This window comes from Sceloporus undulatus, chromosome 5 (genome assembly GCF_019175285.1).
Source record: "Sceloporus undulatus isolate JIND9_A2432 ecotype Alabama chromosome 5, SceUnd_v1.1, whole genome shotgun sequence".
Lineage (NCBI taxonomy): Eukaryota > Metazoa > Chordata > Lepidosauria > Squamata > Phrynosomatidae > Sceloporus > Sceloporus undulatus.
Genome location: NC_056526.1, coordinates 163,045,921 through 163,118,009, shown reverse-complemented (window position 1 = coordinate 163,118,009; position 72,089 = coordinate 163,045,921). Strand labels below are relative to the sequence as shown.

General features: G+C 39.8%; 1 protein-coding gene across 10 annotated transcripts; it reads left to right on the top strand.

The window, feature by feature from the left end:
• Positions 1-15,745: 15,745 nt before the first annotated feature.
• UGT8 (UDP glycosyltransferase 8) lies at positions 15,746-69,438 on the top strand. 10 transcript variants are annotated; one of them, XM_042466524.1, is made up of 7 exons: positions 30,307-30,561; positions 30,655-30,915; positions 46,075-46,898; positions 63,645-63,787; positions 65,947-66,023; positions 66,851-67,070; positions 67,242-69,438. In XM_042466524.1, exons 2-7 carry the CDS (start codon positions 30,744-30,746, stop codon positions 67,603-67,605), a joined length of 1,800 nt encoding a protein of 599 aa, XP_042322458.1. In that variant the 5' UTR covers positions 30,307-30,561; positions 30,655-30,743; the 3' UTR covers positions 67,606-69,438. The 10 variants fall into 10 exon arrangements, with proteins under 10 accessions (XP_042322461.1, XP_042322460.1, XP_042322458.1 ...); XM_042466527.1 differs by lacking the exons at positions 30,307-30,561; positions 30,655-30,915 and adding an exon at positions 15,746-16,246; XM_042466526.1 differs by lacking the exons at positions 30,307-30,561; positions 30,655-30,915 and adding an exon at positions 28,297-28,313.
• The last annotated feature ends 2,651 nt before the right edge of the window (positions 69,439-72,089 follow it).

Here is a 72,089-nt window from a genome sequence, read left to right as displayed (position 1 = left end):
AAAATTGTCCTTTAAATTCTAGGCTCACCTTAGCAAATCATGCCCCAGTTTTGTTTTTCTTTTAAAGGAACCTTTGGGAAAGCCTTTGTGCAGATGCAAGGAATGCATAGACAACCCATCTTCAATGAAATCAGTAGATCCAACAACTGGGAAACCTGTCAAACACCAAAGGAGAAATCACACTTTTTTTAGACCTATCTGGAAAAGCTGTAAGAAGAAAAAGAAACAATTTTTTGTAATTTTAATGTCAAGAGTTTTTAACATGCTAGGAAATCAAAAAAGGAAAACCAAGGTAGAATTTTAAAAAATGAAGCAGACTCAGAATGTTCAAAGGGACATTGCCCAATTTATGGGTCTCTCTTGCAGGCACACAAACACAGTTTACCCCAGTCAGTAACTTTATCTTCAGTGCAATTATAACTTCAGGCTGCATTTGTAATTTCCTTAGAGCATGTGGTGAATATAAATACTTCAGTTCTTACAGATTCTTAGCAATACAGAGGTTGCTTTAGTATCAGCAGTGGACAAAAGGGAAATTGAATACAGATTTAGTATCTCTTAATGGAAATTCCTAAATCTGAAATACTCCAAAATCCAAAATTGTCCACACAGCTGGCTGAGATAGTGACATTTTTTCTTTATGACGGTTCAGTGTACACAAACTTTATTTCATGCACAAAATTATTAAAATTATTATGTATATAATTACAGATAGCACCCCTCCCCCCAATATCCACAGACTCTTTATTCATGAATTCAAGCATCTAGGGCTTGAAAATATATTTTAAAAATATAAATTCCAAAAAGGAAATTTTGATTTTGCCATTTTGTAGAAGGGGCACCATTTTACTATGCCAATGTATTTAATGGGACTTGAGCATCCACAGATTTTGGTATCCACAGGGGTTCTGGAATCAGACCCCAGCAGATACCAAGAGCCCATTGTACTTCCATAGAAACATAAATGAATTTTGTGAAGTAAAACGCTTTCATGGCCGGCATCCATAGTTTTTTGTGGGCTTTTCGGGCTATGTGGCCATGTTCTAGAAGAGTTTCTTCCTGATGTTTTGCCAGCATCTGTGGCTGGCATCTTCAGAGAATGTTTGGTATATATATTGTGTGACCTAGAAGGGCAGCAGTGATTTGCATGTATATAGTTTGTTGTTAATGGCAGGCCTCAGGGTGGAAGGCTCCATTTGGAGCCATGGAGAAGAAGATCTGGCTGTGTTCCTGAACCATCTGAACAACATCCACCCCAACATCCAATTCATTATGGGAAAAGAAAAGGAAGGAACACTGCCATTCTTGGGTGTCCTAGTCATCCGCAAACCGAACCAACATTTGGGTCACACAGTATATAGAAAACCCACACATACAGATCGATACCTGCACAAGAACTTCAACCATCACCCAGGACAAAAAAGAAGCACAATCAAAACACTGGTAGACCGAGCAAAAGGCATCTGCAAACCCCACTTCTTGGAAGATGAACTGAAGCACCAGGACCAGGCTCTACAGGCTAATGGTTATTCCAGCTCAGACATCAGAAGTGCTGTCAGGCCCAGGAAAACACAGAGGAGTGAAGACAAGCAGACACCCAAAGGGAAGGTATTTTTACCATACATCAAAGGAGTCACAGAAAGAATAGGCAAAGTGGTGAGGACGCACAACCTTCAAATGGTTTACAAACCGATGAAGAAAATCCAGCAAATGCTTTGCTCAGCCAAGGACCAGATAGACCCTCTTACAGCTGCAGGAGTTTACCGCATACCATGCAGCTGCGGACAAGTCTACATAGGGACCACCAATCGCAGTGTGCAAACAAGAATCAAGGAACACGAGAGACACTGCAGACTGGGCCAGCCAGAAAAATCAGCAGTAGGAGAACATGCCACAAACCATCCTGGGCATAAAATACAGTTTGAAAACACTGAAATTCTGAACCATGCCAACCTCTATCATGTCAGGATGCTCAGGGAAGCCATTGAAATCCACAAACACCTGGACAATTTCAACAGAAAAGAGGAATCCCTTAAAGTAAACAAGGTTTGGCTACCAGTCCTGAAAGATAGCAAGATAAAGTCTCAACAAATGCAAATGAGAAATCTCCCAGCAGACAACAAGCACTATCAAGCAGACATTAATCTACTTTTGCAGGCCTTCCACCCTGAGGCCTGCCATTAGCAACAAAAACAATATACATGCAAATCACTCCTGCCTTTCCAGGTCACACACAATATGTATACACACACACACACACACACACACAACTCCTTTCAAGGCAAGAATTCTCTGAAGATGCCAGCCACAGATGCTGGTGAAACATCAGGAAGAAACTCTTCTAGAACATGGCCACATTAGCCCGAAAAACCCACAAAAAACTATAAATGAATTTTATGTTTACTCTTGGGTCCCACATCCAAGTAATCTCATTGTGTGAATGCAAATATTCAAAAATCTTTAAAAATCCGATCCCAAGTATTTTGGTTAAGAGAAACTCAGCCTGTATTGGCGTTTTGACTTCTCAAATTTGGGATTTAAATTAATTTTTACTAAAACTTCTGCTGAACACTCTATACTTTCATCCACCCATGTTTTTACAAAGTTTGAAAAAGAGATGTTATATGCAAAAGCAGGCGGAATCTTCACATTTAAATTGTTTTTATTTAAGATTAATTGGATTTTGAACTCAAAATGGTTACTGGAAAATTAAATCTTCCTTCAGTCAATTGGATAGAGCTGGGCTACATTGATGGTATTGGTAAAGATAGAGTATTGGAATCTCTTCTTGTCCATTTTTGGTTATCAACAACTTGTGGCAACTCTCTGTATGCGAGAATTCCAAGAGCCCTAGAAATCAACTATCCTTCTCAGATCATGCAAACCTAGGGTTATGGCTTCCTTGATTGATTCAATCCACCTGTACTATGGTCTTCTTTTCCTCCTGCCTTCCACTTTACCAAGCATAATAATTTTTTCCAGTGAGCCACATCTTCCCATGATATGTCCAAGTTGCAACAGGCTCAGTTTAGTGATCTTCACTTCTAGTGGGAGTTCAGCCTTAATTTGCTCTAAGAACAATTAATATGTCTTTTTGGAAGTCCATGGTATCTGCAGACCTCTTCTCCAGCACATCTCAAATGAGTTGATTTTCTTTCTTTCAGCTTTATTCACTGTCCACTGTTCACAACCTTACATGGAAATCAGAAATACTATGCCCTGGATTATTCTGACTTTGCTGTTCCTTAGGGCATGTGGTATATATCATTACAACTGAGGATCTTATCCAGTTCCTTCATGGATGTCCTTCCAAGTCTTAGGCCGGTTACACACCGGCACTTTAGTGCGTGACGAGCACGCACTAGGGTTACAAAAGGGCGGTGCTTCCACATCGCCCTAACCTAGACGGGGCGGTGCAGACGTGACGTCCTCAATCCGCGGCAGGGTGCCTAGGGCGCCGTTTCCGCGGACCAGGAAGGAGCTCTGTTTCGGAGCTCCTTCCTGGTCTGCGGCGCCGCTTTGCTTCGCTGGGCGCAGCCTTCAGATGGCTGCGCCCAGCGAAGCAAGGGAGAAAGGGGCCAAGCGGCCCCTTTCTCCCCCTCCCCGCCGTTGCGGGGTGTCCTTGGGGCTTGAAGCCCCAAGGACACCCTTTTTCAGGCTGCAGGGAAGCGGCGTTTTGCTGCTTTCCTGCAGCCTGAAAAGCGGCGGATCGGGGCCTCAGCGGCTGCCGTTCTGGCAGCTCAGGCCCCGATCTGGCGGGGAAAGGGGCGGGTACAGCCCGCCTCAAAGAAGCGGTCTGTAACCCGCCTTAGTCTTCTTCTTATTCCTCTACTCAGTTTTTAATACTGAGCCAAGATTTAGAAAATCTTTGTTATCCTCCTTCAATATCTTTGTTATGCACTTTAAAGTTATGCAAACCAGAGATCCAGCATGGTGTAGTGATTTAAGTATTGGACAATGACTCTGGCCCAGGGTTCAATTCCCTGCTGGTCCCACTGGGTGACCTTGGATGAATCACATACTATCAGCCACAGAAAACCCCCTGGTAGGTCCACCTTGGGGTCAAGTAAAAAAATACCTCAAGGTGCACACAACAAAAGCAATAGCAAGTACATTTCTATACCGCTTATCAATGCACTTAAGCACTCCCTAAGTCGTTTACAAAGTGTAAGCTAATTGCCCCCAACAATCTGGGTACTCATTTTAGTGACCTCGGAAGGATGCAAGCCTGAGTCGAGCTTGAGCCCTTTTTCTGGTATTGAACTCGCAACCTTATGGTTTGTGAGTGAGTGGCTGCAGTACAGGCATTTAACCACTGCACCACCAGGGCTCCTGCAAGAGCAGCAGTAGCAGTAGCAATAACAGATAATTTTTAGTCATCATTTGTGTCTTCCTAATATTCAACTGTGACCCTGTTTTTTCACTTTCTTCCTTATTTTCATCAGTAGTTCTTCCAAGTTCTCACTAATTTTTGCAAGTAATATGGTTTCATGTGCAGATCTTCAATTGCCAGTGCTCCCTCCACGCTGGCTTCTTCAGAATATAATTCTGCTTTCTGTTTGTATATATTTTGCATATAAATTAAACAGACCAGATATGTTCCTCTCTTAATTAGAGTAGAGAGTTCTTTCTTCTCAATGGGACCTGTAACTCCAAATTAAACAAATTATTTATTTTATCCAGATATGTTCCCATTATAATTATTTAAATCAAGCCCCACTTATTGCATTGTTTGTCTACAGAAACCATGGTGAATACATTTTTTAAGGTTGGGAAATTGGTAGCATTGTGGCCATTCACCACTGAACCTCTAAAGCAGATTCAAAAAACTTTAGATCAGTATTATTAAAGTTGCCTCTTGGTTGTTCTAAATATATGCTAGGTAAACTGGAGTCTTGGGCTTTCAAAAAATATAATCATAACTGAAGAGCAGACAGGATTCATAAAGGGTAAATCCACAATGTTTCATTTTCCAACATTTGATTCAGAAATAGTCCCCCAAAACCTTTCCCATGTAATACAAATGCTTCATTCTAATATTTTCCTCAGAGTCAGAATTGGTGTAAATGCACTGCCATCAGAAAATATACTAGACAACAGAGGAGAATGACTCTTTTCCTGTAATTTCTATATGTATGAGAATTGTGTGTCTTGGAATATTTTCCAGTTTCAATATTAGACATAAAGCTTGGAGCTGTTATTAAATGGTGATGATTTAGCTATGGTTTCAGTACTCTAATTGGAAGGCAGAGTATACTGACTGAATTAAGTTCTGTAAAAGGAGTATTTGATTATTAAACATGATAAAACAAAAGTGGCAGCCAATGGACAGGGGAGATAAATCCCTTTGGAAACTGGATCAAAACTCACTTAACAGCACTATAATTTTAGATACCTAGGATTTGGGCATGATGCTCAAATTTCATGGAAGTCACACCTGAATGCAGTCACATTAAAATCCTCTCATTCCATATAGTCTCTCATGCATTCCCCCCCCCCCCCGCCTCTAAATTTCAAGATAGAAGTCTGGCTATATCAGCCCTGGAGATATTTTTAAAGAAAGTATACACACCATGTGTAATGTAGTGACACAAGGGTATACAAAAGTCTCTTCTCTGTAAGTGATTAAAATTATTTCATATGATTCCTGTTAAATGTCTCTCAAGGACCATGTGCATCTCTCTTGAGGGGTGAAGAAGCATTGCTTTCTGTAGAAATCTTGAATGAATCCTACTTGCTAAAAAAACAAAATTCTTTTTAGAACAACTGCAAAACTCATTGCAAAGCAAATTCTGCTTGAACTGTCTTGCATTCCTGTGAAATTAACAGTGAGGTTATTCTAACTTTTTCCTCCCTTGTAGTAAAACAGCTGTTCACAGAAAGAATCCTTCTTTATTCTTAGGTGGGATTTATATTCAATTACACAAGGCCCTATTCCATGTGACATCCATTATCCATTATATAAAACAGTATTTTGTTTAGAAAAATATTACACATTTCTCATTTCAAAAACCATTTACAAGCATACAACTTATCACAGGGCTTTGGGTCAATATTTAGTCAGAAGAAGTTTGCCACGGCCTTCCTTTTAGGCTGAGAAGTGTGACTTGCCCAAGGTCACAGAGTGGATTTCCAGAGCTGAGCAGGGATTTGAATCCTGATCACCCCCAGTTTTAGTCCAACACTCAAACTGATATCCCATGATGGTTCCTTAACTGGTAGTGGGGGGACTGAAGTGTGCCTTTTGTACTAGAAGGGCATTTTAAAATTATACATTCTATTTAGTTTTCAGGTATGGCTTTTGTCTGATGAATATAAATGGCATATTAAGCTAATTAATATTTCTAAACATATTTTGTAATTCTTAGTTTTATGTATTAAACTGAGGTGGCTTACGGCTATACACAATTAAATTACAGTAACATATATGCAATCATTACAAATGATTATTGACATCTGAGGAAGCAATGATGAGAAGTTGAGCAACTGTAATTTCCTTCCAGTTATTCTTCTAAATGGTTGCTATGATGAAATAAAAACAAGCATGTGAAATATTATCATTGTGCATGATCTTAGCAGGCAAAATGAACAAACATAAAATACACATCATTGCAATACATGAAATCATGCCATCATTGCAATACATGAAATCTGCTACCATTATTGCATTTTGTTTAGACAAAAACAGAGTCCAAAATCCTGCTGCAGCATTATGCCACTGTAATTATGCAGACATAAGTAGTACTAGCAGGAGCAAAAAGTATGTGGGTAAAGTGGCTGTAAAGGAATATATTTATTTATTGAATGTATTCTCTGTTTTGCTTCTGGGATGGAATCCAAGACAACTTACAGGAATTTAAAACAAAGTTATGTTAAAATCTTAAATTTAATATAAAAAAATAATAATTAAATAACAGTATTATTTAAAAACATGGTTAACACATCTAAAACATAATTGTTAATAAAAGGTTTTTAAAATATAGTACATCACCTCATACACATACTACTGTTACATAATTTAAATATCAAAGCCCTGCCTGAATAAAAAAGATTCTTCACCTACTGATGGAAAGACAGCAGAGAGGGGGGCAGCCCGACTTCTTGTGGAAGTGAGTTCCACAGCCTGGGAAAAGCCATGGAGAAAGCTCTCTCCAGTATCATCATCAAACATGCCTGTGAAGGTGGTGAGAGTGAGAGAAAGCCCTGCCTTGCAGATCTTAAAGCTTGAACTAGCATATTTAGAGGGATAATCTGGACCTAAGTTATGTAGGGCTTTAAGGGCTTTACGGGTAAAAAAACAGGACTTTCAGTTGTGCCTGGAAACAGACTAGCAGGCAGTGATATGATGGATGTAAGGCACTGGAGACACAGTCTGCACATAGATGGAACACTGTCATTATTATGGTTAGCTCAGAAGTGACATAATTGGCTTAGATTGTATGTACAGCGCTGTGTAAATTTACAGCGCTTTATAAATAAAGGTTAATAATAATAATAATAATAATAACAACAACAACAACAATAATAGATCCAATACATGCAAGGAAAGCAATGAAAATGATCAGTGGGTTGAAGCAATTCCCTTATGGGAAAAGTCACACTCTTTAAGGCTTTTTAGCTTAGGAAAAACTTAAGTAAAAGGACTGAAAGTAAAACCATGTGTTATAGAGAAAGTGGATGTGGGGAAAAAAATCTCCCTCCTGTGAGGATACTAAAACTGCCAGTCATTGAATGAAGTTGAATGATGGAAAACCCAAGACATTCAAAGCAAATACTTATTTACAAAGCATATAGTTAAACTTTGCTATCACAGATGTTGTGATGGTCAATTTGCTATCATAGGCAGGATACAGACTGCCCCTTTGGGGCGGCCTGCACCCGCCCCTTTCCCTGACAGATCGGGGCCTGAACGGCCACAGCAACAGCTCCAGACGCCCGATCCGCTGCTTTTCCAGGCCTCGGGAAGTGGCAAAATGGCATTTCCCCGCAGCCTGGAAAGGGGTGTCCTTGGGGCTTCATGCCCCAAGGACACCCCAACAGCAATGTTCAGCCCCTTTCTCTTCCGTATCGCTGGCGCGGCCATGTAAAAGATGTGCCAGTGATATACACAGTGACAGGAGCTCCATTTCAGCATGTAACGGCCACACCGCGTCGTTTGGATGCAGTGCAGCCGTCACGTAAAAATGGCAGTGCCCATCTGTACAGGGCACCGCCATTTTGATGTATGGAGTATGTGCTAGGGTTAGTGAGCATCTGTAAAAGAGCAATCAATATATATTCCAACCCATAAGAAAGGAAACATGAAAGATTGCAGCAGTTATAGAACCATTGGACAAATTTCCCTATGCAAGCAAAGTCATGCTCAAAATTCTACTATGGAGCATGTAATTCCAGAGGTGCAAGCTGGATTCAGGAAAGGAAGAGGTGCTACCGATCACATTGCAAACATACATTGGATAATGGAGTGCAGCAGAGAATTCCAGAAGAAAATCTGTATGTGCTTTATTGACTGCAGCAAAACCTTTGACTGAATAAATCATGAAAAGGTATGGCTTGCGCTTAGTGGAATGGGAGCACCACAACATCTGATTGTCCTGATATGTAACCTCTTGCAGTCAAACAGTATATAGTGAAACCAAATGGTTCCTAATTGGCAAACAGGTTAAGCATGGCTGCATACTATCACCCTATTCAACCTGTATGCAGAAAATATCACAGAGCAGGCTTAGATTCCAGGGCAGGAGGAGTGAAGGTAGAAGGAAAGAACATTAACAGTCTGAGACACACAGATGACACAATACTACTACCAAAAATGGCAAAGACCTGGAGTAATTACTGAAGACGGTCAAGGAGAAAAGTCCAAGGTTGGATTAATGCTGAATGTTAAAAAAACAAAACAAAAATAATGACCACGGAATTCTACAAGAATTCATTCTAGACAAAGAGAAATTGAAACAGTCAAAGAGTTCCCATACCTTGTTTCAAATATTGATTAGAATGGAAACTGTAGCCAGGAAATCAGAAGAACAATAGGAATGGGAGGGGCAGCTGTGAAAGAACTGGATAAGATTACAAAATGTACAGACATAACTCTGAATACTAAAGTGAGGCTAGTCCAAGACATTGTATTCCCCATCACCATGAACGTGAGAGCTGGACAAAGAAAAAGCTCATAAGATAAAAACCAACTCATTGGAGATGTGATGCCGAGGAATGTGCTGAGGACATCATGGATGGCCAAGAAGATAAACAAATGAACTATAGAACTGATCAGGCCTGAGCTCTCTTTGGAAGTCAGGATGGCTAAATTGAGGCTGTTGTACTTTGGCCACATCATGAGAAAAAAAATCATTGGAAAAGACAATAATGCTAAGAAAGGTGGAAGGCAGTAGAAAGAGAGGAGGACCACATGCTAGATGGTTGGACTCTATCAGGGAGGACACAAGCCTGGGCCTGCAGGACCTGAGCATAGAGGTTGAGGACAGAAGGGCTTAGAGATATCTCATGAGTTGTGAATCAAAGGCAATTAAAGGGCAGTTAACAACAAGACAAGGTAATAGCTATCAATGGCTACTTCTACTTAAGATGTCTAAATATCTTTACAAACTCCAGCATCAAGCCCAACATATACCTCTGAACACCAGTTGACAAGGGAGTGCTGTGGCTAACCACTGTGGGAACAGAAATTAAATAAGATAGGCCTTTAGCTTGATTTTATTTCCTTACTGCAGCATTAAGCATATGTATTTCTGCCGGCTTAGGAGCCCACATTAAAATAATTGATGACTTTTAGAAATACATGACAAAACATAAAAGAGACCATAATCAAATCCCCATGCTTCACTTTTGGTGCCTCACAATTTTTCTTAAAACATATCCTCCCCGTAACTTTATAAATACATTAGCAGGTTAGCTCTCCTTCTGTCTCCTCTGCAATTCAAATATTGAACATGGATGGTTGTGGAGATGCTAAGCAACTCTGGACTGGAGACCAGACTACCCTCTTTATCTAGACAAATAGTCAGAGAGAGATATGGGTGCCCATAAGAAAAGACAGGGGCTCCCCCATTTAATCTGAGCACTGGTGTTGACATTCAGTTCCTGAGTGGATTATTCTGTGAGTACAGACCAAGCTGAGGCAATAATAAGATAGCTGGCAGTACTAAATGTGACAATCTACACACACACACACACACTCACACCATTTTTGATATTTTAAATATATTTATTTATATCCCACCTTTCTCCCAATATAAGAACTCAAGCAAGCTCAGGATAAATTTGTGTAGTGCAAAAATCATCAATATCAACAAAATTAAATTGCCACTTTGCTTGTTGCAGCAACACATGAAAACAGCTGGACAGATTTTTACCAATGTTATGGTATATTTGGAATAGTTTAACTTAAATTATAGCCTATGTGACCTACACAAAAGTCACTCTGTGGGGGCTAGTTCAATTATTCTGCTTGAGAGATCTACTACTATTTCTTATATTTCCCCTTATCATTATTGTCACCAACAATACATGGGAAGAGCAAAGGACAAATACGAGTGCACTGAGGCACTAGCTACTGAAAGAAAGACGATGAGCACAGATGAATTAAATAATTTTAAAGTAGATGATGAAGACATTGGAATAGTTCAAGATTTTCCATACCTTTGCTCAAATATTAATCAACATGGAGATTGCAGTCAAGAAATCAGAAGACTAGGACTTGGAAGGGCAGTTATGAAGGTACTAGACAAGATTCTCAAGTGGATATATGAGCATATGTATACTTGATAAGAGAATACTCCAATTTGAAATGTGGCACTGGCAGAGAGTTCTGCAGATATGTGGATTGCCAAGAAGACAAATGAATTGATCCTACAGCAAATAAAACCTGAATTCTACAGAGAAGCCAAGGTGACTCAGCTGAGACTAACATAGGTGGGATACAGATCACCCCTTTGGGTGGCCTGCACCTGCACCTTTCCCTGACGGATTGGGGCCTGAGCAGCCACAGCGGCAGCTCCGGAGGCCCCAATGTGCTGCGTGGAAAGGGGTGTCCTTGGGGCTTCATGCCTCAATGACACCCCGACAGTGGCGGGGAAAGAGAGAAAGGGGCCACTTGGCCCCTTTATCTTCTGTATCGCTGGCGCGGCCATGATACACGCAGTGAAAAGAGCTCTGTTTCGGAGCTCCTTCCGGTGCCACTGAAAGGGTGCCACAAGTACCCTGCAGCAGCGCGAGCACGTCACGCCTGTGCTGTGCGATTTGGCTGCAGTGCGGCCGTGACATCATAATGGTGGCGCCCGTGTACACAGTGCGCTGCTGTTATCACACCATGGTTACGTGCTAGAGTTGCGGGGCGTCTGTAAAGGATGCCCTGAGGCAACCCTAGCATGTATTCAGACCAGTGCAAAGCGCCGGTCTGGATACCACCATACTTTGGACATATGAAAAGTTGTGACCCATTAGAAAAGACAGTAATACTTAGCAAGGTAGTTTCTTCTCCCATCTCAGCAGACCACTTTTTCTTTCCTTTGGATTGATTCAGTCAGTCCAAGGAAGCCTTAGTTTGCAAAACCTGAACAGGGCTACTGATGACAGGGTGACTCGGAGGTCTCTCATTCACAGGGGCAGTGTGGTACAGTGGTACCTCTGTTCCCTTATCTGTTGGAGTGCCCCAGGGCTCTGTTCTGGGTCCCCTTCTGTTTTCTCTCTACACGCTGTCCTTAGGTAAACTCATTAGCTCTTTTGGTTTTTCCTACCATCTGTATGCCGATGACACCCAGTTGTATCTTTCCACCCCTGACCTTTCTCCAAGGCTTGAACAGCAGGTTTCATCTTGTCACACAGCTGTCTCGCAGTGGATGCGCCATCGCCGTTTGAAGCTCAACATGTCCAAGACGGAGCTTCTTTTCTTTCCTCCTAAGTCCACCCTTCAACACCCCTTTTCTGTCTCTGTGGACAACATTTCTATTCAACCAGTGCAGAAAACTCGCAGTCTTGGTTTTATCTTTGATTCTTCTCTGTCGTGTATCCCTCAGATCCAGACCACAGCCAAGGCTTGAAGATTCCTTTTGTACAATATTGCCAAAATCCGACCATATCTCTCCGCCTCTACTGCCAAGATTCTGGTCCATGCCCTAATGGTATCACGACTTGATTACTGTAACATCCTCCTGGCTGGGCTTCCTCTTTCTCACCTCCGTCCTTTAATTTCTGTCCAGCATTCAGCTGCACACATTATCACATCCGCCCACCTCTCTGAACATATGTCGCCTTTGTTGGCATCCCTTCACTGGCTCCCCCTCCCCTTCCCGATTCAGTATAAGCTCCTGCTGTCGATGTTTAAAGCCCTCCATGGGCTGGCCCCTCCTTATTTATCAGACCTTATTTCTTCTCATCTTCCCACTCGGGCCCTCCGCTCTGGTAGTCAGGGTCGGCTATCCCAACCCAGGATTTCCTCTGCCCCATCTAGGATTCGCCCCTTTTCACTTGCTGCCCCTCACTCCTGGAACCTTCTTCCCGCATGAGCAAGGGCTATCACTTCTTTAACCAGCTTCAAAACAGAGATAAAGATCATCCTGTTCAGAGAAGCGTTCCCAGGCATTGCGTGATTTTCATTTACTATGTAATGTTCTTTTGTTCCCTATTTTTTGAACCATTTCTTGTATTGCTATGTGTTTTAGATGTATTTTCCTATTATCTCTTAGATTGTACACCATAGGCAGGCTTTCTCTTATACATTTACTGTTTTATGTATAGCGCTGTGCAAATCTGCAGCACTAAATAAATAAATAAATAAATAAAATATGTAAGACTAGGATGCAGGGAGACCAGAGTTTGCCAGCATGGTGTAATGGTTTGAGCACTGGACTGTGACTCTGGAGACCAGTGTCCAAATTCCAGCTTGGCCATGGAAACCCAATGCGTGACATTGGGCAAGTCACATTCTCTCAGCCTCAGATGATGGCAATGACAAACCCCCTCTGAAGAACGTTGTCAAGAAAACCCCATGTTGGTTTGTCATAGGGCCAGTATAAATTGGAAATGACTTGAAGGCACACAACAATAAACAAACATCACACTCTCTCAGTGTCAGGGGAAGATAATGGTAAATTTCCTCTTAAGAAATCTTGCCAAGAAAACCCCATGATAGTCTTAATGTTGCCATATCTAGGAAATGATGCAAATACACAACAACAACAACAACAACAACAACAACAGCAAGTGGCATGGGTAGATTAAGAAAAGGTTTAGGCTTGAAGTATTGATCAGATTTTGCTTTCTCACTTCTAACTGAATCTATCTACCACTGGGTGATATTTGTGACAGAGATGGAATATGTGCCCATGAAGTGGATTTCTGATTCCAATAATGATCTGGCAAGACCTTGTTGTTGTTGTGTGCCTTCAAGTCATTTCTAACTTATGGTGACCCTGAGGTGAACCTATTGTGGGGCTTTTCATGGCAAATCTCTTCAGAGAGAGTTTCAAAGGTTGAAAGAATGGGACTTGCCCAATGTATTTATTTCTGGTATTTATACCCAACCCTTTTCTGAAGGCTGTCAGAGCAGCTTACAATTATTTTATTTTTAAAAATTTTTAATGAGATGGTTCCCTGCCCCCAGACTTACAATCTAAAAAATGTGACCTGGTGGGTTTCCATGGCTGAACTGTAATTCAAACCCTGGTCTCCAGAGTCAAAGAGGTTTATCACACTGAGATTTTTAGAGCTTTTGCAGTTCAGTTCTGATGTGAATTTATGAATTGGCCCTACTTTCTTTTCTTTCGAAACTGAGAGACATTCCTCCCATGTGATAACGTCCAACATCTCTCGGTTGACCCTGAACTGGGTTCAAATTGACTTGGCATTGACTTCAATTACGTGTGATAACCTCTCGTGCAATAACGTTAATCCATATGATTGCATCCGGGATCACACTGCATTGACCTTCCAATTACCCCCGATTTCCCCCGTGTGATAATGACCTAAGGAAGGAGACTCCACCACTCTCCAAGGGAGTGTGTTCCACTGTCAAACAGCCCTGAACGGCATGAAGTGCCTCCCTAATGTGGAGGTGGAATCTCTTTTCCTGTAGCTTGTATCCATTGCTCTGGGTCCTAGTCTCTGGAGCAGCAGAAAACAAGCTTGCTCCCTCCTCAATATGACATCCCTTAAGTATTTAAACAGGGCCATCATATCACCTCTTAACCTTCTCTTCTCCAGACTAAACATCCCCAGCTCCCTGAGTCATTCCTCATAGGGCATGGTTTCCAGACCCTTCACCATTTTAGTCACCCTCCTCTGGACATACTCCAGTTTCTCAATATCCTTTTTTAATTGTGGTGCCCAGAACTGGACACAGTATTCGAGGTGGGGCCTGACCAAAGCAGAATACAATGGCACTATTATTTCCCTTGATCTAGACACTATACTTCTACTGATGCAGCCCAAATTTGCATTGGCCTTTTTAGCTACCTCATCACAAGTTGACTCATGTTCAACTTGTGGTCTACTTGGACTGCTAGATCCCTTTCACATGTAGTCTCCTTAAGCCAGGTGTCCCCCATCCTATATCTATGTATTTCACTTTTCTGCCCTAAATGCAGTACCTTACATTTTTTTCTGTGTTGAATATCATTTTGTTATATTTTGGCCCAGCTTTCCAGTTTATCCAGGTCATTTTGAATTTTGATCCTGTCCTCTGGAGTATTAGCTATTCCTAATTTGGTGTCATGAGCAAATTTGATGAGTATGCCCCCAATTCTGTCATCCAAGTCATTGATAATGATGTTGAATAGCCCTGGGCCCAGGACAGAGCCCTGTGGGACTCCACTAGTCACTTTTCTCCAGGATTAAAAGGAGCCATTGTTGAGCACCCTTTGAGTGACCTGTTCTACTTTTCCACCTTCTCTACAGGAGCAATTCCAAAAGGCCCTCAATCTTGAGCATGACTAAGAAAGCATGAATTTCTATGACCTCCATTCTACTTGAATGGCCTACATTTCATAGTGTCTTGTCCTCCTTTGTGCATTCTCCTTTTAACGGACATGTCCTCTATTTCAAGGTCCTTCATTTGGAGGATTTACCTGTGAGCCGCCTTAGGTGCCTTCTTGGAGAAAGGTGGCATAGGAATGAATTAAACAAACAAATAAATGACCAAGAAGCATAAATTTCTATTTCTGTGAGTGTTTTTCACTTTTCTTTGGTCATGTCCTCCATTGTATTTGAACGGTCAACGTTTTTACGATGCCTTGTCCTCCTTTGTGCAGGGTGACATCCTCCTTTTCCAGGACGTGTCCTACCTTTCCACTTCCTGTCCAGGAGGAATCCCTAAAGGTCCTCCTTTTTGGAGCCTGAGGAAGAAAGCATGAATTGACATTGCTCTATGTGTGTTGAGCTTTTCTTTGGCCATGTCCTCCATTTTTGCTTAAAATTTGTAGTGCCTTGTCCTCCTTGGCAGTGAGGACATCTGGTCACCCTGCTCCTGACTTACTCTCAGTTCTTGCTCCGTGGAGAAACACCTCCACCTCCCTTTCTTCCTCCTCCTCCTCCTCCTCCTTTTTGTAAGTGTCTATAGGATGCTTGGTGCTGCTGGTGGTGCTGCTGTGCGGTGGATGGATGGATGGATGGATAAGGAGGGAGGGAGGGAAGCCAGCTGGGTCCCGCCTGCTGGGAGGTGGGGAAAGGGGCATGGAGAGAGTGCCTTGCAGGGTGCCTGGGCAGTGGATGCCAAGCGAAGGGGCCCGGGGGCTAGGCAGAGCTGGGCACGGGACGGAGGGAAGGCTCTCCTCCTGAAAGGGACGAAGCAGCAGCAGCAGCGCCACTAGCAGCCCCAGCCTCAGCCTCCTGACCTTGCCTCCCTCTTAGCAGGGCGCTTTCGCTGGTGCATCGCCGGAGGGCTCTCAATGTCATCGCCAGCAGCCCATGTGCTCAGCTGAGGTCGAGGGCCCAGACCAAGAGGAGGAGGAAGAAGAGGAGGAGGAGGAGGAGGCAGGGGGAAAGAAAAAGAAGAAGAGGAAGAAAGTGATGAGAAGTTGAGGGAGCCTTGAGTTGGAGTCCACTCTTGATCTTTTCCCTCCCCCGTCATAAAAGGAGAAAGGGATTTACTGTATAAAAGAGAGAGAGAAGGTGGCAGCGTCGCAGGAGGAGCAGAAGAGCCCCAGGAAAAGGGACCCCGGGTGGCTTGCTGGCTTTGCCCCGGAGGAGGAGGACGCCTCTGCAGAGACTGGGAAGCAAAGGAGAGGAAACGGTGAGCGGAAAGGAGGGAGGAGGAGGCCCCCGGAGGAGCCGGTCCTGGAGCGAGGGAAGGAGGGAAGGCAGGAAAGGAGGGTGAGAAAGAGAGAAGGAGGAGGGAAGAGAGGAAGAGAGGGAAGGAAAAAAGGAGGGAGAGAGTAAGGAAGAGAGAAGGAGAGGGAAGGGAGGAAGGAAGAGGGAGAAGAGAGGAAGAGAGCGAAGCGAGGGAAGGAAGGAAGGAAATAAGGAAGGAAGGGTAAGAAAAGAGAGAAGGGAAGGAAGGAAGGAAAAGGAAAGAGAAAAAAAGAATGAGGAAAGGAGGAAGGAAGGAAAGAAAGAGAGAGAGAGAAGGAAAAGGAAGCGAGAAAGAAAGGAAAGAAAGAAAGATAAGTGAGGATTCGGGGAAGGAAAGAGGGAAGGAACGGGAAGTGAGGAAGGAAGGGGAAGGAAAGAGAGAAGGGGAAGGGAGGGGGCGTGTTAGCCTGGCCCTGGGCTGCTGAGGGGAAGGGGGCGAGGCCCGGGGGGGGGGGCGGCTGAGGGCGAAGCGGGAGGCGGCGCAGGTGAGGGAAGGAGGTCAGGTCAGGCAAGCAGGGGAGGGGCGGCCAGGATTAAGGCACGGAGAGAAGAAGGCACCTGCTGCAGGAGAAGCCTCCGCCTCCAGAAGTGGGTTGCCCCTGAAGGGCTGGGGGTGAGGGGGACCAGGAGGAGGAGGGAGAGCAACCCAAACGGGGAAGCGTCTGGAAACCATGCCCTCTGAGGAACGCCTTGGGGAGCTGGGGATGTTTAGCCGGGAGAAGAGGTGATAGGAGATTTGAAGGGGGTCACATTGAGAGGATGGAGCAAGCTTGTTTTCCGCTGCTCCAGAGACTACTCTCAGTGAGTCCAGAGTGACCAGATGTCGAACTGCAAAGTGTAGGACGGTGCCCGCCAAAACGCAGGACCTTCGTGTCTTGCCCTCCCTTTTGCAGTTAGGACATCTGGCCTCTCTGGACTAACTGAAAGTCAGAAGCTGCTTGCGTGAGCCTTCCCTGGACTTGAGCCTCCTCCCTCGGATGGACGAGGGCACATGATCAGGAGTGTGCTTCTTGGGCTGCTTTCTGTGGCTGCTGCCACATTGTAGAATTAATGCTGTTTGATAATGCTTTAACTACCATGGCTCCTACCTATAACATCCTAGGATTTGTAGCTTGTTGTGGCACCAGAGTTCTCTTCATAGAGAAAGCTAACCATCTCACAAAACTACAGACCCCAGAATTCTATAGAATTAGGTCATGGTAGTTAAAGCAGTGTCAAACTGCATTAATTCTGCAGTGTAGATGCAGTCTGTGTCTTGCTGGAGGCCTAAGATTGCCAGGTTATAAGAAATGCCCCGATTTGAGGATCAGAAGAAGGCTTGTCCTTTATAAGGCAGTTGTGTGTCCCTCATTATTAGGGATGTCCCCTATTTGAGAGTCGGAAAGCTTTTCCTTCTATAGAGCCTGAAGTAGACGCCCCAAAATATGTATTTTGTTGAGTGAGTCCATCATAAATACAGAAGTTTGTGCATGTAATGTGTGGATGTGGGCAATTTGTCAATTTTACAGAGAAATACAAGGCTAGTACTTAAGTTTGATATTGAGATAGAACAACAACTTTTTAATAGCAACTTGCTGATTGCCAACCCTGCATTTTTGTGAATTATGGATGCCTCTTATTGATGTTTTGAACACTAATTTCAGATCTCCCATGTCTGTGAGAAAGACTTAGGAAAGGATGTTGTGGAGGGAGGCAAATGCTGCTTAAAGAGGCAGCATGGCTTAGTGGTTTGGATGTTGGACTATGAATCTGGAGGCCAGGGTTCAAATCCCGGCTCACATTCTCTCAGCCTCAGTGGATGGCAAAGGCAAGTTCCTTCTAAACAAATCTTGCCAAGAAAATCCTGTTAGGTTTGGCTTAGGGTTGCCATATGTCTGGCTCTACATGAAGGCACACATTAACTTTAAGGAAGAATAGAATAGTGTCTGAGAATCTATAATAAAGCACCTTTAAAAACTTATCTGGGCTGCAGAGGAGAGTCTGTATTTATGATTCTTGGGTCCTATCTTCCTAGGAAGAAGCGGTGTCTCTTACCAGAAATGCAGACCCCTCCCAGATGGAGAGTGACTCTGAGGCATACACTCTTTTAAGTCTTTTGCATTTTAATGCTTTTGGATTTCAATGCTACTATTAACAGTAGTAGTAGTAGTAGGACTACTAGAGGGAGAAAGAAAAAAGGGAAGGGGATTCATAGCATCCCATAGCAATGGGACAAGGGGGAGTTGAGATAGTTCTCCAAGGAGCGATTGGGCGAGACTTTTATTTGAACCTATGAAAAGAGGGGCAGCGTTGCAGGCAGCAGTTGAAAGTGTTGATGTGTTTGTTATAGGACAGTGTCATTGGAGGAGACATTTATCCAAAAAGGAAAACAAAACAAACAAATAACAAACAAATAACTGGTGAGGGTTTAGAGTATTTTCCTGAGTAGATTATATTATTTAAGATGATTCTAAAATACTTCAGTGCTACAAATTCAAATATATATTGGTAGTCAGTAGATAGTTAGCTTAGAGGAGTGTCTCTGAAAGTGAGAAATAGCACTGGGCATTTAATGAATGCTGATGAAACTGTGTGTGTATATTAAAAAGTATCAGGCTGAAGCAATGTTAATGCAGGATGCACAAGAAGTTAGCAGGTCACTTTGGCATTAGGGAAAATAAACCCCGGGTACAGTTTGACTTTGCTGTTTCTTGTCTGCTGCATCACTGCAGTAAGCACCTCCTCTCCATCTGCTTTCTCCTACTGTTATTGTTTCTTCACATTCTTTGTCCTTCTGAGAATTGTAGTACCACAGACTTGACTAGTCATGTAAGACATTCATTATTTTTGTATAGGAGAACTATCGTTATGACAAAATGTCTTCAATAGGTCATAGCTCTTCTGCCTTTCATCACAGTTTAACACTAATCTGGTTGCCAGAAATATAATTAATTGTGATTGTGACACTGAAACTGAAATAGTGAATCAAGACTGAATATAACTGGACTCCTGAACAGTCATAAAAATGAATAAAGAAATAGCCAAACAGGCAATTAAAATACTGTGCAAACAGTAGGTGTTTAATAACCTGTGTAATCAATCCTTTTGTCTTCCTAAACTATTTTCTTGCCACTAAGTTGCGCTTCCACATAGCTACAAATGAAATTTAGCCAAAACTTCATTACACAAATAGAGGAATATGCAAATATCTTCACACAACAGTCTCAGATGTTATTGCTAGAAGTAATTTGAAAGAGGTTGAATGAATTTTATTTTCTCAAGGCATTAGTAGTATTCCACGTAGTATAATGTCTTAATTTACCACACTTCACTTCCACATTTATTTTAAGGAGAGGGAAGTATGTGGATTTCTCCATTTCCATCCTGTCTTCCTAACAATCCTGTGTGATAGGCCATGCTTAGGGAAGAGTGAGTTTGTGGCTCAGTACAGATTTGAAACTGTGTCCTCAATCTCCCAGTCCTAATCTAACACTGTACCTACAGGGAAAAAGGGAGACAGTAACACCCATTACATTACAGGAACTACAAGAACAAAGGGAGACAGCAGCACCATACTAATTATCTTGTGTTGCGTCTATTTATTAACAATTATGGCTGTGCAACCACGTTGTCCAAGTCTCAAATAATGTAACAAATTAGGCTAATGTGGACCAATTTGTACCTGTTCAGGAGCATGTTAGTTTGGCCTAATATAGTTCTAAACCCGAAATGCACATTTTGATGTTCTTCAGACTAACATGGAGAACTGGATGTCAAAAATGAAAATGGAGAAGAAACTAGACAGTGTCTATCCAACATGAGCATACAATGCACCTGCATCATATGCGGGCGTGCTTTATGCAGCTTTCAGCATACGCTGAAAGCCGTGTGGGCAGTGCGTCCCATAGGGATGAATGGGATGCGCACCTGTGGCACGTGCGCACCACTGCACCATTAGCCCCATTCATTTAAATGGGGATCGAGCATAGGCAGCATTTGCTCTACACAGGGGAGTCCGGAACATCTCCCGCATAAAGAAAGGCTGAACTGTATAATGAATTTGCCAAGGTGGTATGATGTGGAGGGGGGGAAGGTGTTATGCTATGTTCACTGACAGCTGTAATATGCACCCTGGAATATGAACTTCAATATCTCTCTTCAGTCTAATGAGGAGGGATTATCTGAGGTCAGTAAAGTTACATAGTCAATGTCCCCTGGGATTTCTTTGTTAGTCGCAGATTATGAAGAACTACAGAGAGGCATGGATGGTTGTCGATTTTCTTCAGTATTTCTGTTTCTATTGATAAATAACCTAGTTTAATCTATTTGTTATTCTGCCTGTGGAAGGTCATTTTAGGGTTGTCATAAGTCAGAAGTGATTTGAAGGCATACAACAAAAGCAATAATGAATGAGTTTGTCCTTGTTTTAGGTAGCAAAACTTAAATTCCTTCCATCCCTATTTTCCTTTATTGTTTCATACATATTTGATCGAGGACATATGGTCTTAGTTGCCATAGAAATGTCTGAACATTTTGAGGTGGGAGAGGACCCCAGAATTGCTATCTGCCTTCACTGTATGTAGCAAATGGCACATGGTGAACACTATTACTACACCACTAACCTCCTTCAACACTATAAGAGAGCAAAACAAGAGGGCTTGCTTTAGGAAAAAGCAGAAAAATGTCAAAGCAGCCAGGCATCAAGACCTGTAGGGCAAGAACAAAGGGAGATAGCAGCACCAACTGTTCTCCCACTGCCAACATAGCTAACAGTTTCTAAACCCAGCCCAGATTACCCAGTGCCCAGTTCATCGCATGAACTTCTGGTAATAATGGACAAAACATGCTCTCATCACTTTTCTTATGCTTCCTCACTGAACCTCACCAGTTGATTTGCTGATAGAATAGATCAGAGTACAGTGTTATCTTTATCATCCCATATCTCAGTTAAACTTTAACAGACTGGCAGGCTCTTTAGGGAGACAGTGCCAAGGCAAAAAATATATAAAGGAATTGCCATAACTGAATAATCAACAACAGACTTTGAAAACTTTTTTAATAGAAATTCTACAGGCATTTAACACAAAAAACTTTTGTGTAACTTTTTTGAAGTTAAGTGGGGTTAACGCCTCTTTGGGGTCTACTGGGTCTCCAGAGTTTATGTATGTGTATGAAAAAGAAGCTATGGCCAATTTTTTTGTTTCCAAATGGAAACTGGAGGGTGGGTGGGTGGGTGAATGACTGATGATCCAGATTCATATGGACTGGGTCCAGATTGAGCCCTGATCCAAATTGCCAAGCTACAGTTGTATCTGAATAGGGGGCATAAACAGGCCTTAAGGCTTGCATAGTATTGTTTGCTGGGCTGAAAACTGTGGCTCCAAATTGGATGCACAACTAAATGCATGTCAGAATATACATCTCAGTGTAGTTATTCCACTACATTTTCTTTGAAAATATGGCCAGAGCTCGGAGGTCGCTGCCATTCTAATCTCAGTATTAGTTATGCCTACTAAAGCTACTTGTTGTACCAGGATGTGGGTGGACATTCAGGCATTGACTAGTGTCTTATCTGAGTAGTTTATTTGCAACATTCAAACTATTAAAATGGAAACAAAAATCCATCAGTGATACCTTTATTGACCAACTGAAATGCACACTATACTTGTTGCAAGCTTAAAATGGATTACTGTAAAGGTCACATTCTCCACTGCAATGTAAGTAATTTTTTTTTGGGGGGGGGGATAAATAATAACCATAGTAAGTTACTGGTTGTAGTTTGGGTCAGGAAATATAGTGAAAGAAGTCAATCTCTTTCTCTTGTTCCACTGGGATAAGAATTGCTTTAGATTAAATTTGAACTAAAATGTTTAAAATGCTGAAAATGTATATTGTTGAGCTGCTTAATGGTCGTTTTTTCTGAAACCAATACCCTTGCATTTTGTTTGAGGTGAGATCTGCTTCTTACTGTTATGCAGTAGTGTTCCTGTCAATTTAGGGTGATGTGTCAAAAAGTATTCAGTTTTGTAGTAATTATAGCATAATTATGGGATTCAGTCTTTCTTAATACCCTTGCTTTTATAGTAAATAGTTTAGACCAAGCATCCTTATATACGGTATATATGCTGGCAAATATCTGTTAGTGTGGTGCCCTACATCTTGCTCTCTTCTCAGGTGCAATGCTATTCTTTTTATCTGGGAAAACACCCAGAGAGCAAGGTCATCCCATACCAGATAGGCTGCTGATATTGCAAGGAAAAGTAAATATCCTCCTTTCTTGAATGTCTCATTTTGTCCCTTTTCTTGTCTGTGAGTATGCTCAGTTAGTAGTAGTAGTAGAGGTTTGTTGGCAGGCTCACTATGGCTTGGATAAAGACTATGCAGCATTGTGAAGTCGAAGGCTTTCATGGCCGGCATCCATGTTTTTTTGTGGTTTTTTTGGGCTATGTGGCCATGTTCTAGATTTTCTTCCTGACGTTTCACCAGCATCTGTAGCTGGCATCTCTGAAGATGCCAGCCACAGATGCTGGCAAAACGTCAGGAAGAAAATCTACTAGAACATGGCCACATAGCCCGAAAAACCCACAAAAAAACACACACACACACACACACACACTATGGAGCATTGTTGAATGAGGCACCCTGAGTCTGGGTGTGGCTCAGTGTTCTACCACAGCTATGCAACCTACAGAAATAGTGAGAAAATGTGATGATAGAATTGAGAAAGAGCTTTGGGGTAAAATGGCAGAAGTGATCCACAGAAAGCAAATGAAACTCAGAACCTGCTTACTATTATGCAGCAGAGATCATGACAGTAAGAGTTGTTTGAGAGTGGAACACTCTCCCACAGACTGTAGTGGAGTTTCCTTCTTTGGAGGTTTTTAAACAGAGGTTGGATGTCCATCTCTCAGGAGTGCTTCAACTGTGTATTTCTGCATGGCAAGGGGTTGGACTGGATGGACTGTGAGGTCTCTTCCATCTATGATTCTGTGACTGTCAAATTGCAGGAGGTTTCCGTGACAAAGATTGGTGCATAAACGAGATAATGCCATAGGAAAGTCCAGGGAACCATTAAGGGAAGAAGGTATTTTAGATCTGTGCTTTTTATGTTATCTGATGTGAGGGGCCAGCAGTTATCCCTTCTCCTCACATGTGCCAGGGACCAACACCACATATCTGCCCATCAGCTTTTTTCTTTCTGTCTTGGAAACTCTCTGGGTAGCAGCAGCTGATGGCTTGTGGACCAGCACTAGTGTGTGGATCACTATTTTGACTAGATCTGTTTTAGACCATATGTGATTGATTCTCAGGCACATATATATTTCAGTATTTCCGTACTGACTATAGTTTTATAAACATTTACGTAAGTGGGCTGATCTACTAAGCAGATAGGCAAGAAGGCAAGCATCCTGTTTTTCTTGTTAAAGGCCATTTTGACATAGTTTGAAAATATTATTATACAGTACATACATATACATATGTATACAGTCGGCCCTCCTTATCCACAGATTTTTTTATCCACAGATTCAAGCATCCACGATTTGGAAATATTAAAAAAATGTATAAATTCCAAATAGCAAACCTTGATTTTGCCATTTTATATAAGGAACACCATTTTGCTATGCCATTGTATTTAACGGGACTTGGACATCCACAGATTTTGTTATCCATGGGAGATGCTGGAGCCAAACCCCAGCAGATAGCAAGGGCCCACTGTACATGTACCTATTTTATGAGATATAATAGTAGCCTTTACCCTTTTCAAAGAATGATAGAATCTTAAGAGTTGGAAGAGCCCTCAAGGGCCATAATGTACAACTCCTCTGGCATGGAGGAATAGACACTCCTGAAAGATGGCTATCCAGCTTCTGTGTAAACACTCGCAAGCAGAGTCCATCACCATCCAAGACACTCTGTTTCACTGTTCAACAGTTTTTACAGTAAATAAGTTCTTCCTAATTTTAGGTGGAATCTCTTTTCTTCTAATTTGAGCCCAGTAGTTAATGTTCTAATCTCTGGAGGAGAAGAAAACAAACTTGCTCCATCTTCTACGTGTCATCTCTTCAGGTATTTAAAAATGGCTAAAATGTGACCCTTCCATCTTCTTTTCTCCTAGCTAAACACACCTTGCTTCCTAAGTCATTTCTCATAAGGCTTAGTTTTCATACCTTTGAACATTTTGGTCTTTTACTTGAGCTTTAATTGTTTTAATTTGATGTGAGCCACCTTGGGTGCCATATTTGGAGAAAGGTGTGTGTATGTGTGTTCTGCAATTTGAATATATCTAGAAGTAGACATTTAAGCCTTAATGAAAATATCTTCTTTTCCACTGCTATTCCCTTCCCTGCTCCCAGACTTGTTAATGAGAAAAGTGAAGAAAGCATGGATTGGCTTATATAACAGTCAAGGGGAGGTGTAGAAATGGCAAGATAGTTTCAAGCAGACTGCTTGAGGACCCTGCATCATCAGCTTAAGACAAAATGGAGAAAAACTGGATCCAATGTTCAGTCAGGGAAGGGAGGAGTCTCAGAAAGCTGATCATCAGTGGGTAATACACTAAAAAACAAAATACACATTGTGGTTCTAAAGTTTTCAGGAACAACAACAGGTACACAATAGATTACACAAACTTTCAAAGCTCACTGATTTCTTTATCAAAGTCCTTAAAAATCATACAGGAGAAGAAAAGTAAAAATGTCAGCATCATGGGATTGAATCTTGTTTGAGGAGTTTGCATACGGAAGTGTGTAGGGGGGTCTTGATGGTGGGCTGATGCAGTTAGAAGTACCAGCCTTCTCGGCTATGAAGACAAAGGCAGTAAAAGTCAGGTAGTATTTTTTTAAGGAAGCTACTTCATAGGATTTAGTGTTTTCTTCATCTGTACATATGACACTATGAGAAATAATCAGTGGCGGGATACACACCGCCATATAGTACGTACTGTATACGTACTAGGGTTAGGAAGGGGCGGTGCTTCCGCACCCCCCTAACCCTAGTACGTATACAGTACGTACAAGATGGCGGCGCCCCTTCCACATGGGCGCCGCCATCTTTACGTACTGGACGCATAGCGTCCAGACGTGTCGCGGCGCCTATGACGTCGCGAATGCGCCTGCGGCGCCTCGCGACGTCATAGAGGCGCCGCAGAAAGAAGCTCCGAAATGGAGCTTCTTTTTTGCTCCGTGCGGGAGTCGCGCGGTTTGGCTGCTGCGGCTCCCGCGCGGAGCAAATGGCGGCAGCGGGGGAGCACCGCAAAGCGGCGGTTTGTACCCCGCCTATATAACTATTATTGTTATGTACAGAATTTTGTGAACTTAAATTCATTTGTGAAACCTATTTGGAAACATCTGTTTGAATGAACTGATTATCTACTTCATTCAGATATACTCTACCTTGAAATTTGAAGAGCTGATCAGTCTTAATGATTTCTCACTTCCTGAATGCCAAATGCAAAATGTATAGTTTGAATATTACACTGACCACTACACACAAATTTCACAGTAAAATGGGTGGAGGATCATATACTGATTACAGGATTGCAAAAGATGTCAGACTGCAATTCATAGTATTCATCTGCATTTGTTATGTTGGTTATCTGCTGAAACTTGCGGTTCCATCAGAAGGGCCCCATGGTTTCCACTATGATTTAACTATGTTTACTCTTTTGTACATCCACAGAACTGAAATTTCCAAAAGGAAAAATATTAGTACTGTAATTGTAAATACATTACTGGCTTACAGAAAATGTAAATGAAACTTGGTACAGGATAAATAATTATGAAAATAATTTTTAGGAAAAAAACAACTTGGAAGAGATTCTGAAGGAACAAAAGTGTTGCCCTGTGGAAATGAGATGGCACCCATCAATGTCAAATAACAGTACAGTATATCTGAATGTCAGAAGGATGATAGTTTTTTTCCCTTTTTAAATGTCTAAGTATCTTCATAGTCAATAAAGGAATTCGGTGGAGAGAAAATAAAAACTGCATCCCCCCCCCCCCAAAAGGAGAGGTAGTACTATATTGATCTACCCTTTTTACTTGCAGCATTTCAGTCTCCTAGGAGATTCTATAGATTTTAAAGTCAACATACTCAAAATAAAATCCCTAAAGGAACTCTATTCAGCACTTATGAAGCAAACTTATCACTGTACCAGGTGTAGTGTAGACTTTAGGAGTGGCTGACTTACTACATGAAGTCATTGTCTCTCTTTGGTTTCTGTTTACATTGATCTTGCTATGCCTTCTCATCACCACTATCTGGGATGGAATGTATCAGTTGGCAGTGAGCCTACTTGAATTCCATATTCACTCATGTCTATGTACTGTGACATGCCCAGCCTCCTATCTCTTGCATTACATAATCTTTTGACTTCACTTCACTTCTTGGGTAAAAGAGAGAGAACAGTTCTCTCTTCTCGTGGTATATATACAAACCTCCTAAATTGTGTATTTTAAGCATGTGAGGAAGTTAGCCCTTGGAACATAATGACACAAAAAATGTGTTGGTCTTTATCCCCAAAATTGCTAAACCAGTATTTTGCAATGTAACATGCATGCTTTTTTTAAAATTGATTTCTTGTTACCAAATAATGTTTTTCACAATTGCAAAGGTGTACAGATAAAACTGGTTTAGGGTGTATTTCACCATATTTGGGACTCCATTGTCTTTAGATGTATTGCTGTTTGTATTATAATCCATTGAGATAGAAGATTTCAAGATAGCTTGGTATAGTGTTTTAGGACACTAGTGCAATTCTACAGTAATCTGTTTCAATTTAACAGACTTGCATATTGAAGTAGATCTTTGTTGATAAAAATATTTACTGCAGGGCCAAGATTTGGAGCAGTTTGCCCTTTAAAAGTTAAGGAAATGTGCTAATGATTTCAAAGATAAATGAAAAGCAGTTTTAAAAAATGTTCTTAAACAAAAATAAACAGAAGGAAGACTGGCATGAAACTTAAATTTAAATGTTGTTGTTGTGTGCCTTCAAGTGTTTCCAATTTATGGCGACCCTAAGGTGAATTTACCATGGTGTTTTCTTAGTAACATTCCTGCTGAGATTTGTGATTGACTTCCCCTGAGGCTGAGAGCATGTAACTTGCCCAAGATCACCTAGAGGGTTTTGTGGCTGAGCGTGGAATCAAACGTTGGTCTCCAGAGTTGTAGTCCAACACTCAAACCACTATGCTATGCTTGCCCTTAAATTTAAATACAGTACACAGTTGCATGTGAAACTCATTGGCTGACTTTTGATCCAGTCATTCACTCATTGTATAGTAAATTACATTGCAGAACTATGGTATCAATAAAATAGGATATACGTCTATATATATCATTCTGATATGGCTGGAGAAAGGATGTGATTATATACATTGTTATGAAAATTGGTGAAGTACTGTATTGATTCAAGAGTCAGAAGTTAATAATAGTAAATAAAGTGTACAAACCTTTATTTTTAGCAAGCATTTCATTTCCATTCTTATGTAGGTATTATACTTGTATTTTGCACCACACTAGCCAATCAAGAAATAAGTGTGATAGAATAATGTTTGATTCATTATGCAAAGCAGAATGATTTTGATAGATCAGTAATTTTAATGTGAGACCAACATTAATCTGGATTTTTATGGGACAGTTATTAAGTAAATAAAACTTGTAACCAGTGTAAATGCATATAAAGCAGAAGTAACTTGAAGATTGTGTTTCAGTTCAGATTGTGATTTTAAGATCATAAGCAACTAAATTACCAATACTCAGTATGGGGAAGAATAGCCATGGCTTTAATGCAGCAAAAAGCAGTGATTTAGATGGCATGACAAGAGAGTGGTACGATTAGGAAGCCTCCCAAGGTTTTGAATGGATGATTGTATGCAGGATTGCATCAGGCACCCCTTGATAGTTGTACTGTAGTAGCTTTTGACGCTTCTTCATTTGGCAATGATTGTGAAATAGTACACAGGGGACAAAAGGTGTGGTTATGGAATTACAGCAGGTGCATTTTTGCTTAGGGATGGTGCAGATGAAAAGTAAGTAAGTACAGTACCCATTCACTAAGCCTGGCTGAGCTAACTGGAAATAAAGGCAGGAAAACAGGCAATAAGGTTTAGCTTGTCCATTTAAAATTATATAGTACCCGCTCTAAGAACTCTTCTTGCTTTTATTTTAAAAGTGTTATCAACAAAGGTATTTGGGTTTTCAAATGTGACCATCATAGCAAATTAGCATTATGATACTTAAGCAGTTGTATTTCCAATCAACATCCTTACAATTCCTGGCCTAGAATTTCCCTTTTTGCAGTACTCTGATGCTAACTGATATGTTGGTGGAATGTCAGAAACTTTCTCTCATCCCTATCCATCAGGGACAAGGTAATATGTAAACCAGAGGTTGACGATACTACTGTTTTGGACTGCAACTCCCAGAATGCCCCAGCAAGTGCAGGCAGAGATTGTCTTAGCTCCTATCATACTGCCTTCTGCAGGTTGAAGTAAGAAAATGGCAAATCATTCAGAGAACTGATGATGATTCCCCCTTTACTAGCTTCTTGTACAACCCACACTGTATCTGTTTTATAATTTATAGAATGTCTTAAGGGCCAGTTGCAGAAGAGAACACACTATTGTACCTTTGGTAGTTATGCAAAATAATGTAGATTTTTTTTTATTTTTTACAAAATGCACTTGATACAATTGCCTCTTTATACAACTGTTAAATCAAGGAAAGAGAATCTGTGCCAATGCAGAGATACTGGATTGCAGCATCTCTTGTTTTGCACCATTGGCTATGCTGCCCAGAATTCATGGAGTTGTAATCTAACATCTGGATGGTCACATATTCCCTATCTCTGCATTAAAGGGGAAAAAACAAACAAACTTGCCTCTCTGTATTTGTATCCTGTCACCCCATCTAAGAAATTTCTAAGCATGGAAGGAAACAACACTTAGGATGCAAAATACTTTATTTTAGTGATTATCAATTTGCTACATATTCTTAGAGGGTGAAACACACCATCTAGTCCTGATGTATTTTAGACACCTGCTCTAAGCATGGCAGCAGGGACGTAGCCAAGGGGGGGTGTCTGGGGGTCCGGACCCCCCTTCCATTAGAGAAATGAATGGTATGTGCTGCTGCACCACCGCACTCAAGCCCCATTATAATGGTGGCACTTAGTCTGGACCCCCCCTCCACTTCCTAAAATCCTAGCTACGTCCCTGATGGCAGGGGAGTGAGTTTTTTCAATGCAGTAGCCTTACTGCAGAGTAAACATGCATGGGACTGCACAGTCATTACAGGTTAAGTATAGCAAGGAATTAAAAACAGAACAAATTTATTCTTTCTGGTTTAATACATTGAGATCAGAGAGGTCCTATATATATATATATGTGTGTGTGTGTGTGTGTGTGTGTGTATATATATATATATATATATGCTTTTGGACTACTGTACATATTCCTGCAGCCTCAGTATAGCCAATGCTGAGAAATAGTGCAAGTCACAGTCCAAGTGGAACTAGTGGGTCTGCATGATTCCCCTATTTTAGATCCCAGACATCAGCAACAATCAGCTGAACCAAGCTTAAACCTAGTTTTAAGGCAAAAGTTTGTGGGTTTGTTTGTTTTTTTTTTTTTGGCATAGTTCTTCTCCAGAAGATATTTTGTCTTTTAAAAAAGCCTCTGGTAGTTTAAAAATATGAACTATTTCATCAGTATTTTCTATTTGTTTGTATTGCATGGAAACACTCTGAAGAATTGCTGCTTGCATGCTATATTTTTAAAGACTAGAACAGACGTTAACTACAAGGCAGTTTTCCTCCCTCTGTTTATGCTCATTACAAATAATCAGTAGAAATGCCCATTATAGCAACTGCTTTCAGTTAGCAGTAAAATGTTACTGAAAAATTAACTATTTATTAGCTCCTCTTAATAATTTGAGATATCTCTCCTCCAGCCCTCTAGAGGGAAGCAGAACATGCATGGCTTTATCTGCTTTACTACTTTTAATGTGATGCTATGCCTCATTTTTAGTCCACTCTAAGTAGAGCTTTGCAATGGGTAAGGCCCTAGATAGGCCTTGATCTGCCTATGTATGTCTTTGCTCCTCTGGAGTCTTCAGCATAAGCTGCTAATTTCTGGATGTACATTTGCTGATAGGTTGAATATTAGATGGTTCCTGTGCTTCCTTCTTCTCTACCAAATATTTTCTCAGAGGGATTTAGGGTTAGGAATCTCTTCCTCTGGGCCATGATGGGTTGCAGTGCACTGCAGGCCTCAGCAGGTAAAAGATGGTTTTGTTCGTATACTGGATTTTGCCCCTTCCTTCGCCAAATAATGTGTGCCTTACTCTTAATGAATGCCTATGCTTATTTAGGAGAGGTGGCTGAAATATGTTGAAGGAAGCAGTAAATGCTCTCTCTCTATGTTGGGTCAGATTGATTTTCATGCAAACCATATGCAGCCATGCAACAACTTATTGGTCACATCAGGGTGCTGGTTCCCCTCTGCTATGAGACTATTGGTTGTGACCAATTATATAGATCCAGAGTGACAAGATGCCATAACTGCAAAGGAGGACAAGGCACCGCAAAGTGTAGGACGTTCAGGAAGAACGGAGAGCATTGCAAAATAAAAGGTAAAAAACCCCCAAACCACCCATTAATTCACACGTCTTAGTTATGCTCAAAATGGAGGACATTTTGGAATCCCTCCTGAAATGTATACCATGTACAGATCTTTTGACTTTAAGGTCCAAAACACACTCCAGACATAATCCAGACTATAACTACCCTGGCTCAATGCTGAGGAATTCTGTGAACTGTAGTTTTGTGAGACATTTAGCCTTCTCTGTCAGAGAGCTCTAGTGCCACAATAAACTATAGTTCCCAGAATTCTCTAGCACCGAGCGAGGGCAGTTAAAGCAGCCACAAACTGGATTATTTTTGCAATGTGTTTTGGACCTGTCTCCCAGAAGCCACATTGAAGATTAAGCCGCTTGATTTCAATGGCATACAGTCCCTGGTACTGTTGATCTTGCAAGCTGTTATAATTTTAACCATGATTATCTTACTCTTAATCACAGACTTCCAGAGTAGCTTGCACAAGGCCAATGAGAAAAGCTGTAATGAAAATTAAACTCGGTTTAAATGGGTGATGTTGGGCCTCAGAGGTAGGCAGTGGCAAACCTCTGAACAAATCCTGCCAAGAAAACTCCAGGATAGGTTTGCCTTAGGGTCACCATAAATCGGAAATGACTTGAAGGCACACAATAACAACAAAATGGGTGCATTTTTTCTTTACTACTCAGGTTTTAATGACTTGTGAGAGACAGAGGGGCCTGTCTGATGAAGCATGAGTAGCCATTGTGAGAGGAGGCCTTTCTTGTTTCTGTGACCTTTGCCAATGTAATTTTCATTGACCCTGTATTTGAAAATGTAACTCTACCCCAAAAGTATGCTTGCAATATATTTCACATGTTAGTTGTCAGTCAAGCAAAGTATATTTGATTTCTTCCTTAATATAATAAAAGACTATCAGGAATAAAATGGAGAATTTGAGATGTATCATGATCATTTCCCTGTCAGTATTCACATTTTCCCCTTTGTACTCTAGTCAGATCAGGCTCTATTAGCCTGGTCCAAACCTTTTGAAGTGAGTTGGATTGTATCCAAATGGAATTTAACCAGAAGCTATTAAACATAACTTGATATTTCCAGTTGCATTTATTACTAGTTCTTTAGGTCATTAGGCTTCGATGCTGAAAACAATATTTTTAATGGGAAAAGGGGAGTAAATTAATGTGGGATATTCTATATGTTCCTTGCTCAAATTCTTTAGCCTTCAATTAAAAAAACAACCCAAATAAATCAGTGGCACTAATTGAGTAGAGTCTGCTGAATTAAAGCTTTCATAAAATGCATGGTACTTATATCTGTGTTTTCTCCTTATTGTTAAGACCCTCTGCTTTATGATGCCCTCATCCTTCCAGTTTATAACTAGTTTAATATAATTATTATTGGCTTTTAAGCTGAGTTGTGCGAGTCTTTTTGTATTCAGTTATTCATTCTTGTTTTATTGAGAATGCAACTTAATTGAGAATTTTAGTGTAATAGATTACATAGCTTAACATGTAAATATTTGAAGAAGCATGTTATTCTACATGATTATCTAAAAGGCCTCCTGATAGCTGAAACTGCATTACTTACGATAACTATTCATCCTAATCATATAAGGGTGACCTACAGTGTCATTCACTAATTTGTCATTGACTCAGAGTCAGACTGAACATGGATAAAAGAGATTGGCTTGCAGTTCCCTTTTTATTCCAGTCCTAGGCTTGTGTTTCACAAAGAACTTGCAGAAATTGTAATTGTGTGATATGACTTACACCATTTGTGGAAATGCCACCTAAATGCTAATGTTGTAGCTTCTCTTCTTTAGTTTATAGATCACTGTGGGCATCATATAGTAGTAACATTTATTATTTCCACTGTGTTTTAATGCTGAATCAGACCACTCGTCCATCTAGCACATGGTTGTCTATAATTTAGCATAATTCAGGCTTACAAAATCTCTTTTCTCTCTGTCTCTTTTTCTTAAACAAGACTCCCAAGAATAATAAGAAAACTCCAGTGCAGAAGAAAGATAGGAATATTTTGTTTTGGATAACAGAGTCAGGCAGAATTACCGTAATTGTCCTACAAACATCCACTTTTGATTACTATAAGCTGCTTTTATTTCAGAATTTTTTGGTAAAACAGCTTGGATTAAAAACAAAATCCTTAACTATTGAACAGAAATCTGTTTTCTGTACTCAGTCAGTGTACACCAGTAATGTACACAGACTGGAAGGGCTTTTTAAGCCTTTTGTCAGTAGTGTTTTCTATGCTTATCTGCTTATGGAGGAAATTGAACCTTGGGCCCTTTGTGTGTAAATTACATGTTGTGCTACTGATTTAAGACCAACAGTAATGAGATTGCACACAATAAACAATGCAAGAGTCTTTCTGTAGCACACATTGTAAAGTGCAATTTAGTCTTCTAGTGTTGCAAATGTATTTTTATGTCACAAATACCATATATACTCAATTATATGTCAACCTCATTTATAAGTCAAGGGCAGGTTTTGGCACCAAAATTATGGTTTTTGCTATGACCCGTGGATAAGTCTATAGTAAAATTTAGGGGCATATAACACAGGATCTAAAGGATGAAGTAAAGGAAAACAATGCCAAAGAATCTAGAAAATTCCAGCAGGCACAACTGTTTCTGCTCAGGATGAGAGAATATAGGCAAATGACAAATGATGCTCTTGTCTTTCATTAGGAAATTGTTCCTTTTAAAAAAAAGAAGGATTAAATTACAGTCCTTACTAGATAGGTCAACTCTGTTTTTTTGGGTCAGTTTTTGGACTAAAATTTCTAGACTTATACATGAATATATATATAGTAAATATTTTGAAATCTATTGAATGTGAAAGAATCGCAAAAATATTTCCAAAAAGATACTTTAGTATATTTTTTATGTGGCTAGGAACTGTATGAAAACAGTTGATAAATCTTGATAAAAATTCTATGCATTTCAGTCTGTTACAACAGGACATATTCACAGCCATATAGGGACCAGAGTGTTCTACAAATGGAAATAAAAGCCCTATTGAAATTACCATTTAATACATGGAAAGGGGGTTTGGAATCTAGTGTCCTCATCCTGGCTTCCATCTGTACAGTTGGATTGTTTATGGTAAAAGCTGTACATTCTAGGGCTGCATGTGCACTGCACAATAATCCAGTTTCACATCACTTTAACTGTCATGGCTCAGTGCTGTGGATTTCTGGTAATTGTAGTTTGTTGTGGTACCAGAGGTCTCTGGCAGAGGGTGCAAAATGACTCACAAAACTACAGCTCCCAGAATTCCATAGCATTGATTCATGGGAGTTGAAGTGGTGTGAAACTGGATTATTTCTGTAGTGCAGATGCATCCTAGGTTTTAGAGAATATAAAACAAATATGTGTAAGAAGGGAGGGATGGAATCACCAGGTAAAATCCAAGTCTTTTCATGTGTTCACTTTTATTTTGAATAATTCTATATAAACATATCTTTCTTTATAACTGTCCCATCTCTGACCTTTCTGTGTTGATCCAAAACAGAAACCTGTGTAGCAACTTTGGATGAGCTTCCAAAGTTCATTTCTGCTTGAAAACAAAGAATGTGGGTTAAATGGGACTCATGGGAGGGAGGTAATTGATCTGGTGCCCACCGGATGCATTGGACTATTATATTTAACATTTATTGTTGTAATCTAAAACATTTGGAGGCCATCAGATTGCTAATAGAAACCTTGGTCTCCTGGGACATAAAGGGAAGTGATAGTCTGATGTGGTTAATGTATGTTATGTTTTTAACATAAGATGCATTGTGAAGTCGGAGGCTTTCATGGCTGACATCCATAGTTTTTTGTGGGTTTTTTTGGGATATTTGGCCATGTTCTAGAAGAGTTTATTCCTGACATTTCACCAGCATTTCTGGCAGGCATCATCAGAGAATGTTGGCCTAGAAGACAGATACACACACACACACACACACACATACACACTCTGTGTGATCCTGGGTCTGGAGGAATTCCATGTTAAACTGCATTGTTCTGTTGTTGATGGCAGGGGCCCAGGGCATAAAATACTGTTTGATAACACTGAAATTCTGGGCCATGCCAGCAACTACCAGGTTAGAATGCAGAGGGAAGCCACTTAAATCCACAAACACTTGGGCAACTTCAACAGGAAAGAAGAAACCCTGAAAGTAAACAAAGTTTGGCTACCAGTCCTGAAGAACAACAAAATGAGGACTCAGCAAATGCAAATAAGAAACCACCCAGAGTCAGGGGCTTTCTCAGCAGATAATGATCACCGATTAGCAGACACTAATCCTTTTTGCATAAACTCCCACCCTGGGGCCCTGCCATCAACAACAGAACAATGCACAGATTAACATGGAATTCCTCCTGACCCAGGGCCACACAGAACCAAACCCCAGCGGATACCAAGGTTTGGTTTTGGGGATTTATATATTTTAAAAATATTTTCAAGCCATGGATGCTTGAAACCTTGGCTAGGGGGGTGGGGGGATCCATGGATATAGAGTGCTGATTGTACTTTTAGTAATGTAAGTTAGTGGTTGTCAGCATATTGGCCTACCTGTTTTATATATCTTGAGGCAGCAGCAGTATGTGTGCGGGCGTGCACACGCACACACACACATGCAAACATACATAAAGAGAGGAATGAATACACACACACACACACACACACAGAGTATACTATACACACACACAGGATACACCCACACCCACACACACAGAGTATACAGTACAGTGGGCCCTTGGTATCTGCTGGTGTTTGGTTCCAGAATCCCCCCATGGATAACAAAATCTGTGGATGCTCAAGTCCCGTTAAATACAATGGCACAGTAAAATGTTGCCACTTATATAAAAGGAATCATAGAATCATAGAGTTGGAAGAGACCGCAAGGGCCATCCAGTCCAACACCCTGCCATGCAGGAAATTCAGATCAAAGCATCCCCGACAGATGGCTATCCAGCCTCCGTTTGAAGACCTCCAAGGAGGGAGACTCCACTACACTCCGAGGGAGTTTGTTCCACTGTCGAACAGCCCTTACTGTCAGGAAGTTCTTCCTAATGTTGAGGTGGAATCTCTTTTCCTGCAGCTTGCATCCATTGCTCCGGGTCCTAGTCTCAGGAGCGGCAGAAAACAAGCTTGCTCCCTCCTCAATATGACATCCCTTCAAATATTTAAACAGGGCTATCATATCACCTCTTAACCTTCTCTTCTCCAGGCTAAACATCCCCAGCTCCCTGAGTCGTTCCTCATAGGGCAAGGTTTCCAGACCTTTCACCATTTTAGTCGCCCTCTGGACATGGTCCAGTTTCTCAATGTCCTTTTTGAATTGTGGCGCCCAGAACTGGACACAATATTCCAGGTGGGGCTTGACCAGAGCAGAATACAGTGGCACTATTAGTTCTATTGATGCAGCCTAAAATCGCATTGGCCTTGTTAGCTGCCGCATCGCACTGTTGACTCATGTTCAACTTGTGGCCTACTTGGACTCCTATATCCCTTTCACATGTTGTCTCCTTAAGCCAGGTGTCCCCCATCCTATATCTGTGCATTTCATTTTTCCTCCCTAAGTGCAGTACCTTACATTTCTCCCTGAAGTTCATTTTGTTAGCTGTGGCCCAGCTTTCTAGTCTATTCAGGTCATTTTGAATTTTGATCCTGTCCTCTGGAGTATTAGCTATTCCTCCTAATTTGGTGTCATCTGCAAATTTGATAAAATCAAAGTTTGCTCTTTGGAATTTATACTTTGTTTTGAATGTTTTCAAGCCGTGAATGCTTGAATCTGTGGATAAAAAAAATCCATGGATAAGGAGGGCCGAGTGTATGTGTGTACACACGCACTTGTGTGTGTGTATACACACACACACACACACACACACACACAGATCTTTATCACACTAGCGTGTTCCCGTGGGCAAACGGGAGTTAAATGCGATTTAAATTAAATTCAAATTTAAGCTAAACTTGCAAATTTGGGGAGTTTATCACACCAAATTGTTTCCAAAATGAAATAATGCGCAGTTAAACCGCAGTTAAAGCTGAGAAAACCAAAAGCCTTTTACTTTCGAGATGTTCTGCAAGTAAAAAGCTGCCGGTTTTCTCCACTTTAACTGCAGTTTAACTTTGTGTTATTTCATGTTAACTGCGACGTCGTGTGATAAACTTCAGGCATTTCTGGGTTTTCTAAATTGCATTTAACTCCCATTTGCCTGCAGGATCTCGCTAGTGTAATCTCTCTCTCTCTCTCTCTTTACACACACACACACACACAGTATAATATATATACACACACACAGAGGAGTGAATATATGTATGTATACACACACACACACACTATATATATGTGTGTGTGTATATATAGTATATATATATATCTACACATTATACAGTATGTATATAAATATACACACAGATACAGCATACAGTATGTGTGTGTACAGTGTGTGTGTGTGTGTATATATATATATATATACACACACACAGAGTATACAGTATGTGTGTGTACAATATATATATATATATATACACACACACACACACACACAGCTATATATGTGTGTGTGTTTGTGTGTGTGTATATATATATATACATACACACACAGCGTATACAGTATGTGTGTGTACAATATATATATATATATATATATACACACACACACACACAGTATACAGTGTACTCTCCTCCTATACACAAACACACACATACACAGCTACAGTGTGTAGCTATATATGTATATATACATATATATATTTCTCTGCATGAGAATTTGAAGTTCTTCCTGAGATCATAAAGGCCTTCAAGCATCATGCGTGACATAGTTGGTTAACTGCCTTCCTTTTCCTCTGACCTAATTGCATAACTGAACCCTATTGGCTGGAACTGTTTAAGAAATGGGATTCCTGATTTCAAACCACCATGTTCTAACTGAAATTCCAACACACACATATATGCAAGGGGGGCTAGTCAGCTGAGTGAAAGGAGTCCATAGTTTAGCTAAGTGTCAGGCCAAACAGGTGTCTTTCTGGAGAAATATTCTTAATTTAGAAATCTGAAGGAACATTTTTTTAAAAAAGAGGGGGAATTATAGTAATGAGTCTCCCTGCCTCTCTTATAAGACAGTTGTTTCTGCAGCACAGGTTTTAGGCCTTTGAAGGCAGTGCAGAGTCATTAGGCCCTGAGATGACTTACAGCTAATTAGGATGTGAATATAGGTTTCTAGAGGTGAAAGTCATATTAATTAAGCAGACACCCGTGTGGAGATTTCTGCCCTGCCTTGCTATCTTCTATGGTGTAACAACTAGTAACTTAAAACTCCTGGTAACATGATGAAAGAGACCTGAGGCTGTAAAGTTTACTGAGCTGATGGCACTGAAGTGCTCCTAATTGATTTTTAAAAGTCTCTTTAGCCATGGCTTGTCTTCTTATGGAAGAGACTTAAAACTGCCCAGGAAAGAGAGGTGTGAATTAAACCAAGACATGAGAAGATATGAGGTAATATAGCCCCCCCCCCACCCTCTGTTTTTGTATTTGGTTATGAGAGCTAGCGTGCTATAATTTGTTTGAGGGTTGTTGGACTATGACTCTGGGGATCAGGGTTCAATTTCCAGCTCAATTATAAAAAACCCACTGGATGACAAGTCACACCCTCTCAGCCTCAGAGGTTGGCAATGGCAAACCCCTTCTGAAGAAACCTGCCAAGAAACCACTATAATAAGTTCACCTTGTGGTTGTCATAACTTGGAAATGACTTGAAGGTACATGACAACAACACAGAGAGAGTAAAGTGTATAGGAAGTCAGGAGCTCTACCAAGAGGCCTGTCCCTTCACATTCATTTACCTTACCTTTTGATTTAAGAGATCTACAAATGATACTTAGATGGTATTTAACACCAGTAAAATTAGCAAATATATATATAGATTGTCACAACGCATGTTGGAAATGCAAGCAGCAAAAGAAACATTATACCATCTTTGGTGGTATAATGTGATAAAGCAAGAAAATTTTGGGAACACATACATGGGGTGATCCAGAAGATGTTTAAATCTAAAATTACCCTCAGAGCAGAGCTCTTTCTACTGGAATTGTTTGATGATAATAATAATAATAATAAAAAACTTTGAAAGGATTTTATTATACATGATCACTTCAGCAAGAATCCTTTATCCAGAGTTATTCTCCAGTCACACACTCTCAGCCTCAGAGGTTGGCAATAGCAAACCCCCTCTGAAGAAACCTGCCAAGAAACCACCATGAAAGGTTTGTCTTAGGGTCACCATAAGTCAAAAATGACTTGGAGGCACACAACAAACAACAATATTGAGTTATGTTTGAAAAAATTTAATGTCATTTTTACATTTTCCAATTTGATTAATCTTTCTATTGCAAATCAGAACAGCTTATTTATTTATTTAATTTATATCTCACCTTTCTGCCAACACAGGATCCAAGGCAGCGTATGTTTTAAAAGCACAAGTGTACTTCAGGCACAAAATACTCCAAAGAGAGAGATGGTAAATGATATGCTCAGTTTGTCAACCTTGGTTTTCATGAGAATTGCATTTATGGATTTTTTTTAAAACAGATTTATGAATGTAAAATTCCAGCAGCTTTTCCACTTTTATGTGAATGTAGAATTATAAAATGTTAATCCATATAAAAACAAGATAATCTTAAAAGTAAAATGCAGCATAGTGAGCTATCCATTGCTCTCTCCCTGCGTGTCCTTAATTTCCCCCTCTTTCCAAGCAGTTTTTTTTTACCCCAAACATTCAGTGTTCTCAGGTAAACTCTGGCTGCTGGAAATGACATTGCCTAGGAGGCAGTTGCTTTGGAGAAGGGACTATGGAGAAGTTGAATTAGGAGGAGGGATTCTGCATGTATCTTGTTCCTTTAGACTAGTGTTGTAGTGAAAAAGCTGGTTGCATTGTAAATCTGAGCACCTTTTGTTGATTGATATGATCAATGCATGATATTGTGAACGGTGCCTTCAACTAATGTAGAGTGATTATGACAGGAAGAATGTGTTTTTAAGATTTATGATTGTAGGGTTTAAACTATAAATTCAGTAGAAATCAAAGATATAGCTGTGTTAGTCTGTAGAATCAGTTTGTAGAAAGATCTTGTAATACCTTTGAAACTAACTGAAAGAAAGAATTTGGCAGCATGAGCTTTCATAGACTAAAGTTTACTTCTTCAGATGCATTTGGTTGTGTGGATGCCAGGGACAGACATATATATGCCATTGGTATGTGAGAATGTCAGTCCTTTGTGTATGGAAATGAAGTGGCAAGTCCAGTTTGGCACTGGAAAGCTCATGCTGCCATCTTCTTTCTTTCAGTTAGTCTCAAAGGTGCTACAAGATCTCTCTACATTCAAATTTAGTCTGCTTCTTTGATACTGAAATGGGCGATTGTCACACTAGCCCCTTTTGCGCTGCAATCCTGCATGCCAAAATAAAATGGCAAAATGCCAATTTTCGAGCATGCACTTCTTCCATTTGTGTGACTGGGGCTGCTTCCCACATCACACTCCTTTGCCGTGCTCTCCTTTGACCCCTCCCTGCCTCCCTTGTACCTCACCCAGCATTCCTTTAGGGTTTTTTTTGGGGGGGGGTTTAAAACTGTTTTTGCATAATTATGGAGCTCTGAAGCCCCGGTTTAAGGTTTGTAAAAACATTTGTCAAACTTTCGAGCTTTAAGAGCTCTGAAATTGCACAAAAACTGGAAAAAAATAAATAAGAAAGCGAAGAGGAGGGAAAGGGAGAGGAGGGGACAGTGACACCACATGACTGCCAGTTGCATAGATGCCCAAGGAATGGCTTTTTGCACCTGTGGCATTGTGCAATTGGCAGTTCCGTCATGGGTTTCCCTGTGAATGAAAAAGGATGGGGCAGGGATGGGGAGGAAGTGACATCATATGATCAACATTGCTGATGCTACTTCCTTCCCAGGGGAATAGTGTGTGATGATCTCCATGGTTCCTCATGCTATATCTGTGGAAGTACTGTCTGTCTCTGTCTCTGTGCATGTGACTTGCCCAAGCTCACCCAATGGGTTTCTTGGCGAAGCTGGGAATCGAACACTGGTCTTCAAGGTCTAACACTCAACCCACTATGCTATGCTGGCTCTTGGGTTATGAATTGCATCCTAAAAATATCTGCATGACAGAGCTGACTCCATATCTCTTCCTCTGCCCTCAACAGTAGTCATAAAATTTAGGAGTTTGTAATAAAAAGAAATATTTGCACAGGTTTCTCTACTTCGTGTGTTTACCATAGATGAATGTTGAGCTGAGAGTGTTTTAAAAACAACTTACCTGCAGAGTTTATATGGAAAATACCTTTAAATGGTTGTAGATGCCAGGATCATTGTTGTATAAACAAAGTCAACGTTCATGGCAGAATGCCAAGTAGATCCATTCAGGGATGTGCCTGTTCAAATTAGCCCACTTGTTGCTGATGTACGTGTTGGATGTGTGAGCTGGTCTTTTACTTCACCCTCAGTTCTATTTTCCCTGCTTTTGGATGGAGGTGTTCTGGTTAGCAGTTGTACAGGTCCATTATCCATTTGCTTTACTGTTTATTACATTTTTTTAAAAAATCTATTTATTTTCTATTTATTTTCCAAACCTGTATTTATATCTCAGTCTTCGTTGTAAAAGGATTTACAGAGTGACTTTAAATTAACATCACATAAAATAAAATTAAGTTTTAGCAAAAGCAGCAGTTGTTGAAACCACTTGAAGCCCAAAAACAGTAAGATAAAATAAGTACCCTTGTAATGAAAAATACTTTTTACCAAATAAGTAAGTGAAAAGACACCTGGTAAATGTTGAGGAATCCTCTCGGTGGACCCAGTCTAAGGTAGGAGCAGGACCCAACAAATGGCCTTTAAGATCTTAGAGTCTTAGCACATTTAAATCAGATTAAAGAAAGAAAGAAGGCATATCTCACGTTTACTTATTGTTTTTGAGGAGATATGTCTCCTTTTTCTCTTGTGGATTTCATTGGATGCCCCCCCCCCCCCCCCCCTTTTTCTCCGCAGGTGGTATTGAGCAAGATGTTGCCTATATATGGATATTTCTCTGCCTTTTATTTTGTAAAACTGTACAGTTTATCAGTGAATCCGTTATTAATAGCCAAAATATCTACATTCTTTGTTGGACAGCAGATAAACAATATCTACAGTACTTGGATGCAATCACCACCAAAAAAACGAGAATAGCCATATTGACACAGAATAGTCTAAGGACTTTGTAATTTATCTTAGGTTGCCTTGGGACAAAAAGTGCATTTTCCATCTGTTTACAAGAGAGCATTGCAGAATGTTGCCATTGCGTTTCTGTATCTCTAATAATACCAAAACTTAAAACCAAAATGTGCTATAATAACTTCATCAATTACAACTTCACTGAATACATATAACATTTATATTCCAGATATCAGAAGTTTCTTACATATGTTTACAGAATGGTTGCAGCCTCCAAGGTCTCAGCAAAACCATTTTTAATCTCTAAACTTCTCTTGTGACCTCTATTTGGTTCATTTAACATTTTCAAGGTTAACAACCCTTCCCTGCAAAGGTGGCAGTTCTTTCTTTTATGTGAGCTGTTAAAATGATGTTAAAATTTAACTACTTGATATTTACATTATTTAATTTTTCTTTCCACACCCCATAATGCAAACTGCTTTGAAATGTTACCTACTGTAAGAATGTGTTTAGGATTATACTGCTGAGGTTTGCATCTGTAGCCATGGATTCTGCATCCACGGATTCAAGCACCCATGGATTTTGCTATCCATTTTGCTATCCATGGGGAATCAGCAAAACAAATCACACATTCAGATTAATGAAAAACATTGCCCAGATAATTGGCCCATACTAGATATCCATTATCAAATAGAAAAATCTGTAAAAACAACTTAAATGCAGTTGATACTTCAGATTTAGAGAGATGTATCCAAAAACAACTTAGATGCAGTTCATACTTCAGATTTGGCAAAACAGATATAAAACACACAGCAGAAATAATCCAGTTTGAGACCGCTTTAACTGCCATGGCTCAAGGAATTCTGAGGACTGTAGTTTTCTGAGACTTTAAGCCTTCTCTGTCAGAGAGCTTTGGTGCCACAATAAACTACAGTTCCCAGGATTCCCTAGCAATAGCAGTAGCATTTACATATCTATGCTGCTTAATACTGAACTCAGCACTCTCTGTTAGTGTAAGACAATTTGTAAACTAATTGCCCCCAACAAGCTGGGTGCTCATTTTACATACCTACGGAAAGATGGAAAGCTGAGTCAACCTTGGAGCCCCTGGGATTGAACTCACACCCTTGCAGTACTGGCATTTAGCCACTGCACTACCAGGGCTCCTTATCTTCACTTACTGTATATACTGTACTTGACTATAAGTTGACCTCATGTATAAGTCAAGGGCAGATTTTGAGGGCAAAATTATGGATTTTGATATGACACATGGATAGGTTGAGGGTAAAACCTAGGGACATGTAACAAAGGATGAAAAGGGTGAAGTAAAGGAAAATAGTGCCAAAGAACCTATAAAATTCTATTTTAGCTCACGCTAAAGGCTGGATGGAAGAAAGAGTAGAGGGAGGTAAGTGCTTGCAGGACAGATTGTGCTCTTGCCTTTCACCAGGGGATAGATTCCTTTTTTATAAGAGTTAAGGTATAGTATTTACATTGACCCATGGATGTGTCACATAGGTTTTTGGGGTCACTTTTTGACTAAAATTTCTAGACTCATACATGAATATATATGATATATTAACTGAACCAGGGCACTTAAAGTGATTATGTCTGCAGTGTGTTTGGGACCTAAGTCTCACTGAGTACAGTGGAAATTCCTTCTAACTAAACAGTCATAGGATTGTCCTCCTGGAACATATTCATCAATATATTATTTCAATATAGATTATTTGAATTTTCTTTTAATGTTTTCTTGCTAATGTACTGTACTATTTTATTGAGCCTACAGTGTGAAATGATTTTACAAATATTAAGGTAGCGTTTGTGTGGGGTGGTGAGATTAGTTTATTTTGACCTGAACTGGTCAGCACCACTTATTCAAGAATTTCATTGAATAAATCCAGTACTGTATAGCTAGTAGTAGTACATAGAATGTATAATGTAATATAGGGGACCCCTGCTGCTTTGTTACAGCAACTGGCAAACAAAAATGGTTCAGCTTTGTACTTATGAAATAAAGAAAACAAACCATCTGATATATAGATGCGTGCCAGTTAAAGGTTAAAAGCAATAATGGTTTTGAATGTTATAAAGTCCCCAACCCATTCTGACAGATGGCAAATCAGTCTGCAGCTTGTGAACCACTGGTTGGGAATTGGCTGATGTAGGAGCAAGAGGAAATAAGAGAGGTATCATTGTAGTGTTCTTTCTCAGAAAGTTCCATTTTAGCTTCAAAGTTGCCTGAAGTCCATGATCTGGGATCTTTGTGGTACAGCATTACATTCAGTTTAATTAATTAATTCCTTGATCATTCAATTAATATGTATGCTCCCCCCCCCATCCTTTTCTTTTCTTGAATTGTGGGGACATGAGGTGATTTCTTGTCTTTTCCATTCTTTGGAGTTATTTTGAATCAAAGGAATACTGTGAGGTACTGACTAATTAAAGATATAAAGGAGATATTCTAACGTGATCGCAAAACGTATTGTCTGTTTTGTCCCATTCATAGTAAAAGTTTACAGCTCTGTAAGTCTAGTTACATTTTCTTCAGAATTGTGTCTGTATCGAGTTAATAAAAAGTGTTAGCTTAAAAGTTTTAATTTGTATATTAATTAATTAACACTTTGTTGATTGATCTAGTGAAATTTTAACTGGGTTGTATTTTAATGGATAAAGTTTGAGTGTTAAGGGGAACACTTGTTTATTATCGGGGGCTACTTGTGTCTGCTTTTTGTAACATAGGCATTTCTATATTTAAACAATAGGCTTTTCTCTGAATAAGCCATTGTAAGAAACATGCATTGAGAAATTTGGGGAATAATGTTTATCCAGTAAGTTTTCACATACTGTACATTAATACCTTTCGTATAGGATGAAACAGAAAAATATGGCATACCTCAAGGCAAATTCTTTTACTTCTGTAGTTACTAATTCTGTTAACTGAGAGCCCGTACAGACAGGCCAAAATAAAGCTGCTTTGGGTCACTTTTGAGGTATGCTGTTTAAATAATGCATGCGTCCTAAGAGGCCGGAAGCCACGCCAAAGCCACACTCCAGTCCTAAGGACTGGACCACAGCTTTGGCACAGCTTCTGGCCTCTTAAGATGTGTGTGTAATTTAAACAGCATACCTCCAAAGTGACTCAAAGCAGCTTTATTTTGGCCTGTCTGTACAGGGCCTGAGTAAATCAAGGTCATTTGCAGTCCATGTTAGCTGAGCTATAGACTATTGGACATGTTGTCACAAGGGAATGCTTAATTGAAATGCCCATAATAGTATTGGTACACTAAACACTTACATAAACTTTATAAAAACAGAGGAACATTTAATTTGTGGAGTCAGAAATACAATGCCTAAGCTGGAACTGATGTGTAATCTTTGAATTGTTCCATTCATTAACGTGAAGAAAATAATGGAAATGGGTATTGGGTTCTGTTTTGCTGAGACTTAGCAGGCAGATTATTGCCTCACATTATCACCCTTTCTTAGCCTTTACCATGTCAAACAAGCAGCCAAAATGCTGTCCCTTCATTGTTTATTTGGATGTAGGGGACAAATGCTTTTTATTTTAAATGAATCTGTAATGTATCAGATAGCAGCAGCTCTTGAATTTGCTATGGAAGTGTATCTACACCAATTAATCAGATCCTGTTGGTCCCAGAACTTTGCACCATCACTTGTCCACACAAAAAGTTACTGATGATGCCAGTTGACTGGGGAGAAAGGCAAAAGAAGAGAAGAATGACACTAAATTCAGATGTATAATTAGCTAAGTGGGTATTTGTTTCTGAGAGTGCCACTAAAAACACTAAAGACAACATCTTGATAAGAGTTTAAAATGTTTGATTCTTTGCATTATTATTGGGTAGCATTTTTTTTTAAAAAAAACCTGTTCTCTGAAAAACATTTTGGTTGTGTTGAAATAATTATTGTTTGCTTGTCATTTCAGCTATGAAGTCTTACATTCCATTTTTCATTCTTCTGTGGAGTGCTTTTGGAATTTCAAGGGCTGCCAAAATTGTTATTGTGCCGCCAATTATGTTTGAAAGCCATCTGTACATTTTCAAGACCTTGGCCTCAGCCTTGCATGAACAAGGCCATCAGACAGTTTTTCTCCTGTCTGAGGGTAGAGAGATCCCTCCATCTAATCACTACAGACTGCAACGTTACCCAGGGATCTTTAATACTTCCACTTCAGATGAGTTTCTTCAATCCAAAATGAGGAGTATCTTTTCTGGGAGACTAACAGCCCTGGAACTGTTTGACATTCTGGACCACTATTCCAAGAACTGTGATATGATTGTGGGCAATAAGAAACTCCTACATGCCCTGAAGCAAGAAAAATTTGACTTGCTGCTTGTAGATCCTAATGAGATGTGTGGATTTGTGATTGCTCATCTTTTAGGAATTAAGTATGCTGTGTTTTCCACTGGTCTCTGGTATCCAGCAGAAGTAGGTGCTCCAGCACCATTATCATATGTTCCAGAATTTAATTCACTTCTCACAGATCATATGAACTTGCTAGAGAGGCTTAAAAACACTATTGTTTACCTGGTTTCAAGATTTGGAGTCAGCTTTTTGGTTCTACCAAAATATGAAAGGATAATGCAGAAGTACAATGTACAGCCAGCAAAATCCATGTATGAATTGGTTCATGACTCCAGCCTCTGGATGCTGTGTACTGATGTAGCACTAGAGTTTCCAAGACCTACACTACCGAATGTTGTTTATGTGGGCGGAATTCTTACCAAACCAGCCAGTCCTCTACCAGAAGTAAGGTTTGCTGAATTTTGATTTTATGTTTGGTTTTATATTATTTTTATATGCAAATATTTTTGTAATCTTACTGGTATAATTTTGTAGTATTATTTTCAATGTTACATTACTGCTGCATATCGTTATGTGGTTATGTTCTCTTGTTCACTGGACCAGAGATATGCTTCACTTGTTACAAATGAATGAATCTGAATCTAGCAGGGAAGCTTATAACTAGATAAAATTATTAATTAAGAGGTTGAAATATGATGCACTGTACTTTATATTCTGTCCACAAATAATTAACATTTCTTTGGCCTGTTACAGACTGCCAAAATAAAGCTGCTTCGGGTCTCTTTGGAGGTATGCTGTTTAAATGATGCATGCATCCTAAGAATCCGGAAGCTGCACCAAAGCTGCACTCCAGTGCTTAGGAATGGAGTGTGGCTTTGGCGCGACCTCCGGGCTCTTAGGACCCATGCATCATTTAAATAGCATACTTCCAAAGAGACCCGAAGCAGCTTTATTTTGGCAGTCTGTAACAGGCCTTTAATTCATTTATTAGAGTTGAATCTGAAGAAAAGTATTTGTTATTTTCTGGTAAAAAGACAGCATAGTGTAGTAGTTTGAGTGTTGGAATATGACATTGGAGATGCGGATTCAAATCCCTGCTCAGCCATAGAAACCCGCTGGATGACCTTGGGCAAGTCACATTCTCTCAGCCTCAGAGGAAGGCAAAGATAAACCCCTTCTGAACAATTCTTGCCAAAAAAGCTGTAAATTGGAAACGATTTAAAGACACACAGCAGCAACAACAATAACAACATTTTTTGGTATTCCAAGGTGTAATTCAAGCAATGCCATGGCACAAGTTCATATTTTCTAACAGCATGGATGAGTACAGCCACATTAAACTGTCATGAGAAGTGTTTGGCACCTAAGAGTTTTACTTCATTGTGAGTTTTTGTAGGTTATAATCCGCTTCCTTAGCGATTTGGAGTACAATGTACTTGAGATTTGAATATTGTGCACTATTCTCCCGAGGAACTCAATTATAATCTATAAAAGCTCACGCTAAAATAGATACTTTAGTCTTAAAAATGCCACATACTCCTATTTTCCTTGCTGAAACAGACTAATGTATCTACTTCTGAAAATAAGACCGTCATAGTTCTTGTGTTTGTATGGCAAGCATACAGAAAATTGGATTTGATTACTATTCACAGAACTCTTATTGGTATTTCACTGATTTTTCCTCCTTCAGTCCTGTACCCCCTGCAGAGCTGTTTGGGAAGTCTGGAAGATCTTTTGAAGCAATGTAATACATTGGGCAGGTGAAAATCACTTCTAGTTGAAACCTCCACTAAATCTCAGTCCCAAGATTTTTTAGATCGCATACATGTAGAGAATGTAGAAATTTCATCCCATTCTAATACTTTTTTTCCAGTTTTCTTTTGGGTAAAGATGTATCATTAAACAATGTAAAGTTTTATTTTAATCTTAATCTTAAGTGTGTATATGTCTTTGTGTGTGTATATGAAAGAAACCCAAAGAGCTAAATACAAAATTATACTTTTGTCACTGATTAACCAGAACACCTTCCATATACTCAGAATACAGAATATTATTTTTACACCACTTATAAACGAGCATTGAAAGAACAGGGGAAAATATCCCTTTTCTATCCAGTTTAATAATATGAATGTGTTGGATAACCCATTGTGGTTACAAGATCCCTTATATGAAGCACAGGTTATGTTTCAGATTATTGCCTGAATTATTTACTGGTGATTTACTTTTTAGCAAATTAAATGCAGAGTCTTCTGTTGGTATTCAAAAGATTTGAAGACCCAAACAGGTATGTGTAAAATGTGAGTTCTTTTGGAAACAAAGCCTCAAATTCTATGCTGATATACAGTGTTTAAATTATCACACTTAAATGTCTTGAGGAATATTATATTGAGTAAGCATCTTGAATACTTTAGGAATGTGGATATCTATATTTATCATACATACTTGATTTTTTAAAATAAATATTTAGATATCGCCAGTGATACAACTTCAAGTCATGTTATTAAGCAAGGGAGATAGATATTACTATACCAACAAATATAATTGATTATTACATTCAATTCTTTAAATAACTTCTTAGATGATTTTTCCTAAACCTCATTGTGTTTGTTACACACCTATCTAGCATTTTCTAAGCGAGAAACCAGCTGAGATTAACATGTGCTGTATCTTGCTGGTGTATATAGTATATAGTGCATCCATATCAAAGCTCTGTTTTAATGTCACAGGTCCAAGTTCAGATAATAACTGTAGCTGTCTGTATGGGTGACTTTAGCTTTCTAGTCCATGCCCCCCACTGGTTTACAGTTTTTGTGCTTCTTTGTTTTTACTAAAGTTTCTGGCATTCTTAAAAGTGATACAGAATGGAAGTTGTTGCAAGGATCTTAATTACATCATCATCAGACTTTTTAGCTGTGACTGCTGGAAATGCTTTTAAAAGTGTATGGAAGTAGCATTACAGTCAGAAGACGCAAACTGAAATATTTTCTTAATTGTTTTTAGATTTGCAACAGGGAGTTACACATCTATAAAGTCTGTATCAGTGGAAGTCTTCTCCCTGCCTATATTCAGTCCATGTCTGGTTCCATCATTATTGCTTTTAAAATAGGATGAAATCCATCCTTTTGTTTGCTTTTTTTAAATGTGCATGTTTGTGTGCATAGTTTAACTGTACACAGTTTCTGAAAGCACCTCCTCCCTCAGGTTAAGGGATATTTAAGCAGTGTTTTCCATTGGGTTGAAACGATATGTGTCTTCATCAGATTCCAGAGTGCATATTGTATTCATCCTATGGCTGGTCTGAGAAATATAGCCTAAGAAGTGTCAGTCCTCTGACTGCAGCATCCCTAGATGAAATAGTAATCATGGCTGAATTAGCTCAGATATTTATAATGCTAGTTCATGGTAGTTCAACCTTGCAATGACATTGGTTTTTATCATATTCACGCTTTTCCCTATCAGATGCATGAGTTCCTCTCCTGTCTTGTATTGTGTCCCCCCGCCCCCCTTGGTCACATGTGTTTTATTTTGGTCTCTCTCCCCTTCCTTCTTCATGTGTTAAGTGGTCATTGCATCCTAGTGGAGGAGGAATAGAATCCTTCCTGCCACCCTTCCATCCCCATTCTGCTTGTCAATACTTTTGTATAACTGTTATATTTCCTAGTTCTCACTGTAGTTTCCTGATGAGCCAACACAGTATTACAAAAGTTGTTGTTGTGGAGGAGAAAGCCAATGTAGGGAAGAAACGTGATTTGCTTTGCTTGCTGGAAACAGTTTTACTTTCCATTGGCAATCAGGTTAATACTGAAGCTGTGTTAAGAATTATTATTATTATTATTATTATTATTATTATTAACCTTTATTTATATAGCGCTGTAAATTTACGCAGCGCTGTAATACAATCTTTTAGTTAGACGGTTCCCTGCCCTCAGGCTTACAATCTAAGAAGACACGACACAAAAGGAGAAGGGAGTGGTGGTGGGGAATGGGATCAGGTCCAGCAGTTCTTCTCCACCTCCGAGGCCTGGACCAAGGCAGATGGACTGGAGGAAGGGCTTGGCTTCTTAATGGATGCTTAAAAGGAGGCTTCCTGGGGCAGAGAGGGGCTCACCTCTGGGAATGCTTCTCTAAACAATATAGACTCTAATTCAGTTTTGAAACTGGGTAGAGAAGTGATGAGGTGTGCATGTGGGGGAAGAAGTTTCCAGGAGTAAGGGGCAGCAAGTGAGAAAGGACGAATTCGGGAGGGGGAAGTGGTAGTCCTGCACTGTGACAGGAGACCTTGACTACCAGAGCGGAGGGTGCGAGTAGGAATGTAAGGAGAAAGAAGGTCAGATAAGTAAGGAGGGGCCAATCCATGGAGGGCTTTGAAAGTCAATAACAAAAGCTTGTACCGGATGCGGAAGGGGAAGGGGAGCCAATGAAGGGAGGATAAAAGAGGAGAAACATGGTCAAAGCGGCGAGCGGATGTGGCAATACGGGCAGCTGAATACTGGACAGAGATTAAAGGATGGAGGTGTGAAAGAGGAAGCCCTGTCAGAAGGAGGTTACAATAATCTAGTCGCGAAACCACTAGGGCATGGACCAGAGTCTTGGCAGTAGAGGCTGAGAGGAATGGATGGATCTTGGCAATGTTGTGGAGAAAGAGTCTACAGGCCTTGGCGGTGGCCTGGATCTGGGGAATAAATGACAGAGAAGAGTCAAAAATGAAGCCAAGACTGCGGGCTTGATGAACCGGTTGAATAGAAGTGTCATAGAATCATAGAATCGTAGAGTTGGAAGAGACCACCAGGGCCATCCAGTCCAACCCCCTGCCATGCAGGAAATCCAAATCAAAGCATCCCTGACAGATGGCCATCCAGCCTCTGTTTAAAGACCTCCAAGGAAGGAGACTCTATCACGTTCCGAGGAAGTGCATTCCACTGTCGAACAGCCCTTACTGTCAGGAAGTTCCTCCTAATGTTCAAGTGGAATCTCTTTTCCTGTAGCTTGCATCCATTGTTCCGGGTCCTGTTTTCTGGAGCAGCAGAAAACAAGCTTGCTCCCTCTTCAACATGACATCCTTTCAAATATTTAAACAGGGCTATCATATCGCCTCTTAACCTTCTTTTCTCCAGGCTAAACATCCCCAGCTCCCTAAGTCGTTCCTCATAGGGCATGGTTTCCAGACCCTTCACCATTTTTGTCGCCCTCCTTTGGACACGCTCCAGTTTCTCAATGTCCTTTCTGAATTGTGGCGCCCAGAACTGGACACAATATTCCAGGTGGGGCCTGACCAAAGCAGAATACAGTGGCACTATTACTTCTCTTGATCTAGACACTATACTTCTATTGATGCAGCCTAAAATAGCATTGGCCTTTTTAGCTGCCGCATCACACTGTTCACTCATGTTCAACTTGTGGTCTACTTGGACTCCTAGATCCCTTTCACACGTAGTTTCATTCATTCGTCGACAGAAATAGAAAAGGAATAGTGAAGGGTGGGTTTAGGTGGAAAGACAAGAAGCTCAGTCTTAGACATGTTGAGCTTCAAGCGCCGAAGCCGCATCCACTGAGAGATGGCAGTCAGACAAGAAGAAACTTGCTGTTCAAGCCCCGTCGAAAGGTCAGAGGTGGACAGATACAGCTGAGTGTTGTCGGCGTACAGATGATAGGAGAAACCAAAAGAATTGATGAGTTTACCTAGGGACAGTGTGTATAGAGAGAACAGAAGGGGACCCAAGACAGAGCCCAGGGGAACAGAGGACGAAGTCTGACCACCCGTGACCACTGCAAAAGATCTGTCTGACAAGTAAGATTTAAACCAGTCGAGAGCAGAGTCGGAGAACCCAAGGTCAGAAAGTAAATCAACCAGGAGACAGTGATCAACAGTGTCAAAGGCTGCAGACAAATCAAGAAGAATGAGAATAGAGTAGAGGCCGTTTGCCTTGGCCCGCAAGAGATTGTTTGAGATCTTGGTGAGGGTTGTCTCTGTAGAGTGCTGTGGGCGGAAGCCAGGCTGGAAAAGGTCCAGGATGGAGTTGGCTTCAAGATACTTAATACAGCGAGAATAAACGACCCGTTCTAGGACCTTAGAAAGAAAAGGAAGAAGAGAAATTGGACGATAGCTAGACAAAGAAGAGGGGTCGAGAGAGGGTTTCTTCAGAATTGGGGAAACGAGAGCATGTTTGAAGTCAGAAGGGAAGGAACCCATAGAGAGAGAGATTAAAGATATAGAGGAGTGAGGGCAGAAGGGGCTATAGAGATTAGGAGATGGGAGAGAATAGGATCAAGAGAACAGGTAGTAGGTTTGGAAGAATTTAGCAGGTTAGAGAGTTCATCCAGAGAAACAGGGGGAAACCCAGAGAGTTTATTACTAGAAGGTACCAGGAGGTTAGTGGTAGGGGGCAAGTTGGGAGGAACTATTTCAGATCGAATAGTAGTGACTTTTGTGATGAAGTAGTTGGCGAAGTCAGTGGGGGAAAATGATGAGAAGACAGGAGGAGAGGAAGGTTTTAGTAGTGTGTTGAAGCAGGAGAACAAACGCTGTGGACGCCTCTCATTAGCGCATATCAGCGATTTAAAATAGTTCTGTTTTGCCATAGAGAGAGCATGTGAGAAAGATAAAAGGATGAATTTATAATGAATAAAATCGGCTGGTTCTCTAGACTTTTTCCAAAGACGTTCGGCCGCTCGAGAGCAGGACCGGAGGAACCTGATAGTGGGAGTGAGCCAGGGCTGAGGCCTAGTCATAGGGGAAGACATGCGTACAGATACAGGAGCAAAGCTGTCGAGAGTTGAAGAAAGAGTGGAATTAAATAAAGAATTTCCAATCCTTTTCCTAAGAACTGCTTAAGATATCTTTTCTGAAGTTTCAGTCCTCCTTGTAATGTTACAGATGCAGATATATTACAATTATAATTTTAAAAAGAAGGAAAAGAGACAACAGAGAGTTAGAGTGCTGCAAAAGGTTTAGGGCTCTCATACCCAATACGTAATTATATACCTAGTGAAAATGTAACAGGGCTCTAGTTGTATGTTGCAGACAGTTGGTCATGTGATGATTTCACATATAAGGAAAAACAGTTGTGCAGTGAATAGGTATGACCTGCATGCATTTTACATTCTTTTATTTTAAGCTGATTCATACAGAGAAACAGATGGAATATAGGCAAGTAGTAGGCAAAGGTGAAATTTGAATCCTCTTGGACGATGGTAGTAAAAGTTTTGTTCTTGTTTTCTGTGGGTCTGCTTGTTCCTCTGGTGGCCAGAGATGAAGACCCTGGGGGCCAAATTCTATAGATGCCCTTCCCAACTTCAATTTACTACCATTGATTGTGTAGATTTCACCCCCTCCCCATTCTGAAAGGCTAAAGTGCCATTCCTAAGGTTTAGTTTTGTAAGAACTTTAAATTAAAGCATTCCGGCATTTTTGGTCTTGTCCCTGGTTTCATCTATTACTTTGCTGTGGTCCCAAGGATTTTTCAAATATTGAATTTGGCTCTTAGATTGAAAAGGGTTCCTCACCTTTGTCATAAAGGAAACATCTTTTTCCTTATCTTTTTAAAGGTGAGTTCTTTAAATTGTCTATAAGGAATACTGTTATGTAATGTTTCTATTGAATAATAGATGTATTTCATCTGTGCACAAAATACTATTTTTGTTTTTTAGCATCCCAAATATTTTGAGTTATACAGTAACAGCATTGCCAGAGCTATATATTAACAACATTACTAGGATCCCCCACCCCCAAAACACACTGTAATTAAAAGTCATGGTTTCTATTTATTTATATCTTTCCTGACACCTGTTTTCATTATTAATCACTGTAATTAAACATGAAGTATTTAGGAAGATGGCTAAGTTATACCCCTTCAGTAAAATTGCACCTAAATAATATGGCAATAGTGAGAAAACCAGCTCTTCATAATTTTTTTAAATGCTCTGTGCCATAGATTTGGGCTTTTTCTGGTTGAAATAAATGTGTTCTTTCTGCTAACAGGAAAAATATTGGGAAGGTGATCCTTCTGAGAGTTTGGTGTAATATCTTCTGCCTTTGCACCATTTTGGCACCACTGCTCCATCACTATGCTATATGGGTTAACAATGTGACTTAAGTTATTACTGTCCCTCACAGATTTTGTAATGTAGGTGAAATATGTTGAGTCTCTTATATGAGGCAACAATCATTTATAGCAATGGTTAACCTGTGGTCTGTGGACCACAAAGTTGAGGTGGGGTCATGATGTCCTCATAGGAGTCCTCAAAGGATCGAAGACTGCTCAGCCCTCCTCCTCCCTGCAGTGGATTGGCCAGGTAACAGGACTCAAAGCAAAAGCAGTCTGGCTGGCTGGGCCTGCACATTGCCTGTCATGTGGCTGCTCCCTCGTGGGGAGGATGTGAGCTGAGCAACTATGTGCCTCTGCAGTCTGTCTGCTGGTGCAGTTGGGGTGCTGCTGGCACCCAACAACCCGTTCTGGATGTGAAAGTTTTCTGGTCAGGCCAGGAAAAGGGGACGGCAGTGGCAGCCATAGACTCCAACCTTTCACCAGAGGGAAATGCAGGTCATAGCAGTGGAAGGGAAGGAAGGACAAGGCAAGCAGCAGTGTGACAGGCAGGAACTTTCAGAGCATCGGGCCAGGTGGAGCACTGTGCCCCCCATCCACTTAGGTTGCCACTATTGCCCTCTGGTTCCCTAGTTAACCAAGAAAAGGGAGAAAGAGAACTGGGAGGGAGGGAGGGACATCTCTGGGTTTTTACCATCCCCCAATTCATGGTTCTTTGCAAATTCATATTGTTTGTGCGCTCTCCCTTTTGAGTTGGTTTTACTACTGTGAAAAAGATATCACCACCCACCCCAACTTGGAAAGAAAGAGACAAGTGTCTCTGGAGCATGATATGGCCCAGCTCTGACCTGCTGAGGGCAGAATTCCACTGCCTGCACCAGCAGTGTGCAAGGTGGGACAGGTGACATGCAGTATACAAAAGACAGGAAAAATATGTCATGACGTGTGTGTGTGTGTGTGTGTGTGTGTGTGAGAGAGAGAGAGAGAGAGAGAGAGAGAGAGAGAGAGAGAGACTGAGCTGGGCCAGAGTTCACAAAGGGCCCAGCTGCCTCTTCCCCTTCTTTCCCCTTCCTATTTTGCATTTCTCAGGGCTTTAAACTTCATGAATATTGGTATTGTACTCTGCTTTGAGTGATACCTCTTTCCTTTCGTCTCTACCTTCAGGCAGAGGGGGGGGGGAGGGAATCTAGTTGCCTCCTTGAGCTCCTGCGGCCAGTGACAGCAACATCCTCCTCTTCCTTCCTCTTCCCTTCTCCATGCAAGGCCTGAAGTGAACCTTGGGGAGAATCTCCCTGCCACTCCATCTATGCTTTATGGAGAGGTGGGAGGCAACTAAAACTGGACCCCTCCCTCCTCTGGTGGTTTCCATTCCAGGGAGCTGTGGAATAGTTGCCGTCCTGGGTGTGTGTGTGAGAGAGAGACATCAACCCTAGTGGTGCTAGGTCATATATGTAAGGATGATTGGTATTAGATGCTCTTGGTATATGCCATTGTGTATACCACAAATGAGGAAGGTACAGCATACGGACCACACTCGACCCTCAGATCTGTTTTTTGTGGCTTCTGGGTACTGTCCTGTTGGGTAATGTCCTTTCCTGGACATAAACAGCCCAGTGAGAGCTGAAAACATGGTAAGATTGCCCCATTACTCTGTAGGGGCTCCAGGAAGAAAATCTGGTTGAAAAAACATTCAGACATGAGAAGTGATAGGGTAGCCCAGCAAGGTCCGCTGTATGCCCCCTCCCCCATGTGGTTTCCTGATGCCCTTGCTATGTATATGAATTTTTGAAATACATAATGAAATATTGAAAATGTGTGAAGAAGCCATAAGGTTGTTGCTAGTGGACAATTAAGAAGATCTTGTGTAATGTTAGTCTGGAGGAGCTTGAACCTTAATTTAGATCTAGCTTTCATGAACAAAAACATAGTTTAAATAAACACACTCTATCTTAGTTTAGGCATAAGGACAATTCAAAGTTAATTGCAAATAAAAGCAAATGTTTTCACTTTCCTCTTCCTGGTCACACTGAAAGAAAACAGAGGAGTGGGAGTGCATGAAACCAAGGCTCATTCATGTAGAACTAATCTGTAACTTGGTGTTATGTTCAAACATAGGCATTACATAGGAGCTCTACGTGAGAACAAAAAGAGTGTCTTACTGAATCATACGAAGTAGTCCCTTCTCCAGTATTATTTGAAGAAAAAAATCTCAGTAATTTGTAAAGGATGAGGTTATCCACTGGAAATGAGACAGTGGTCCATAGATAGAGTACAGCCAAAGCCGCTACTGAATCAGGCCACTGGTCTACCATACTTTTATATATGCTGATTGTCAGTGATTCTTCGGTGTTGTTAGAAGGTTTTTCGCAGCCTTATGTGGAAAAGCCAGGCATTGAAACAGACCTTTTGCTTGCAAAACATGTTCAGCTGATAAGTTATCCTTGCCCCACCTTGCATAAGGCATTTTGTTAGGCATGCTACAGGTTAAAATTGAGTAATACTGTTTTAAAGGTCATGTGTATATCAGCTTCATTTTATTTGTATTTTGATAATGCAGTTGTAATGATTTATTAAATTATTGTTTATATCACAAACCATAGTTTAACAATGTACAGTTTATTCATTCTTTGTCCTAAAGGACCTCCATCACTTTTAAGGAAGTAGTCCTGAAGATAATTTTTGTATAATTTTTGATATTATACTAAAGACAGTACAGAACAGAAATTTTCTCATATAAGTATTTTAACTGGTAGTAAAAAATTTATTAAGATATAAAATTGCCACATATAAGATATGATTGGGGAAGGCAGAATATCGTAAGATATGATAGGGGAAGGTAGAATAATCACCCAGATGCAAAAATGTCCACACAAGGCAACAGGATGTTAAGGAGATTTTAGCACTTGATGTGCTGGGTTTCTCTAGAGCTACATTTTCCAGTCTGTGCTCCTTGGAATCCTTAGGGCTCAGCAAGTCAAGGTTTGGAACCGCTGGGGTTGGGGACCCCAATGGTTCCAAACCTGTGCACCGTGGGGTTCTTAGGGCTTCATGAGTCAAAAAGGTTGGAACCCCTGCTTCAGAGGGTTTTTTAAAAAAAAAAAATCGTTAAGGGCAATTCAAATGTATGTTTTCTATCCTGAGCTCTGGAAATGGTTCATGATCAGTTGTTGAGCTAAATTGGTCCTAATTTATACAAATTCCTCGTTTTGTCATTTTTGGTTATGATATGAAATTTTGAAATATTTCAGAAGCCGCCCTGAGAGCCATTAGGGCTGAAGGGCGGGATATAAATACCTAAATAAATAAATAAAATAAGATGTCTGCTTTGAATAGGTAATGTAAGATGTTTGTGAGTGAATACTTCATCTAAATTTACTAAACACTGCATTCTAGGATTTCTTTGTTCAGACAGTGTTTTCTGATAATTTATTTTCATAATTGCTCAATTGAGTGGTGCTTTGGGACACAGAATAGCAGGGCTGGCTTTCTCTAGGTCTTCTTGTTTCCTCTAGTAAGTGTGGTAATAAGGGCTATACTAATACATGGCCATTGCCACTAAGTATAGGTAAGGAATTGAAAGCATGTAGCCAAGCAGCAAAGAGGAGACAAACTAAAAGATGGTCAACTGTTTATTAGTGTTTAAAAAGCCCAACACATTTCGGCCACACTAGGCCTTCCTCAGGGGCTGAAAACAAATATAAATACACTTAAGACATATTATATAAAAAGATAGGACAATACTCATCAACACTGCCACGAAGTGACACATGAAGGAAGTGGAGAATAAAAGAGTAGCACGTCTCTCTCTCTTTTTTCCCATTCTTCCTATATCCTGTGGAATCAGTGGAGGCTATTCTATTCTGTATGTGGCAGATACTGCTACTTCTGGCAGGTATTGTTTGTGCATTGAGTGGGCCTGGGGCCAGGAATACTTAGTACAAGCTCTGTGTTAGTCTATCATGGATATGCTTACTGCATGCTTAAAACATCCCCCCTTTTTAGACATATGGCTAGAATTTTGACATATTAGTGGTCATGGAGGAGATCTGATAGGACGTTTTCAAATGAATTCTGTGCTGCATACCAGCTTAATGGAAGTATTTGCTCCTTTTCTCAACCATAATGGTTCTACCCTTAAAAGTGGTATATCTTTGTAACATTTTGGTTATGGGACCAGGATGTTATTACCATGCTGGGATCTTGATATTCATGTTTTGATATTCTGTTGATATGGGTACATGGATATGAACTAAAATTACGTTTGGTATGTTCTCATCCAATTTAAAAATTCGGTTAGATAAATCTATTGATTGATTAAAAATAAATTGGAAATACCTACATGTAAAACATGTATCAGTTAAAAATGCATAATTTTAGGATCTTGTAATTTTTAATAAATCTAGACAGGCATATATAATTGGAAATATATTTAAACTGTAGCCATCTTTTCCCAAAAAGGTGGTAGCATTAATAAATTTCATTTTATCCACTACCGTTGGTATTTTACTGTGTATTTTCCAAATTAGATATCCATGCCTCTTTTTCTATGTATGATGGTCCCAAAGTATTGGGAAATAGTCATTGATTCTTCTACATATTTAATTCCAGCAGCTGAACAAGAAAAGCTTGAGACATTAAAACTCAGTTATGTTTGTGTTTGTGAGCTTTGTTTATCTGAAACAAAGCTTGGTATTAGGCACCACTGGTTACTGCCAGCTGGGTCCTCACACTATATAGTCACAGCTGTGCATTTAACATTTCAGCCTGTGAAGAATAGCTAATTAGAAAACGAAGGAGAACAAAGATGACATAGTAATATAAGTACAATGCCACATCTGTCTGGTATTCATTTATTTTTATTTTTTGATAAATACCAAAATGGCTAAAGCAGTAATCCTGACTGTACAGAGAACTTCAGAAAAACCTATTCACATACTTAATATTTTCTTTCCTACTTTCCAATCTCACATAGGGTTAACTTCAGTTCATATTTTTTCATTTAATGTCCTTGTAAAAAATTATCCTGTTACACTGGAACGTTGGTGGTGGTGTTGCTGTGGTGGTTGTTTTTAGAAAATGTGTAGCTGACATTTAGATTTAAAACATGGTTATTCTGATACTTGGAGGAAAGATATATGTAGGTACCTCATAAATTTTCTTTCTGTTGTATCAGTGCAGTGTTCTGATCCAAACTGCAAGGTCTTATGAAGTGTAATTGTGCCACCATCAATTTGTTTTACCCAGCTATATTAAGCACTCAAGTTAGGTCGGTATGATTTGGATTTCAGAATTACCATATGAACTTTAATTAAAGTGATTTTTGTGGACTTGGAGCCTGCAGTAACATGTATATGCCCCTCTTTGCTCTGACGTCTTTTTAGGACCAATTTGGATTCTTGAGGGCATGGTTTCTGATGGACTGAAAAAATATATAGCATATATAAAAGTGTCACTGCTCCCCCCACAAAAGTGAAGCTAGTAGCAAGAACAGTAGAAAGTGTAAACATAAGAAGCTGAATTCAAAGGCATAGTCGTATTAGTCTGTAGAATAGTCTATAGAGAGATCCTATAGCATCTTTGAGACTAACTAAAGAAAGAAATTGGCAGCATGAGCTTTTGTAGACTAGTCAACACCGACTGCATCTGAGGAAGTAGACTTACATCTACAAAAGCTCATGCTGCCAACTTCTTTAGTTAGTCTCAAAGATGCTACATGATGTCATGACATAAGAAGTTGTCATTATTGTTATTACAATTACAAATCATAGTTAAAAAGTAACAGCATACAAAAATTAAAAAAATCAAATAAACTATTGTAAAATTTGAAACCAGTTAAAATGAAAACAACAGGTAAAAGTCCAGCACATTAAACAGTGGGCCCTTCTTATCCGCAAGGATTACTGTAGGTTCTCCTCACTCACTGAGCCCTGTTGATGGGGAAAATATACAAAAACTGAAGCCCTGTGTGTGATGATGTGTGTGCCTGTGTCAGCATCCATGGATAATCCATGGATTGCTAGCTTGCTGCTGTGGTGAGTCCACTTTACAAGGCCTGTTCCCCCTAAAAAATCAGTTCTCAAAGGTCTATGAAAATAATAAGTTTTTTTACTTGCTTGCAGAAGGATAATAAGGAAGGAAGGTGTCAGTCAAGCCTCTCTGGGAAAGGAGTTCCAGAAGCGGCCACTGAGAAGGCCCTCTGCTGCTATCCTCTCTGGGAATGGTAGAACAGAGAGCAGTTCCAAATAAACAATAGGATCTTTTTGGTCATTCCTCATTGTTTATCCCTGGTACTAGGATCTGATACTGAGAATACTACTACTGTATATGGAGGTTTCATTAAATTATAATGTTGAACAAATATTGGATAGTCTAACTTCCATAGATTTACTGAACCATTTAAAAAGATAGTTTAATTTATTGAAGCCCTTAGGTTAATTATGCCTTTAGGGCAGCCTGGGTCTGAAGGGAAATTATTTTTCTGTTGCTAATGGTTTGGAATTTTATTACCTGTGCTTTATTGCCCTTTGTTCCTGGTCTCCAAATGACCAAGAAGGAGAGTCACCCCTGCCTGCACTGGTATTGGTCAAGACCTATTTAACTTACAACAGAAGTGGGACAAAATGTAGGCCTGTGTCTCTAACGTCATCACTTTTCTTCATCTTAACATCTTTGCCTGATAAAGAAGCCAGCGAAGCTTTGAACTCTTACATAATGTATTTTCTGCACTTGGGTTGACAAATAAAAGTATCACTCTTCTATGGATTTTATTTTTTGTTTTATTTCCTGTTCCTGTTTATCTGCCATCCCAGTGGTTGTATCTTTGTAGTCTTTGCAGGATGATTAAGATATTATTAAGATGGTTTTAGACAGGCAGGGTCTACGGGTGAATACAATTACAATAGCTTCAGGAAGAATATATTTCTGATTCTTTTTCCGTAGCCTCATTTCCTTCACAGTCATATATATTGTATGTTTGTGGATAGATCCAAGCCACTTTTATTGTTGTCAAGTCAAAATGAGAATTTAAACGTGTACTGTCTAAACTTCATCCAGGAAGCTACATCTTTGGTTGAAAGCCTCTGTTTTTTTCTTTGATAAATTCCACTCAGCATATGAAACAGAACCCTCTTCATGTATAACCCACCTCTTAGGATATAAATCTAAATTCACCAGTGATCAAATACGTACATGTCTTTTCAAAATTTCCTTCATATGTCTGCTCCAGTTCAAAATTCCATTTGTCCCATGCAACGTGAGATATTTTCTTTCTGCCATTAGCCCAATGTCACCAGATAATCTGTGTGGAAGCATTATCTTGTAGCTAACATATTGTCTGCTTTTATTTAAAAATCTATGATAATTATATTCATACTGTACTTTAAGTTTTGAGAATTTTAAAGTGATAATGTTGGTGTATAATTTGAACATCCAGCAGTCAAATCCAAAATGCATTTCTGTAGTTGTATAGTTGCTGCCACATTTATGAGAAGAGTATTGAGGACCTTTGTTGAGAGATCTTGTAGTACCTTTGAGACTAGCTGAAAGACAGAAGTTGGCAGCATGAGCTTTCGTAGACTTAAGTCTACTTCCTCAGATGCAAGTAGACTTAAGTCTATGAAAGCTCATTCTGCCAACTTCTTTCTTTCAGCTAGTCTCAAAGCTGCTACAAAATCTCTCTACATACTGATTCTACAGACTAACACAGTTGTATTTTTGAGGACCTTTGTTGTTTGTTAATTACTGCTTACCTCTTTTTAGTGACTTTTGATTTAGTATGGAAGATACTAGAAGTAGGTAACCTATGTCTTCTGTCCTATTGTCTTGGCCATCTCTTCCTGTTAATCTCTTTACATCTTCAATCAAATGACTGAAACACATTGGAGATTCGTAGATGTTCTGTCTATCCCATAGCATTTTCTGTTAGCTCTTGGTACAGCCAGAGACTTTGAATACCAATTCTCACTGTTGTTTTATTTTAACTTAATATAAAATTAGAAAGAACAGAAACAAGATCAGAGACTTTGCAATCAGTCTGAGTGCACCCTATATTGAACTGAGCTAAGCTGCATCTATACTTGTGACATTGAAATCTTGCAACCAAATGGTATGCCTGACTATGGCTTTGGTTGGTGCTATGAGGCCAGGAATCATCTTGGAATGTTCCAAGTGGACAGTTTATTCCAAGGTAGCATGAAATTAAACTGAGTCCTTCCAGTCCAATGCCCCGAACTTTTTTCCTCTGGCTTGAAAAGTGTGAATTGTGAAATGGTCCCTCCTCTAATCTAGCAAAGAGAAGATATATTTGTGGGATTGAAGAAAGATGCCTGTAGAAGGGCTAGCTGTGGATGGCAGTATAGTTAGTGCCAAGTGAAACATATAGCTGTGGACTATCTCTAAGATTTTCATTAGTTGTGAAAATTACCTGTGTTCATATGTGATAATTGAGGTATCTTTTACCTTGCACAAAAAAACCCCTACTTGCATTGTTCAAAGCACTGAAAAGTTAAAAATGCTCTGTAACAATTTCCTAAAGTTGGTATTATCACCATATTGCAAACTACAAATAAGAGGCTGAGAGAGTGGCTTGCTGAAAGCTACCTAGTGAATTCATGATATGCTGACAAACATGAAACCAGGGCCTTCCAGGTTATAGTTGATGAGTCTAATTAGTGTGCTGTATCGGCTTACAAGGAAAGCTAACACTACAAAACTTAAGAGCTAAATATCATCATTTATACAGCAAAGAAGGGTAGCCTCCACTATTGCTGCATTTCTCTTGTAATGTTTTCAGTCTTGCAACCATCTTCAACATGAACTTTATTTCCAAATTACTGGCTGCAATCACTGTGGCAAAATTGCTGCTGCTTCTTTCTTACTACATTTTTGAAATCAGGCTATAATAGATGGTGGGAATTACGCATCCTCCAGGTGTTGATTAATTGAAATTCTCATTGTTTTTCACCATTTCCTATGCTGCATTCTAACAACATCTGGAGAGTTCCATTATAATGTCTATAAACACTTTCGTTGATCTGTCTTCAACAAAAAAATTATTGCAATGTGGATTTCCCACTGTTTTCTAATAGAATATTTCTAGTGAAGACGTTTTGTCTGCTAGCTTTGACAGCACGTTTTTTTATTTCCCTAGGATCTCCAAACCTGGGTGGATGGTGCTAATGAAAATGGCTTTGTACTTGTTTCATTTGGAGCAGGAGTGAAATACTTGTCAGAAGAGATAGCAAGCAAATTGGCACATGCTCTGGCAAGACTTCCTCAGAGAGTTATTTGGAGGTAAGTCTAATAGTGCAAGAGTTATTTGTAATAAATTTAAGGCAGAACATGGGAAGTTTTATTTTCCATTAAGGCCCATTAGTCTATGGAAACAGTCAATTTTACTCTGGTGGGAACGGTGGATGGAGCCAGAGGCAAAGGGGGGCAGATCTAGCCACATTTCTTCCTCTGACATATCTTTTCATTCTTTCCGTTAATGTTTCTGACCTTGTGCAGCGTCTTTGAAATAGATCACAAAATCGTGGGCAAAAAGGAAGCATGCTAACCATCCTCTGCCAATCAAGATTTGTTAAAGGGCATTGAAGGTATAGTGGCCTTTTCTGCCTCTTTACCCGCCAGATGGAGCTGGTTCTAAGCTGGAGGAGAATCGAGGAGACTTAAGTCTGCCTACAAGGCATTAGGATCTTCAACTCCTTAGCAACTGTGTGTAAAGAAAAGATATGTAAATTTGCAGTGGTACCCAATATTTCCTCACTTTACTAAGAGCATGTCATGCTCTTATCTGGGGTATAGGAACATGCACCTTACTTACAACTGTGGAGCTAACAGAACATGCCAACAACAGAGGCTTGATGAAATTTGGCTCTGGGTTCGATGTAGACCAGAGGATGCCCACATCTGGTTTAAAGCATGTTCAGCTGTCTGAATCTTGGTAAGAGAGGCAGCCAGAAAATATTTTTCAAAGAGGTACTGATGTTAGTCTCTTGCAGCATAAAAAGGAGGCAGGTAGTAGGAGAAAAAATAAATAAATGTGGCAGCACTTTTAAGATTTACAGGCTTTTATTTTAGTATGAGCTTTCATGGATAGCCAGAAAATATGTGATGTTGGCAATTAGCTATACAAGGAGTACTCTGGCCATGTTATCTACCACCTGCTTTAGTCAGGAAAATTATTCATATCAGTTCAAAATAGATTAAAAGGAAGTAGATCAAGATAACAGTGGTCTAAAACACACTGCAGAAATAATCTGGTTTGAGGCCTTTTTAACTGCTCTGGTGCAGTGCTAGGGAATCCTGGGAATTGTAGTTTATCGGGGCCCCAGAGCTCTCTGACAGAGAAGGCCAAATGTCTCACAAAATTACAGTTCCCAGAATTCTCTAGCACCAAGCCAGGGAAGTTGAAGTGGTCTCAAACTGGATTGTTTCTGCAGTGTGGTTTGGAGCAATATCAAGAAAAAACTATGGAATTCTTCATTTAAATCGCAACATCCTTTTGTATTATCACCACATGCCAGTTTTCTTCCTAAGGAATTAGTTAATGTGTTCTACATTGTGTTTTGGCTTTGTGAAACTTAACTGCTTTACATCCATAATTAGTGTAGTTCATTTCATTACCTTGGTTTTCATATCTTTTCCTAGCACAGCTATATATTGTATATTCTCATATATAAGTCTAGGTAACCTGGGTCAACTTATCCAGGGACAAAGTAAGTATTGTACTTTAACTCATATTGAAATAGAAACCATCCTCTTCTCTGAGTGTAGTGGCAAAAGCTCAGTCTGTCATGAGAGAAGCTAAAAGAAGCACCAACCTCATCTACTCTTTCCACTGTGGCACAACTTCTGGACTTTTTGAATGCCTTGGTGATAAAATAGTGGCCGCAGTGGCTCTTTGTTGCTTTGCTTCAAAGGAGCACCGAGAGAGTAGAAAGGGTCTGTGTTCCTCCCAGGATGTATTACATTTTCAATTTTTGCCACTCTGCTTAGAGAAAGGGATGGTTCTTTTTCTGATAATAATTAATATTGTGACTTAGCTCTTCCTTCATATCCTTTCTGACATGAGAGTGTTTTCTAGACCCTCCCACACTTCTTTGCCTCACACACACATCACACCATTTACTGTTCATCCATCAAGCCTTACGTGTGAACCCAAACAATTATGCCTGCCATAATTTTATAAGTTCTTTGGTATTGTTTTCCTTTCCTTCATCCTTTACATCCTTGGTTACAACCTTTACATGCCCCCAGGTTTTACTCTTGCCTTATCCACAGGTTAACCTTGGCCTTAAATACTGATATGTGAGGTCAGTTTATACACAGGTGTATTGATCATTTTATTATATATTCCTTTGGACAGTAAAAAAACACCTCACAAATTGATAGGTAAATTAATGCCCTCATTAGAATATTGTTTGAAATTGCTTTATCTTGTGTTTTAGGTTTTCAGGAAAAAAACCAAGGAATTTAGGTAACAATACAAAACTCATAGAATGGTTACCACAAAATGACTTGTTAGGTAAGTAGTACTGGAAGTGGAATTTTAGGTTGATATTGTATGATATTAAGCATTATATTCTATTTAATTACTTGGTTCAACAGTGACTGCAAACAATATTACAGCTGAATTCTTAGGCCAGTTGAATCATTGGTTTCCAGTAAGCAGATTTCTGTCACCAATTTCTGTGATAGATTGCATCAAGCAGTTACAGCCTGATTTTGCACCTAAAAACATATGTGAATTATTCACAAATATGAAACAAATGTGAATTATTTGTTGCTATTCTTTTTTTAAGCTTAAGAACCTTAGTAGTGTTGTGTTGTTAAGAAGGCAGACACCCCCTTTTTTGCTATAAAATGTAATGCTGAAATATTTTCTACGTACATCAGCGTAATATTTAACACGATTAATGAATTAGTCTTTAGTGAATGATTAATGAAACACGGACTATATTATTGCTTCTTAGATAGCATTGCAACAGATTACCTTTGTGTTGCATCTAGCTACACCCTTTTCTGGCATCATTAGAGAAACTGAAGTAGCTGATTTGTTATTGCCAACATTTAGAATCAAGGAGACAGATCTTAGACCTCATTTGTAGTTTAAATGCAGGAGGATAAAGGGGTTGGCAAGAAATTGCTTGGTTTCTCTGTTGCCTATAAGCAGTGAGAGGTTTTCGAAATTATCTGCAAGGGAAAGGCAGAAGGAGGCCAATGGGAGATGGGAAAATCATTATTCTAATGTTAAGTTGTATGTGTATTTCTGTTTCTGATATCTAATACTTTTTTGTATTTTATGATAGATGAAAACCTTTCTTCTGTGTACCTCTCTTTTTACTTCTATAGGTCATTCCAATATTAAGGCTTTCCTTAGTCATGGTGGCCTGAACAGCATTTTTGAAACCATGTACCATGGTGTACCTGTGGTGGGAATTCCTCTTTTTGGTGACCATTATGACACCATGACACGAGTGCAAGCCAAAGGCATGGGGATATTACTAAATTGGAAGACACTTACTGAGGACGAATTATATAATGCACTGGTAAAAGTTATTAATGATCCCAGGTAAGATTTTTTTCATTTCCAGACTTTCACTGATATACAAACATAAATTTATAAACTCTGTAGCCATTCATCTAACCATGCCTAACCAACATAAAATAATATTTGATGATGATAAATTATTTGTTGGAATGGTGTAATGTAAAATACCTGTTTTGTTCTACTGCTCCACAGCTACAGACGACAGGCTCAGAAACTATCTGAAATTCATAAAGACCAACCAAGTCATCCTGTTGATCGAACAGTCTACTGGATTAATTACATCCTTCGTCATAATGGAGCACAGCATTTACGTGCTGCTGTTTACACAGTCTCTTTATATCAGTATTTCTTATTGGATATTGCTATTGTTATACTGCTTGGTACTGCCTTATTCTGCTACATTTTGGCCAGGATAGCAAAATTCATCTGCAAGCAAAGCAAACATCTTTGGTCCACTAATGAACAAACTACCATTAATGGACATTATCAAAATGGGATTCCAAACGGCAAGTATAGAAGAAACGGTCACATTAAACATGAAAAAAAGGTGAAATGAGCCAACTACCCAATGTACATTAGCAATGAATCAATTCCATAATTGAATTTTATAGCTGTAACTTAGTCTAACACCTACTTAAAGTAAAACAATAAACAGTTCTAATGCTCCCCTACAGTATGTAATTTTATGCAATTAAATTCTGCAGAACTAAGGAAAATCTTTAGAAAAACAAAGCACAACCTAAAATGCAAAATGTATTTTATTCTTAATACTGATTCAGAAAGGCACTGAAGTTTTTTTAGAAGCCTTAATTCTCCAAAGTATTTCAGTAAGTATATTTATGATTTCCATTAGTGAATCTAAATGTGTGCGTCCCAGATAAAGGCAATGTTTCCTTTTACTTGCAAAAGCTCTTCCCTTTCTCATATTCTCATTGATATTTTAGCAAAGAGATTTTTGTTTTATTTTTCGAAGGTTCAATGTTATCTGACAATGAAGTTAATTGATGTCACTTTTGCGGTGTTGAGTATGGAACAGTAGACAAGTATAAATGCAGCCATAAAAATCATATTCTTACAAGATACTGAAGAATATGATCAAAATACCATACTTTTGATATTCTACTTAATTCTGCCTTTTTCTTCCATTTCTTTAGAGAAAAGGAAATTGCACAAGAATACCGTAAGCTGTAATTTTATATTTATGTATATTTCAGTTTCATTCTTTATCTTTCCCCACATCCATAATTTTTGGCATTTTAAAGATGTTTTATTCTAATAATTAAAAGGGCTGTGTGGATAGAATAGATAGATTTATTTAAAAAAATGAAGCAGATTGAGAGAGAAATCTGTCCTGGGCTCTTTGGAAAAGGATTTTCTTTGTCCCTTGAGCAATGCAGAGTCAAACCATTTTGGAAATTTGTTATAAAGTTGAATGTCGTTGCTATTATATTATTATAATTAAGTCCTGCCCCCAAACCACAGTGGTTTAGAGGTTCACTTAGTTCTGTCTGTGTTCCCTATGAAAGTCTGGGCCACACAATCCATGTTACATAGTTGCCAACATCAATCCTTTGAATCAAATGAGGCTATCCTTTTGGTCAGTTACTGCTGTCTTTGTAGAGGTTTGATATCATGCATGACATTAAACCTAGAAAACGAATTAGAAAATTTACTTCTGCTCACACTCATAGCATCCTTTTATGCACAACACTCTTTCAATCACTGTGATTAATACAGGAGTTTTCTGGTTTTAAACAGAGAATGGGATTCCAGGGCACTGAAAAAAATATTGGGACTGTCCTGATAAACAAGTGTTGGCAACTATGAGTTCATTAATTTCCATGTCATTCTGTTTACAGTACTTGGAATTTGCACTGCACATGTTGTAAGTGTAGACTTTTATTTATTTTCTGTTTCAAATCCCATGTCTGACAGTGGTAGGGGAAAAAGTATAGCGAGTATTGTTTTACTAACATAGGAAGAGTTCTGAAAAACAACAGAATACTAAAATCCTCTTCGTACACAGTGACATGATATTTCATTATTATCCCATCAGGAGCCTCTATCTTATAGCAATAAAGTAGCATTGCAAATAAATTTCTAATATTCGGTACAGGCAATTGTACTGCTTTCCAGATACTTGAAAAAATTGTATTATCAATAAGCCTGTTAGCTTTATCTTTTTACAATCCTATCAGTATGTGGTAACTAAAGGAACTCAAAGAGGCAATGAGTGGTGGGAGAGTGACAGGACCTAGAGTGTATGAATGAGTTGGTTTCAATGTTTTTCGTATTAAAGAAGGTACACAAGCACTGACCGGATGATTAAGAATAATTTAATCTCCACTGTGATACAATTTAAGCAATAAACATGGATTTAATATAGAAACATGTCGTTGGAATCAAATCTTTATTCGAACACACTTGTGTGCTTATGCATCTGCCTACATCCTATATACAGTATGTACAAATATATCTCTTGATTCCCTCTTTGTCTCCCTATTTTTGTTTGTATTCTCTGTTTTGATGCTATCTTACCTGTTCTCTCTTTTCTTTACATAAAAAATTAAGTAGAAGGACATAGAAGAGAAGCAGAATGTCTTGAGGCTTATAGTAGTAGAAAACATATATCTGCCTGTTAATCCTTCACTAATTAATAAAATGGGGATAACTTTTAAAATCGCAAATTCAGTAATTCTTTGTTTCTAGTGCACATATAGCTGTTTCTTTTTCACACTGTGAGCAATTTTGAATAGTATCAGTTGGCAAGATCTTGTGTTAGCAGGCAGGTATGTATCTTGTTGTTACATCTTTGCTGCTATATCTTCCAGTGCTTCTTGCACCAAAAAACTCCCCATATAAATAGTGCCACCCACACAACACAGCCATTTCCATGTTGTCAGAGAGCAGGGGGATGAGGGGAGCTGTGTCAAATTGTTCTTTTGTAGCTGGATGCACTGCAAAAAGCATCTGCAAACACTTTCAAGGGTCCTTGAGTGTTCTCTGCAGATGATGTCTTTGCCATGCAGCCAGTTACCAGAAAATAGGTGGATGCTTCCATGCTCACATCTCTGCTCTCTCACAACATGGAAATGACTGTGCTGCTTATAGGGCAAATGGGACATTTTATTTATTTTATGGTTGGAACAGACCTCAGGCCTGCACAACAGTCATAAAAGTGAATTGTAATGACGTAAATCAAAATTGTGCCACTGTAATTAACTAACAAGGTGTTAGTTAAAATTAGTTGGAAAATAGTACCTTTAGTGATGCTTATTGTATGATGTAACTCCCTACCTGTTACTGTTGTGCTTTCCAAGTGTGGTTAGAGTGGACCTTTGCATTGATGGAGAAAACCCATCAGTAGGGATGTAAAGAATATTCTCCAAAATTCGAAAATTAGGAGAAAAATGGCAATTTCGAACATTTCTATTACAATCTGGAGAGGAGAAATTCTGAATAATTCTCTATCAATGAGTAAGAATATTGAGGCTAGTCATTTCGAAATGAGAGGGAGAGAAGAATCCTTCATCTGACTCTCGATAGTCACTATTTGCATATTTTGTGTAAGAAAAGCTACCATTCATCCTGGAGGCTATTTCTTTTGTTAGGGTGATTTGCTCCAACTTTGCTTAATCACAGCAGCTTTGCTTTGAAAAACAAAAGATAACAAAAGGTGAGGCTTCTGCCCTTTATGCCATGCTCTGACATTCAAGTTCTCACAGAACAGAAGAACTTGAAATCTCAAAACTTATTATCAGGAAAGGTCTTGGCCACCGTTTTTTGGAGTAAGACAGGTATTTTGATGATAAAAAAATGACTAATCACTTTGATGAAATACAGTTACATCACTATGATCTGGAGATTACCTTGCAGTGGAGACATTGATTTGGGTTCTCCAAGGCCAAGAAATTCAAGTACACACACACACACACACACACACACACAATGCAAAATAAATGTAGGTTTGCCTTAGCATCACCTTGAGAGAGCTGGAGAGAGAGGTTTGTCATGTCCTGCCTCTGAGGCTGAGAGACTGTGCCAATTATTATTATTATGATTACATGACCTCTTAGCATCACTATGGGAGAGGTGCAGAGAGAGAGGGCAGGGAAATGTCTCACAATTTGTAAGCTGCTCTGATAGCACCACAGACTGCTGGGAACTGCAGTCTAATAAGGCTGCACACTGAAGAAATAATCCAGTTCGACAATACTTTAATGCTATGGAAACTCCTGGGATTTGTAGTATGTTGTGCCACCAGAGCTCTCTGAGAAAGAAGGCTAAATGTCTCACAAAACTACAATACCCAGATATTGTTGTTGTTGTTGTTGTTGTTGTTATTTTCTCATATCCCTGGCACAGACTCTCAGCCTCAAAGGGAGGCACTGGCCCCCCAACAAGCCTTGCATGCCAGGAGAGTCCTAAAAGTCACAACACACGACAACAGCCATGTTTCCAAGAGGTCATGGGGAAAGGGAGCTCAGGGGGCTTGGATGGCCATAGGAGCCCTCTGGGAGGCCTTGGGCAAGTCACACTCTCTGGGTCTCAGAGGAAGACACTGGCATGTCCTCATTGCAAGAGCCCTCTAAACACACACAAAACCCACAACCCCCCCCTTCTTGCCCCGTTTTGCCAGGGTCCTCCCAAAGCACTGAGAGTGCCCACCAGAAGGCAACAAACATCAACAGCCAAGTGGGTCACACTGTCTCATCAGGATGACACTGGAAGATGGGACAAACCGAGGGTTTTCTTGGCATAAAGAGGAGTTTTGTCATGGGATGCCCCTGAAGCTGAGATAGTGTGACCCTCACAGATGAGAAGGGGAGGGGTTGGGTGCCAAGTGGCAATGCTCTTCTGCCAAGCAGGAATCCTGAAGAAGGAGCAGAGTGGGGGGAGATGGCAAGAGTTCTGCCATGAATAAAGCCTACCAGGAAGGAATACTTAGGAGTTGAAGCTGAGAGGATGTGACTCGCTCAAGGTCAGCCAGTGAATTTCTATGGTGAACTGGGAGGCTAGAGTTGGGGTACCCTCAAGGAC

Excerpts from the sequence above, each read along its gene's own strand:
- UGT8 (XM_042466524.1), top strand. The coding sequence starts at position 30,744 with ATGCAACAACTTATTGGTCACATCAGGGTGCTGGTTCCCCTCTGCTAT. Across the intron at positions 30,916-46,074 it reads AGAGCATTGCAAAATAAAAG|CTATGAAGTCTTACATTCCA; the intron begins GTAAAAAACCCC and ends TTGTCATTTCAG. Across the intron at positions 63,788-65,946 it reads CCTCAGAGAGTTATTTGGAG|GTTTTCAGGAAAAAAACCAA; the intron begins GTAAGTCTAATA and ends CTTGTGTTTTAG.